The sequence below is a fragment of the Oncorhynchus mykiss genome, chromosome 5 (assembly GCF_057628025.1).
Source record: "Oncorhynchus mykiss isolate SJ-2025 chromosome 5, ASM5762802v1, whole genome shotgun sequence".
NCBI classification, from domain to species: Eukaryota; Metazoa; Chordata; class Actinopteri; order Salmoniformes; family Salmonidae; genus Oncorhynchus; species Oncorhynchus mykiss.
Window position 1 is genome coordinate 36,697,377 of NC_143026.1, and position 67,565 is coordinate 36,764,941.

General features: G+C 42.8%; 3 protein-coding genes across 3 annotated transcripts in view; 1 reads left to right on the top strand and 2 right to left on the bottom strand.

The window, feature by feature from the left end:
- Window positions 1-5,351: 5,351 nt before the first annotated feature.
- LOC110523702 (TBC1 domain family member 10A) lies at window positions 5,352-23,059 on the bottom strand. The gene is made up of 9 exons (XM_021602629.3): window positions 22,237-23,059; window positions 9,698-9,797; window positions 9,272-9,379; window positions 9,079-9,185; window positions 8,880-8,994; window positions 8,693-8,758; window positions 7,891-8,080; window positions 7,406-7,560; window positions 5,352-7,125 (listed from the first exon to the last, which is right to left on the bottom strand). The coding sequence occupies exons 1-9, from the start codon at window positions 22,431-22,433 to the stop codon at window positions 6,718-6,720; spliced, it is 1,446 nt and encodes a 481-aa protein (XP_021458304.1). The 5' UTR covers window positions 22,434-23,059; the 3' UTR covers window positions 5,352-6,717.
- A 6,577-nt stretch (window positions 23,060-29,636) lies between these two features.
- Window positions 29,637-60,662, bottom strand: LOC110523703 (protein phosphatase PTC7 homolog). Its single transcript, XM_021602632.3, has 6 exons — window positions 59,441-60,662; window positions 37,374-37,553; window positions 34,553-34,751; window positions 33,081-33,204; window positions 32,836-32,965; window positions 29,637-32,674 (listed from the first exon to the last, which is right to left on the bottom strand). Exons 1-6 carry the CDS (start codon window positions 59,640-59,642, stop codon window positions 32,616-32,618), a joined length of 894 nt encoding a protein of 297 aa, XP_021458307.1. The 5' UTR covers window positions 59,643-60,662; the 3' UTR covers window positions 29,637-32,615.
- A 4,535-nt stretch (window positions 60,663-65,197) lies between these two features.
- The window catches only part of prnpb (prion protein b), a 3,306-nt gene continuing 938 nt past the window's right edge, over window positions 65,198-67,565 (top strand). The window contains exons 1-2 of the mRNA XM_021602633.3: window positions 65,198-65,701; window positions 66,297-67,565. The exon at window positions 66,297-67,565 is cut by the window's right edge and continues 938 nt beyond it. Coding sequence (XP_021458308.2) covers window positions 66,307-67,565 — 1,259 coding nt within the window. The 5' untranslated portion in view covers window positions 65,198-65,701; window positions 66,297-66,306. The remainder of the gene's footprint in view (window positions 65,702-66,296) is intronic.

Here is a 67,565-nt window from a genome sequence, read left to right on the forward strand (position 1 = left end):
CCACGGTTCCTGTGTCTGTGCCATCTATCTGGAAGACTGATTGTTAACGGAAACTTACATCACCCCATGCACAAAGGATCAACCAACATACTTCAATTCCCACCGAAGAACGTTGTTTCTTAAGGTTCTTGGAACAATTTAAGAACATTACTTTAAATAGAACCATGAGGAAACCTGTAGGAAATGTTATGCTCAAGTACTGAAATTCCCACTTAATGTTCAAGCAACTATCCTGCACCATTCCAAGAAAGTTGTGGGAAGGCTGTATGGAAAATAACCACGCTCTTACCAAGCTCTAATAAACATATGGTTCTCAGAACATGATATGCTAGCTGGGTAGTGTTATCTAGTGTGCACAATAAAAATGCACATACACTTCCTGTCCTTGGTCTACTGTAAAAGCATCTGTTTGACCCCTGACCCCTGCTACTCTGAACCAACTTCCTGTCCCACACGCGCAGGAGGAGACTACTGAAATCTGGGTTCATCAAAGCTGTTTCCCAAAGACATGAAGGACATGGAAACATCATATGAATGGATTGGGGAAATCCATTTCATTCAGTGGTGGCATTGAACCTCATGGTTTAGGACAATCAGATGATGAATAACAAAGTGACAGTTACAGTTAACTTGCCCCTCCTCAATGGGAGTGTTCCCTTTTACATTTGTAAACATAAAAAGAGATAACCTTGCACTCTTTTGCATGTGACAACTAGAGTAATATGCTGCAGTGTTTTATGGCTGGTATATATAATTGTACTTTTGTACATTTCAGACAGCATCACAATAGAAGTGATTCTCACTATAAAGGCAAGATTATAATTTTTTCTTCAGATGTTGCATGTCAGATGAACCAATCAAGACAAAAAGAGTGTCGTAATAACATTGACCTGTGCCCTTGAACTCTAGATTCTCTCTGCACCCCTTCATGAACAGTGGGCTGAATGACTGGGATAACTGGAGAGGGAGACCCTCAGTCACCAAAAAGCTTTTGAGGAGCTTTAGGGCTCATTAAGCCAGACTGTAATCCCCCAGACGAACACTGTCCACATATGGCCCTGTGACATCATCCCTCCACACCACCATACATCTCCCTATAAAACATTTATCACATAATGGAAATATGATGAGCAAGGGATTCATAACACAGGATCCTAATCTTTTAAAACATGTCTGTACCGGGAACAATTTCTTGATTTTTTTGCGACATTCTTTGAGAAGGAAATGTTGAGTGTCTGTAAGGGTGGCTAGTTATAGTCATACCTCAGTGGTTATAGTGGGCTACACTGCTACAGTATGTCTGGGTCCCATAGGTTGGGTTGGTTCTAGGGGCATGTCTGGGTCAAGTCTTGTTCTGCACAGATTAGCTAAGAGGCTATTCACTGGTCTCCTATTACGCCCCCTGTAGTCTGGGCCTCTGTCTGAATGTCTCTGTGGAACAAGGGGGGGCAGGCGGAGAGCAGAAAGAGATACATTGTTTATCCCAGTAAACAGGAGAAAGGCCAAAAGGAGACAAGAGAGAAGCCATGGAAAAGTTTCCAAAGACAGGCATCCTCTGATAGTTAGACACAATGATGGTGGCTCGGAGGAAAGAGAAAGAAATACTACATCGTCTGATCTCTAATTCATATCTTATCTTTTGGCCATCTGTGAAAGAGAGGATTCCCTCTCTCCTTTTCCTTGGGGTGTAGTAAATAAATCTTCATCTCCACGGAAGAGGCTATCCACAGAGGCCCTAAAATGTATTCCGTTACAAAGGATCGGAAGTGTATGGAGAGGACACACCACAAAATGAAGAGCAGACATCTCAGGTCTGTGTTACCTTAAGTTACAGTGTATCTATGGCAGTGAGACAGCCGCATCAAAAAGTCAAAGAATATTTCAGGATGTTTTGATGTAAATTATGTTGAAGGGAAAGAGCGAGAAAATGGCTTTTCTGATCATAAGGACTGTCTAGATCAGGGTTTCCCAAACTTGGTCCTGGGGCACGCCTGGGTGATTCAAATAATCAATGTTTGAGGAGTTATTTGAATCAGATGTGTAGAGCTAAGGCAAAAAAAACAAACGTTCACCCAGGGGTGGCCTCAGGATCGAGCTTGGGAAACCCTGGTCTAGATAAATGCATCAGAGCGAGGGAGAAGGCTGTCCTTATTGTTGTGCTGCTGCACATTTTACAGGCTCTGCACATCCATTAACGCGAGACGTGTTGTGGGATTCCGCCGTCTTTGAGATGCAAATACCGCTCAGAGCTGAAAGACCTAGAGAAACAGGTGTCCAAGGAAGTGGCTAATGTGTGTGTGGGAGGGTGGGGGACTGGGGGAGTATATGGAGATCACATAACCCTCTGTCCAGTCCTCTCTGGCCTTTCTGTTTTGCACCAAATATCCCACTATATCAAACGAGACAGACAAAACAGATTAGTCCAAGCGTATTGAATTGTATTCATGTAAACGTGATTGGTTTGGTACAGATACAGCAAGTAGATACAGGGAGATGTAGTCTCATAAGCAAACAAAAAGGGGGAAAGGAGTGCTTTTACTATGTAATCATCACCCATGGCCATGTGGAAAGTTGATAGCTAGACTATTCTAATTCTGATCTGAGTATTACTTACAATGAGACCAACACAAGGCCTAACACTTAGGTGGCCACAATTTGAAATGTTTACAGATTAAGTTCCAGCAACAGAGAATCTCCCAAATGGCCCCCAGGGTGCTTCATTTTCTAACTGCTTCACCATTAGTAGCCCATCCACTATTCCCAAATGTGGTCCAAGCTGGAAGAGATCCATCCACACTTAACGTGGGTGTTAAAAAACATCCCAGGATCAACGATCATTAGCACATTTCAATAGGATTGGACGCATGCTAGTTTCCTGTTCAAAGCACAATGGCACCCCCTATTGTATACACAAGTATATGAAAAACTGCTGTCATCTCTCCACAGCTCACGTATAGCTTTCTAATTTCACCTGGCTGCCAGTTCCTGTTCTTTTGAGAACATCATGTGAGGAGTGGAATAGAATGGGAGATGGAGGAATAGAGTGGAGGCAGAGGGCTCGTAGAGAAAATCAAATCAAATCAAATTTTATTTGTCACATACACATGGTTAGCAGATGTTAATGCGAGTGTAGCGAAATGCTTGTGCTTCTAGTTCCGACAATGCAGTAATAACAAGTAATCTAACTAACAATTCCAAAACTACTGTTTTGTACAAAGTGTAAGGGGATAAAGAATATGTACATAAGGATATATGAATGAGTGATGGTACAGAGCAGCATGGGCAAGATACAGTAGATGGTATCGAGTACAGTATATACATATGAGATGAGTATGTAAACAAAGTGGCATAGTTAAAGTGGCTAGTGATACATGTATTACATAAAGATGCAGTAGATGATATAGAGTACAGTATATACGTATGCATATGAGATTAATAATGTAGGGTAAGTAACATTAGATAAGGTAGCATTGTTTAAAGTGGCTAGTGATATATTTACATCATTTCCCATCAATTCCCATTATTAAAGTGGCTGGAGTTGAGTCAGTGTCAGTGTGTTGGCAGCAGCCACTCGATGTTAGTGGTGGCTGTTTAACAGTCTGATGGCCTTGAGATAGAAGCTGTTTTTCAGTCTCTCGGTCCCAGCTTTGATGCACCTGTACTGACCTCGCCTTCTGGATGATAGCGGGGTGAACAGGCAGTGGCTCGGGTGGTTGATGTCCTTGATGATCTTTATGGCCTTCCTGTGACATCGGGTGGTGTAGGTGTCCTGGAGGGCAGGTAGTTTGCCCCCGGTGATGCGTTGTGCAGACCTCACTACCCTCTGGAGAGCCTTACGGTTGAGGGCGGAGCAGTTGCCGTACCAGGCGGTGATACATCCCGCCAGGATGCTCTCGATTGTGCATCTGTAGAAGTTTGTGAGTGCTTTTGGTGACAAGCCGAATTTCTTCAGCCTCCTGAGGTTGAAGAGGCGCTGCTGCGCCTTCTTCACAATGCTGTCTGTGTGAGTGGACCAATTCAGTTTGTCTGTGATGTGTATGCCGAGGAACTTAAAACTTGCTACCCTCTCCACTACTGTTCCATCGATGTGGATAGGGGGGTGTTCCCTCTGCTGTTTCCTGAAGTCCACAATCATCTCCTTAGTTTTGTTGACGTTATTTTCCTGACACCACACTCCAAGGGCCCTCACCTCCTCCCTGTAGGCCGTCTCGTCGTTGTTGGTAATCAAGCCTACCACTGTTGTGTCGTCCGCAAACTTGATGATTGAGTTGGAGGCGTGCGTGGCCACGCAGTCATGGGTGAACAGGGAGTACAGGAGAGGGCTCAGAACGCACCCTTGTGGGGCCCCAGTGTTGAGGATCAGCGGGGAGGAGATGTTGCCTACCCTCACCACCTGGGGGCGGCCCGTCAGGAAGTCCAGTACCCAGTTGCACAGGGCGGGGTTGAGACCCAGGGTCTCGAGCTTGATGACGAGCTTGGAGGGTACTATGGTGTTGAATGCCGAGCTGTAGTCGATGAACAGCATTCTCACATAGGTATTCCTCTTGTCCAGATGGGTTAGGGCAGTGTGCAGTGTGGTTGAGATTGCATCGTCTGTGGACCTATTTGGGCGGTAAGCAAATTGGAGTGGGTCTAGGGTGTCAGGTAGGGTGGAGGTGATATGGTCCTTGACTAGTCTCTCAAAGCACTTCATGATGACGGAAGTGAGTGCTACGGGGCAGTAGTCGTTTAGCTCAGTTACCTTAGCTTTCTTGGGAACAGGAACAATGGTGGCCCTCTTGAAGCATGTGGGAACAGCAGACTGGTATAGGGATTGATTGAATATGTCCGTAAACACACCGGCCAGCTGGTCTGCGCATGCTCTGAGGGCGCGGCTGGGGATGCCGTCTGGGCCTGCAGCCTTGCGAGGGTTAACACGTTTAAATGTCTTACTCACCTCAGCTACGATTCTGAACTTGGTGTGGTGAGTTCTGGCACCCAGAGCTGCTGAGGCATCACTTAAGTGGGTGTTTCACAGAGTGGAAGAGAAGCCCAGTGGCTATATGACTCAGGCTGGTTCCCAGACTTGCCCTTTACAAGATCATCAGCAGACTCCATCACTATCCTCTGACCAGTTTCCTCCACTCAAGCCATGTACTGACCCTCTATATGCAGAGGATGCAGCTGTCAAAGACTTGGCCTCTATTGGTTAACCTGTCATGATATAGCTTGTTTGTTAGTCTTTTGCTTACGAAGTGCTTTGAGATTTCTATTATGAAAAGTGAAACAGACACCTAATACATTAGTGTCAGTGTTGGTTGCCACACATTTAGAGGTTACATGGACGTCACACAATATAAAACACGGGCAACTTTACAGAAGACAAACAAAATGTACATTTTATTCTTAGAGGACTTGACCAGGGACAAAGCGCTTCATCTTAGACAAATATAAATCTATAGTATGTGAAGTTGTAAACTATGTGCAAGTGTGAAAATACATAGCAATTTACAGAAATCATCCTTTTACCATACATAAGTTCAATATTTTTTTACATTTATATTTTACTTGATATAAAACAGTCCCTTCAGAAAATAACTTCTGCAGTTCTAATCTAAAAGGCAAATATTTGACTAACACACCCGTGCGTAATATTGACGATTACATATAAAGCAATTATGCACAGATCTAATAAAACGAGTATACACAAATTAGAGTATACGTAAGCACATTTTATCGACAAAGCAGAATCAACATGGCTGAGTATGACATGAGCGTTCCATCGTTTGGCATTCTCCCACTACATAACTACACATGGACTCTGTTCCCTGGAGCCATGCACAGAATCATACACACTAAGGAATGATTTAGACAACATGGCTCTTTCAACAAACATGGTAAACCATCAAATTGTTGGTCTAGTGACAGGAATTGTCCAGCAAATGTTAATTAACTTCATTAGAAACTATAAATGATACAGATGATTGGTTTCCCCTTGAGCCTGTCGTTCAAGTCCTTCATTGGTCAGGGCTGAACAATGGACCCACAGAGCCCTCTAGTGTTCATCAACATCAACTACAACCAGAGAGAAAAGGACGCACCAATGAGTGAATGACAATAGCGTTTATCTTTATACAATATGTTGGCAACCTACGGTATTCAAACCATATTCTATTGTGCTTACAAATTTAACTACTGACATTTCCTGTTAATCTAACAATGCAGGATTGGTGTGTGTTGGCAATATAGTGTCTTATACTACAGTACATATTAAGTGACAGACAAACAGGCGTAGTGCTCAAGCATCCAGTAATGACCCCGGATCAGCTGGGACAGGGCCAGGACTCCTGGCTAAACAGACTTCATAGTTATGTCACCTGATCTTGAATCAGCCTAAAATACTTAATTAAATAAGAAAAGATCGAGATAAACTGACGAAGTGAACAAAGTGCTGCACTCTCCCAACTGATGATTAAATTGACATCCCCCATTCATGTGTAAAAGACAACAGTCTACACTTGTTGTAGCACCCAGGGCAATATGGACAATACACCAACGCCAGAGGCTTCCATTCTTATGGAGTGTTTTGCTATAGATGCATTTGGCTATAATGGAAAGAGTCAGTCAAGAAGGTGGGAGTGGGAAGGGGTCAGAGGTTAAGGGTATACTGGAGATCTGGAGTCCGTGAGCAGTAAACAGGTTTTGTAATCCCCAGCTGGTCCAAGCTCTTTCCATCTGCTACAGGTAGGTGTCATGTTCTGTGCTAATCAGGCTCTGATTGGAGCCCTGCAAGGGTGTGTCTTTGAGGGGTGGGGTGGGCTTGGTAGAGGTGTCGCTGGGTTCAGGGTTGGATGCCACCGGGGTGCCGTTCTTCTTTCCATTCTTCTGCTCTTTGGTCTTTATCCTCGCCTTGTCCTCCTCCTGGCCCTCCACATTCTTATTGGTTGCCAGGGACGACTCGACTATGATGGTGGGGTTCTGGCGCAGGTCTTGGCGACTGGGTGGTTCGGCGGCCATGATAGCCTTGGCGCCGTGCATTCTGGGAGGGGACTTGCAGTGCAACTCACCCCGGGTCTCCTTCCAGCGCCGCAGCTGGGCAAGGTGCTCCTTCTCAACGTCCCGCTCTGACAACGGCAGCTCTATAATCTGGGACAGAGCATAAGCGGCAGTGGTTAACCTAGCAGTCTTAAACTCTTGTCAGCTTGCTTGATAAGGTAGCAGAAATCATGACTGTAATATCATAGTTTTATTAACGTACCACTAGGTGGCAGCAGGGTCTTTTCAGTTTACACCATAGCCCTTAACACAGCCCTGAGAGTCCTCACATTCATGTCAGCAATTTTCAAAGTGGCTAAAAACCATGACACATTTTCCAGTATGGATGTTTCTAGAAGTCTGGTTGTGGATGTTGGTTGCGCATCACTACCTCCCGCACTAGGAATCCTTCCAGCATGTAGCGTGTGTCTATGGTCTTGAGCAGCTCCATGGTCTCGTACTGTCCCTGACACGTCTTTAGCTTGTCCTGAGAGCCCAGCATGCACTTTAACAGCACCAGGCCCACCCGGAAGATGATCTTCACTCCTGGACGACCGGACAACACCAGACAAACAGATGAAGTCGCACAGTGTCCTGAGAGTCTTGTATGACATATTTGTGTGTTTTATTGTATGTTTGAATGTGTCTATAATGTAGGTGATTATGAGTATGCTGGGGTGTGTCCATGTCAGTCTGTCTAAAGAGCGTGCCTCTCAGAGAATGCTCTCATGTGGACAAAATGTAAGTGTGTGTTTACTGTGTGGAATCAGCATATGACATGCATTGCACGTTACCAATGTCATTCGTCTCATATAGCCACATGCATTAAACATATTGCACTACAAAGACCCTGTTAAATGACATTCTGTATCTCACCCTCACAAAGGAACATGTCCCAGACACGTAGCACAGAGGCCCAGGGCAGGGTTCTGGAGAAGGCACACATGAACCACTCTGTCATGTACAGGATGGGGTCCAGTTTGTGCTTCTTCAGGTGGCGGTGGGCCAGAGGAGACACCCGCTTCAGCAAAGCAAACAGGATCTCCCCATCCAGCTGGATCGCCTCCTTCAGGAGCACACAGGAACCCCCATCAGAATGGAGAGATGGGGGGGGGGAGAAAGACAAATGGAGGGGTTGAGAGGCAGAAAGGGGTGAGGGGGGGAGAGAGAACAGACTCCTTCCTTTTTTCCCCCCCTTTAAAAAAAAAATGTAACAGCTTCCTTAAACGGCCCACATTGCCTGTTCACCCGCTCACTCAGGGCCATTTGTCATTAGCTGGTCACAGACATCAGGCTACAGGACATGTAATAACAGCAGCACATGCCAGATAAAGAGCTTGCCCAGTAATATGATACCTGCATTCAACATGACTGTCACCTAACATTGTACAGCTTTTCTTTTCCAAGACACGGAAGTTCCAGACAATGATAAACATGCTGAATTAATGTTTAACTCTATTTTAGTGATAGGTAAGCTCTTCCGAGTTACTCTCTAGCTCTGCCCTTGGGAAAACCCAACGAACTGCACGCGGTAAGCCTGATCTTTAAACCCCAATATAAAACCCTCCCTGTCACAACCAACAAACTGCGGATTCTCATCAACATGTGACCTTGGTTCCTTGTGTTAGCATAAATAAATGTTAGCGTATCAGTGTGGTACACCTGTGGTCAGTCTTACCAGCCCTACACTGTAGTATCCAGGAAGGTACTTCTCACAAATCTGCACCAGACCCCAGAATGCATCCTGTTAAATAAAGCACAAACATGAATTCAGCACGGCTGTGGTGTATGCCACATTACTGTAGTGTGAGTAACAGACTATTCAACATTTTTTGCATATACAGGGATGGTATGCGTGGACTGACCTCAGCAGGCATGTGCATTAGCAGCACAGCAGCGATGGGAGCTTGAGCTTGGCAGTAACCCTCTTCAGGCCGGTGCAGTGTGTAGGCTTTGAGGACACGGTACAGGTCCTGCTGCCTACACACGCACACGATTTTGGGTTACAAAAAACAAACATGTACTGAGAAATAGCTATTGGTCCACGTCAAATGAGCTACTCACCCATGGCCTCCTCTCGCCACAAACATCTCATGGAAGGGGAACTGTCTGTGGAGGTCCTTCTCGATCACATCCACCCACTTAGGGTCTCCTGCCTGCCTGTCCAGCTCCTTTAAAAACCAGTTAGCTGAATTCACATGTACTTTTTCACAAGACTGTATGAATTCGTGTGTAGCGATGGTGGTTAGTGACCGACCTCGAACTTGCCCTTGTTTTGCTCCCTCTTCACCTTTCCTCCTGACAGGTAGAGCCACGCCCGGCCTCGCAGCGAGGGGGGGATGCCCTTCTGACAGCGCAGCTTCATCTGGGGGGCAGGGAGTTAGCGGCTGTGACAGTAGCACTCAATCATGTCAAGTGAGATTAAAAATCATGGGAATTAATTCAGTGGAATACATTCAATATCAGGCAAGGGGGGGGGGTAGATTGTTCAAGTATGTGTTCAATTACTTTCCTTACATATTTTCTGGTGCTTACTGCATAACAGTTACTCAATAAGAGAAGGGGTGACACATGACTTCTTGCAAGGTTAACATGCTTTCGATAAAGAAAGCGGTTATGGTCAGCATTGGGCTTTCGGTAGCCTATCAGCCGGTGTTGAGCAGCAGATGTTGGACTTGCTGACCTTCTTGTGTCTCTTGGCCATCCATTTGTCCCAGTTGTTGAGCATGTCCAGCCATTTGGCCTCTCTCTGTCTCAGCACTTCAGGAGGGATGTCTTCAGCTCTGTGGGAGTCAGGGGACAGACCGAGTTAGTCTACAGCTACACACCAGTGTCTAAAACACAATGCAGACACCAACGAAATGAGGCGAGTCAGGGAAGGAGGAAGAGCCATCCCTCACAGGAAGCTGCTACCTGTAGCTTCCGAAAATCATTCGCCAGAGGAGCGCGCTTTTTTCTTACAGAAACAACTCTTTTGACTAGAAAACTGGAGCCATATGATCGTAGTGTCCATTGAAACCAGAATAGAAAAAGATGAGACAAGGACAATAGCTGCCATTGTTGCATCTCTCCAGATGAAAAAAAGAGAGAAAGCTGACATGGTTCTGGAGGACTGCTGGGCTTGGGCTCCTTCCCTTGGTAGGAGGAGAGGGCGGTTCAAAGGGGCCCTAAAGAGGCTGCGTGTGTTTCAGTGTCGCTCAGAGAAAGAGCATCTTTATTGTAACCAGCTGACGGACACACCCAGTACACTGGACCAACTGTGGTCAAATTACCAAGGGGGATGCAGAGGGGTGAACACCACCATGACAGAATTTCTTGCACTCATTAATTAAGCATAGTCCGTTTTCTCTGGAATTAATGAAACTAGGTTGTCTGTTGTAGGGCTACATGAATATGAGAGACAGACAGAACAGCAACACAATTAGACCCAACCAAATCATGACAAAACAATCATTACTTGACAAAACTACTCAAACTAGAATGCTATTTGGCCCTAAACAGAGAGTACATAGTGGCAGAATACCTGACCACTGTGACTAACCTAAAATTAAAGGAAATCTTTGAGGCCGCCGAAAGCAGACCTGGCGCTCAAGAGAAGACAGGCTATGTGCCCACAACATGAGGTGGAGACTGAGCTGCACTTCCTAACCTCCTGCCAAATGTATGACAATAGACATATTTCCCTCAGATTACACAGACCCACAAAGAAATTGAAGAGTCACATTTTGATAAACTCCCATACCTATTGGGTGAAATACCAGTGTGCAATCTCAGCAGCAAGATGTATGACCTGTTGCCACAAGAAAAAGGGCAAACAGTGAACACCATTTAAAATGTAACCTATATTTATGTTTATTTATTTTCCCTTTTGTACTTCAACTATTTGCACATTATTACATCGTACATAGACATAATGACCTTTGAAATGTCTTTATTATTTTGGCATTGTGTGTGTGTGTGTGTGTAATGTTGACTGTTAATTTATTGTTTATCTATTTCACTTGCTTTGGCAATGTAAACATATGTTTCCATGCCAATAATGCCCCTTAAATGGAATTGATTTGAAACACACACACGTTCTGTCACAGTGGTAGCAACTGGTCAAGGTAGTGGCAACTGTGGTAACCGTAGCAGCATTAGGCAAAGGACAACATGTCCTTCCCTTCCAATGGAGCAGGACCGAACAGCCAGATAAGCCTCTTTGTTGTGGGTTCTGTAGCAGACTTAACAATAACACATGACAGATTGGACAGGCTAAAACTAACAAGCTCTTAGCATAAAAGGCTCTGTCTGACAAGTCTGCTTTATGTTTACATTTGTTTTATTTCCTTTTAGGGACGGCCTTGCAGTCATTAGTCTACATCCAACCAAATGGGCTGAACACTTAGGCCCAAATTCTCTTTCCGTCCAGCAGGCCAGATCAGATCACATGAGATACCAGACCTAAAACCACAGAGCGGAAGAGTGGTCACTCATGCTGTGTACACAGCAGTGCCTCACAAGCAATTGCTTTACAAGGTGGAGAAATAGCAGCTAAAACAGGGCTAAGCAGAGTGATTAGCATTAACCTTGCTGGATTAGTGAAGACTATCATATTACAGGTATCCCGGGTCGAGGTTGATCTCAGAAATGGAGACTAGGTAAACAGGGACAGGTGTAGTCCAAAGATGATCATTCTGAGCTAGGGTTGTGCGATATGTTACTCCAAATGTTGCGATATCCGATAAAATAATTTGCGCCGTTAACGACTAAATCATTCCAGACTGTGCATTTTGAGCTCATTTACAATATTAGTCAGATTCTCATGAAATATTCACTGTGTGGCAAAAAACAGAACAAGGCTTAGTTAATTTAGACTTCATTTTCAACATCTTGATACAGCCTAACTGATTAAACTGCATAGTTTTGATGTGTAAAGTTCAAATAGAGCATAGTCTTGCACATCACGATAGATATGTCAAACATCACAATCAAATCATATAATCAGCCCAACCCTATTCTGATCACTCACTCAAATACAAAACACCATACAAACAGCACTGTACTGGGATGTGGTATACTTCATCACATCCTGGCACTCTTGGGGGAAGGGTCGGGGCAGCGGCTGATCCCTTCCTACTCCTCACAGGAAATCCATCCTCAGACAAAACAGTGGGACACTTGCCACGACCCGCAAAGCACACAAAAACAGGAAATTCTGACAGAAGTAAGGGGAAGTTCTGTTACCTCGCCATTCCTACTCTTGCTCAGCAACCACTCACTGGGAGCCTAAACACTGGAGAGAAATGCACATCACAATAGGCTGTAAGCAGACGAGTTTGAAGGCATTTATTTGTTCAGAACAAGTAGTGACCCATCAGGCCAGGATTCTGTTTTGCAAGGCAGCAGTACCCAGTCTAACATACCACACTGGTAAGCAAAATGAGGGAAGAACAATGCCATAATACACAAAAGGTTGTCAAGTCACCATGGCAGCAGTAAACAACTAGAAAACAATAAACTAAGAGTCTGTATGGTGATCTTGCTTTTTACAATGGAGAAAACCTTGACATCTTTTGTAGATTAGCCTACATGGTATGACATGTCTGGAACTGATTATTGAAGGTACTGCAGGACTTCCAGAATCTTCATGGACTCCACTTATGCAGCCAAAGGGCCCACTGAGAATAATCTGTTGGACTGTCCTAAACGCCTGCATTTGTAACAGTACAGCCAACAATGACTTGGCTGAGTGTCACAATTTGTTTTTAAATGGCTGACAATCACCAGAAGAGGCCAATGAATTAAACCAAAGCACCCAGGTCTACTATAGTCTATAAAAAAACTACCCCATTCTAAGTGTTGATGGGCAATTTCAAGTTAACAGATTCACTTAAAATGTTAATGTATGCCAAACAAAACCATTGATTTCAAAGTTTAACAAACCATACAACAATTTATACTGGACATTTTACAAAAAAAAAAAACACATTTACTGGAAGAACAGTGCAGATACAAAGTTTGGTAACGAAATTTCAGTATAATCTCACCTTCAACGCTAAATATCTGCTCCAAATTAAGATTCAACGAGGTCTGCAGAAAGAATTGGGTGTCAGCTATGACATGACACCTTGGTAAAAAAAAGTCAAGTGGATTTACACCCAGTAACAGAAATACATCATGGTCCCTGATCTGTACTACAAAGAAATGCATAATCATGGATTTGAATGTCACTCTTTATGGCAATGTATAAATAGGTACACAAATGTAGAAATATGCAATGTCCTGCTTTGCAAATATGGGTATTATTCTACACACTGTACTGTCCAAACAGACATCTGATGGGTTCAGATTTGTTCCAGACCAAAACTGTCTATAGACGTTCAAATCAAGGCCGGCCTGGCCCGGTCAAAAATTCTGGTTTGTGTATGTCGAAATCAAGGTTAGGGTGGACTGATCAAATTTCAACTACTTTTCAAGGTCTAATGACACCAGTGTCGGTTCGGATGCTGGTTACAGTTAATGTAAGAGAGGGGTAGGTGTCAGTAAGAGCCGGGAGAGGTAACATTGAGCGGGGACGCAGAGAGAGAGCGAGGGGTTGTCCAGACTGTTTTAACACTCACACCAGACGGACAGAAATAAAACAGTTATGTGCTGGACATAACAGAATGCCAGTGGAAGGGAGGACAGTAAATGGTGATTAAACTGTGGTTTGTGACTACTATGATATGCCATTGTAGAAAATTAAATTGCAGGAATTCCTTTACTGATTTTTTTTGTAATTCGGTTACTGATTTTGTTTTTTTTGTTAACAGAATGAGTTAAGTCAATTTATAAGTTAGGGCTTGGCGATAAATTAATATGATTAATTCAAAATGTTTTTGCGCGATATTCCAAATTCCTGTATAGCAAGAATCAAGGTTGTTCTTTATGAGCTCTTATGTTCGCTTGTTCTCATGCAGTATTTTTGGTCTCGTCTTCTTCACTCTAGTGTGCACCTTCTGATTTATACCAGAGATCTGTATATAATGAAAAGATGCTCATTTCTCTGTCCTAACAATGAGAGTCGTTGCCCCAAAGGCGGGAAGGCAGGCGACAAGCTTAGGTCCAAAATAAGCCTATAGAAACACACGCCTCATTTTGGAGAAACACATTTGCGAGAGTGAAACCTCTCACGTCGCCTCTTCCGCTACACACACCAAGCCCCTCTCACGCCAACAAAGTTGAGAGGTCACATCTTCCCCTCTGACAAGAGGTTTCAACTCAAGTGTTTGGTCCAACAGAAATCGGTCACATGGACACCAAAACATATTGACTAATAAACTTCTCTAAGTTCTAACGATACCCTTTTTATGTCTCAACTACTCAAGTTGCGAGCAGGGCAGACACCTAAAACAAGTGTATCAATGAACATTGATTCTGGAAAATGCTCAGTTTGTCGGGGTATTGGGGTACCACATAACGCTAGCAGCATTTTAGCCAAAGACTGTTATACTAGCTGTTTAGTCTGTTTTATAAATGTGCAATAAATATAAAACAATTATAGAAAGGAATTTCTTATTGAGAAATGTAGGCCACTTGATTTCAACATCTGAACAAAGTGGCGAAGTCAACATGCTTTTCAAACAGTTGGGAGACAGAAGGGTGTGTTCATAACAATTTAACTGTTCAACCTTAGCTAGCAAACTTGAAATATAAAAGAATAGCTGGCTAATCACTAGCACATGGGCTTGAGAGATTATTGATGAGACCCATGTTAATTTTCCATAGCCTAATGCAGGGATAATCAACTAGATTCAGCTGCAGGCCGATTATTTCTTGAGCGGATGGTTGGAACATAACTACAAACAATTTGTAGACCACAATTTGACTGCAAAAATCAAACAATCTTGCTTACATTTGTATATGGTCACCTCTATTATGCGTGGGAATACATTTCCAAAACAAAAATCTGAGCTGATTTTGGTATTTTTACAGTCTTATGTCCAACAATGAAAATTCTATACTGAACAAAAATATAAAACGCTACATGTAAAGTGTTAGTCCCATGTTTCACGAGCTAAAATAAAAGACCTGACCTGCAAAAAAAAAATCTAGTTGTGCACAAATTTGTTTACATCCCTGTTCGTGAGCATTTTGCCTTTGCCAAAATAATCCATCCACCTAAAAGGTGTGGCAAATCAAGAAGCTGATTAAACAGCATGATCATTACACAGGTGCACCGTGTGCTAGGGACAATAAAAGGCCACAGTAAAATGTACAGTTTTGTCACACAACAATGTTATAGATGTCTCTAGTTGAGGGAGGGTGCAAATGGCATGCTGTCAGCAGGAACGTCCACTAGAGCGGTTGCCAAAGAATTTGATGTTAATTTCTCTACCATAAGGCACCTCAAACATTGTTTTAGAGAATTTGGCAGTACATCCAACTGGTCTCACAACCGCAGACCATGTGTACCACGCCAGGATCTCCACATCCGGCTTCTTCATCTGCAGGATCGTCTGAGACCAGCCACCCAGACGGCTGATGAAATGGAGGATAATTTGTGTCTGTAATAAAGCCCTTTTGTGGGAAAAAATAAATAAAATAATTCTGATTGGATGGCCTAGCTCCCAAGTGTTTGGGCCTATGCCCTACCAGGCCCACCCATGGCTGTGCCCTGCCCAGTCATGTGAAATTCATAGATTAGGGAATAATGAATTTATTTGAACTGTAAGTCAGTAAAACAATTGAAATTGCTTGTTGCATTTATATTTTAGTTCAGTATTAAAAAATAAAAAAGTAAAACCACGTGGGCCAAATTCGACCCTCAGACCACCAGTTGGGGGACCCTGGCCTAATGCCTGCTACAAGAAGTTTGTCAATATTATTGAATGTGCATGAATATGAATAGATGAATAGAACTAGTAAAAATGTGTAACAAAAAAAGGGCATTTTCATAGACTTGAAAATCAGTATTTATTGCAAATAAATAAATAATAATTTCATAAAATAAATTAGTGGGTTCCATGGTTGTGGATGGCTTCGATTAAGCCTAGGTATAACTTCCCAAGCCCTTAATTCATTAGATTACTGCTGATTGTTTGAAATGCAGTGAATTTTACAACAATTATTGAGAAGATATTTTGAAAAAATATATATATATTTATATAATATATTTGAGATTCTTCAAAGGTGCCACCTTTAGCATTGATGACAGCTTTGCACACTCTTGGCATTCTTTCAACCAACTTCATGAGGTAGTCACCTGGAATAAATGTCAATTAACAGGTGTGCCTTCTTAAAAAGTTAATTTGTGGAATTTCTTTCCTTCTTAATGCGTTTGAGCCAATCAAATCAAACTTTGCCACATGCATCAAATACAACAAGTGTAGACCTTACCGTGAAATGCTTAATTACAAGCCACAAAACAGTGCAGTTCAAGAAGAGTTGTGTTGTAACAAAGTAGGGGTGGTACACAGAAGATAGGCCTATTTGGTAAAAGGCCAAGTCCATATTATGGCAAGAACAGCTCAAATAAGAAAGGAGAAATCAGTCCATTACTTTAAGACATGAAGGTCAGTCAATTCAGAAAATTTCAAGAACTAAGTTAAGTGCAGTCGCAAAAAATATCAAGCACTATGATGAAACTGGTTCCCATGAGGACCGACACAGGAAAGGAAGACCCAGAGTTACCTCTGCTGCAGAAGATAAGTGCATTAGAATTAACTGCACCTCAGATTGAAGGCCAAATAAATGCTTCACAGAGTTCAAGTAACAGACACATCAACTGTTCAGAGGAGACCGCATAAATCAGGCCTTCATGGTCAAATGGCTTCAAAGAAACCACTAAAGGACACCCTATGGGACTACCAATAAGCACCGGATGTGATACAGCCTGGAGTAGGTGTCCAAACCTTTGACTGGTACTGTATATATAGATAGTGAAGCACCCATTAGTTGGAAAGAATCCAGATGTGATTTTTTAGGCCACATCCATCTTTACTTGTTAGTTCTGTGAACTTTCATTATCCTCCCTCCTGATGAGGGAGAGACATTAGAAAATATCTTAAAGATGTGGAGTTTTGGTAACGGAATAACAAGGCCCAAGGCAATCTTCTTAAACTTAACAGATGGCAAATCATTTTCCCAAAAAGAAATATGTGTTCATATTAGTTGGCAGGGGTCTTTACTTCAGCATTGTGTTTTGATGTATTGTATTTTTCTGCAATATGTTGTCTAAGACTCCTTCACAATCTGTTTGACCAGAAATCAAAGCCATTACTGATGCCTAATTTTTCAGATGGAAAATGGTTGAAAAATCAATCTACACCTTTATTTCCCCAAAATACAGTGGGGCAAAAAAGTATTTAGTCAGCCACCAATTGTGCAAGTTCTCCCACATAAAGATGAAAAAATCCCACCCCCCCCCCCAAAAAAAAATCACATTGTAGGATTTAATGAATTTGCAAATTATGGTGGAAAAATAAGCATTTGGTCAATAACAAAAGTTTCTCAATACATTGTTATATACCCTTTGTTGGCAATGACAAAGATCAAACATGTTCTGTAAGTCTTCACAAGGTTCACACACAGTTGCTGGTATTTTGGCCTATTCCTCCATGCAGATCTCCTCTAGAGCAGTGATGTTTTGGGGCTGTTGCTGGGCAACACGGACTTTCAACTCCCTCCAAAGATTTTCTATGGGGTTGAGATCTAGAGACTGGCTAGGCCACTCCAGGACCTTGAAATGCTTCTTACGAAGCCACTCCTTCGTTGCCCGGGCGGTGTGTTTGGGATCATTGTCATGCTGAAAGACCCAGCCACATTTCATCTTCAATGCCCTTGTTGATGGAAGGAGGTTTTCACTCAAAATCTCATGATACATGGCCCCATTCATTCTTTCCTTTACACGGATCAGTCGTCCTGGTCCCTTTGCAGAAAAACAGCCCCAAAGCATGATGTTTCCAACCCCATGCTTCACAGTAGGTATGGTGTTCTTTGGATGCAACTCAGCATTCTTTGTCCTCCAAACACGACGAGTTGAGTTTACCAAAAAGTTATATTTTGGTTTCATCTGACCATATGACATTCTCACAATCTTCTTCTGGATCATCCAAATGCGCTCTAGCAAACTTCAGACTGGCCTGGACATGTACTGGCTTAAGCAGGGGGACACGTCTGGCACTGCAGGATTTTAGTCCCTGGCGGCGTAGTGTGTTACTGATGGTAGGCTTTGTTACCACCGTGTGGTTCTGGGATTTTTGCTCACTGTTCTTCTGATCATTTTGACCCCACGGGGTGAGATCTTGCGTGGAGCCCCAGATCGAGGGAGATTATCAGTGGTCTTGTATGTCTTCCATTTCCTAATAATTGCTCCCACAGTTGATTTCTTCAAACCAAGCTGCTTACCTATTGCAGATTCAGTCTTCCCAGCCTGGTGCAGGTCTACAATTTTGTTTCTGGTGTCCTTTGACAGCTCTTTGGTCTTGGCCATAGTGGAGTTTGGAGTGTGACTGTTTGAGGTTGTGGACAGGTGTCTTTTATACTGATATCAAGTTCAAACAGGTGCCATTAATACAGGTAACGAGTGGAGGACAGAGGAGCCTCTTAAAGAAGTTACAGGTCTGTGAGAGCCAGAAATCTTGCTTGTTTGTAGGTGAACAAATACTTATTTTCCACCATAATTTGCAAATAAATTAATTTAAAAAATCCTACAATGTGATTTTCTGGATTTCCCCCCCCAAGTGTACCTATGATGAAAATTACAGGCCTCTCTCATCTTTAAGTGGGAGAACTTGCACAATTGGTGGCTGACTAAATACTTTTTTGCCCCACTGTATACTCTTCCCTTTCATTTGACACGCTCCTATGAACTCCGTTGGTGCTCTTGGGCTCTTTTACATGAAAATGACAATCCAATCTCTCGATTAGCAATTAGAAGGAAGTTCGGTAGTAGCCTAAAAAAAAAAATAATAATAATAATAATAATAATAATAATAATAACAACTCTTTACTAGGAGTTTGCCTGTGATTATAATATCCCTATTCCCATTTCAGGGCTCTACAGTGCTACCATTTTGTAAGCACAGAAAGAATATTTTGCTACCTGGAATTTTTATTTGGGAGCACCAGTGTGCCTTAGAACAAAACAAGCAAACGTGGTGCCACCAAAAAAAAAAAAAAAGAGCTTCTTCAGGAGCTGAGCTTCAAAAGTAGCTAGGATAAATATACCCAATGTAGGCTTATATCTCAATGTTAAAAACTGGTGCGCCGAAACCCTGTATTTGTAATTGCTGGCAATTCACATCTTTCCGCAAATATTTTTAATTGCGCTCCTAAATGTATATGTGTGCTTCTACATTTTTCAACATCTCACCATAGAACCCTGAATTTATGTTAGTCTAGGAGGTTCTCTTCCTGCGACAACATTTAAGCAAACACATGCCCTGGTCACCTCAACTGCATTGTGTTTTGTAAACTACACACATTTATGAAAATGCTTCTTCTAAAGAGAAATTATATAATGGATGAGTCAAAAATAACATTTTGGCCAAAAAGGCAAAGTCCGCTCGATCCTTCATTGAGTCAGATGACTCATTCATCACAAAACCCTCTGATATTGCAAAATACTTTAATGACTTTCATTGGCAAGATTAACAAACTTAGGCATGACGTGCCAACAAACTCAACCTTCAAAGCCATGCATTACTGATCAGATTATGAAAGACAAGCATTGTCGTTTTTAACTCTGTAACGTGAATGTGGAAGAGGTTAAAATATTGTCCATCAATAATGACAAACCAACTGGTAATGACAACTTGGATGGAAAATGATTGAGGATGGTAGTGGACTATATTGCTACTCCTATTTGCCATCTCTTCAATCTAAGCCTACAGGAAAGTATGAGCACTCTGGCCTGGAGGGAGGAAAAAGTCATACCGTTAACCAAAAATAGCAAAGCAGCACCCTTCACTGGTTCAAACAGCCGACCAAATCAGCCTGCTACCAACCTGTAGTAAACTTTTGGGGGAAAAAAATTGTTTAACTAGATGCAATGCTTTTTCATAGTAAACAAATTAACAACTGACTTTCAGCACGCTTACAGGGAAGGTCAATCAACATGTACAGCATGAAGACAAATGATTGGCGGAAAGAAATTGATAAGATTGTGGGAGCTGTTTTGTTAGACTTTAGTACAGCTATTTACATTATCAATCATAGGCTGCTGCTAAAAAAAAAATGTATGACTTTACATCTACCACACCGTGGATCGAGCGTTACCCATCTAAAGGAAAACAGAGGGTGTTCTTTAATTATTAAAGCCTCTAACATAAACCAGGAAGAGTTTTGCATACCTCGTGGTAGCTGTCTTGGCCCCTTACGTTTGTATATTTTTACTAATGATCTACCACTAGCATTGAGTAAAGCGTGTGTTTATGTATGGGCATTTCCATGTAAAAGGACCCATGAGCACCAACATGTAAAGTTCACAGGAGCATGTCAAATTGGGTGTCAAATGAAAGCTAAAAGTATATATAGATATATGAGAAACAAAGGCATACATTTCCTACCTCTTTCCATCCCAAACATGTTGAATAAGCAACAGATGGAAAAGGGGTATTCGAAAACATCTACTAGAAAAAGTCTTAAGGTATTAGAAATACATCAAAACACAATGCTAAAGTAAAGATCCCCGCCAACTAACATCAACACATATTTAGTTTGAGAAAATGTTCCGTCTGATCTAAGTTTAAGAAACATTGCCAAAAACCCACATATATTTAAGATACATGACCAAAAGTAGGTGGACACCTGCTTGTCGAACATCTCATTCCTAAATAATGGGCATTAATATGGAATTGGTCCCCCCTTTGCTTCTATAAACAGCCTCCACTCTTCTGGGAAGGTTTTCCACTAGATGTTGGTATATTGATATCGATGCAGGGACTTGCTTCCATTCAGCCACAAGAGCATTAGTGAGGTCGGGTATTCATGGTTACAGGGATATTCTGAGTGGGATATCAAAAGGTCCATGTAAACAGCTTACTCCGAATAAGATTTTAGGCAGGATTTGAGCTACTATCCAGAATAATGTGCGCATGTAAATGTGGGCAATCTCTCCTGGCTCAACGTAGAGGAGAGACTGACCGCATCACTATGTCTTTGAGAGGGGTATTGGTGTTGAAAGCTCTTTCCAAACAGCTAACAGATCAAAACACCCATACATACCCGACAAGACATGGCACCAGGGGTCTCTTCACAGTCCCCAAGTCCGGAACAGACTCTGGTAAACGCACAGTACTACATACAGCCATGACTACATGGAACTCTTCCATGTCAAGTAATTCAAGCGAGCAGTAAAAACATTTAAGAAACTGATAAAACACCCCATGGCACAACGCAGACTGAGGAGACACACAAAACCTGATGCACTGGTATTCTGGATTTTATATTGTAAATGTTTAAGATTAGAGTAATATTGTATGATACATTGTTTTATTTATGATCTAAGTGGTTGTGTTTTGTGGTGATGTAACTGTTTCAAGCCTGTTTGGACCCCAGGAAGAGTAGCTGCTGAGAGGGTGAAAAGATAGAAAAAGGACCTGCAGTTCTTCCACGGTCCCCGGGTGTATCAATCCTCATTCTATCAGTTACTCTGAGTGATGCAGAGGCTTACATGACAGAGGCTTTCTCATCCATCTTGTCTGACCAGACACTCTGTACAAAGCTTCCTCAAGGAGGTTTACAGAGCAGCAAACTAAACCTGCTTAGGGTGGGGTAGGGGGTCATTCTGGACAAGGCAGGTGTTACTAAAGGTTAGTAAGGGACTAGACAGAATATGGCAGGACTAACTTTCTGAGGACTAACTTTGTTGACCTCCAAGTCCTCCTGTGGGGCTTAGTTGGTAGAGGATGGCGCTTGCAACGCCAGGGTTGTGGGTTCGATTCCCACGGTGGAAGACTATGAAAAAGTACCGAAATATATGTACGCACTAATGTAACTAGCGCTGGATAAGAGCGTCTACCATTTTCTGTGTCTTTGGTGGAGAGCATCCACTGGAGTTATACCGCAAATAACAAGCTACTACTGATTCAAATGTGAAGTGAATATTAGAAAATGACAAACAATAAAGTGGTGCGTTTAGTCAGATGAAAAGAGTGCCTAATCTGGAAGGAAGATGCACTTGGACAATTTTGTCAGCCACAGATCTAGACTACTTCGTTGCTGGTGGAAAATTATAAACAGACGGGTCATACTTACGATTGTTCTGAATATTGTTGTGCACCCCCAATAAATCCATATTTATCCGTCTGTCTCTCGCTGGTATAGCCATTTAGTTCTGAGTCCGAGCCGAAAGAGTTGCCTTCATCTGTCAGTGCCAGGCTTTCTCTGGTGCCCCGCAAACTTTTGATGGACTCTGCTGACTGAAGTCCATTACCTGGCTCAATTCTTGCCATTTAAACCACCCTCTCTAGCTTAACTTCTAATATCATTAGTCAAGTAAAGCTCCAGTTATTTAATTCTAAGTCAAACATTTCAGTGAAAAGCTTAGCTACTGTCTGAAGTGAAGTTTTATTATGGTCGTCAACATGTCCTTAGCTATCGTAACCTGCATAGCATCGTCGAGGTAAATTAGAGCGAAATAGTTAGCTAACTAGTCTAAATCAAAAACCACTATCTTGACTAGCTACCGTTAGCAAACCAAACAATTAACGTTAACGAAAAATAAAATGGAAAGTAAGAATCAATGAACAGGATAGACAGCTAAAGAAGCTAGCTGGCTAGGTTAGCATTAACGGTAGCTAACCGCTAGCAGTGAGAAACATGCCATTATTTGTCAACAACACCAACACAAATCAGAGCAACACAAAAAGCAGTCTAATTCTACCGTTACTAGCAAGCAAGATGGTGTTGTTGAACGACTGGTCAGCCAGATAAAACCATTGAAAGCCAATATGCATCAACCTCTCATCAATAACTCACTCTGACAGGCCTAGCGCGGATTAATTAGACCGAGACACCGCTTGCTAGCGTCAGCTGACAGTCAGTTCAGCAAAGACCATGTTCGAGGTCGTTTATTTATAACTGGGTTTTCGAGCCCTGAATGCTGATTGGCTGACAGCCGTGGTATATCAGACCGTGTACTATGACAAAAAAAAATGTTTTACTGCTCTAATTACGCTGGTAACCAGTTTATAGTAGCAATAAGGCACATCGGGGCTTTGTGATAAGAAGAGCCCTTAGCCTTGGTATATTGGCCACATATCACACCCAGGCGTTATTGCTTATACATATATGCTGAACAAAAATATAAAGCAACATGTATTGTGGCGGCAGGGTAGCCTAGTGGTTAGAGTGTTGGACTAGTAACTGGAAAGTTCAAACCCCGAGCTGACAAGGTACAAATCTGTTGTTCTGCCCCTGAACAGGCAGTTAACCCACTGTTCCTAGGCTGTCATTGAAAATAAGAATTTGTTCTTAACTGACTTGCCTGGTAAAATAAATTGTGTTGGTTTCATAATATGAAATAAAAGATCACAGAAATTTTCCATATGCACAAAAAGCTTATTTATCTCAAAATGTTGTGCACAAATTTGTTTTCATTCCTTATAGTGAGCCAAGATAATTCCTCCACCTGACAAGAAGCTGATTAAACAGCATGATCATTACACAGGTGCACCTTGTGCTGAGGCCACTCTAAAATGTGCAGTTTTGTCACACAACACAATGCCATAGATGTCTCAAGTTTTGAAGGAGCGTGCAATTGGAATGCTGACTGCAGGACTGTCCACCAGAGCTGTTGTCAGAGAATTTCATGTTAATTTCTCTACCATAAGCCACCAACCAACGTTGTTTAAGAGTATTTGGCAGTATGTCCAACTGGCCTCAACCGCAGACCATGTGTATGGTGTCGTGTGGGCGAGCAGTTTGTTGAAGTCAACGTTGTGAACAGAGTGCCCCCATGGGGGAGGTGAGCTTATGGTATGGGCAGGCATAAGTTACGGACAACTAACACAACTGCATTTTATTGATGGCAATGCATGACCCCATGTAGCAAGGATCTGTACACAACTCCTGGAAGCTGAAAATGTCCCAGTTCTTCCATGGCCTGCATACTCACCAGACATGTCACACATTGAGCATGTTTAGAATGCTCTAAATTGACGTGTACGACAACATGTTCCAGTTGCCGACAATGTCCAGCAACTTCACACAGCCATTGAAGAGGAGTGAGACAACATTCCACAGGCCACAATCAACAGCCTGATCAACTTTATGCAAATGAGTGTTGCACTGCATGAGGAAAATGGTGATCACACCAGATACTGACTGGTTTTCTGATCCACACCCCTAACTTTAAAAAAAAGGTATCTGTGACCAACAGATGCATATTAGTATTCCCAGTCACGTGAAATCCATAGATTAGTGCAAGAGGAATTTATTTCAATTTACTGATTGTAAGTGTAACTCAAATTGTTGCATGATGCGCTTATATTTTTTTCAATATATACATCTATATGTACATGACAAAGATTGGATACGTTTAGTTCTCGGAAACAACATCAATATGGTATAGACATATTTTGCATGTGTTCATATTTTTATTTTATTTTATTTAACCTTTATTTAACTAGGCAAGTCAGTTAAGAACAAATTCTTATTTACAATGACAGCCATATCATATGAATGTGGTTCCAGACAAGCCAAACACTTGTCCAGGGCTCGTGAGATCATCTGCGCAGCGCAACTACAACAAAGATGACCTGGAACGTGCCCATAAATCTCGGGTGTTTGGTTTTAATGTCTATGGCTGTTGTCAGCAAATAGTGTTAGTTGATATTTGTCGCCACCTATCGATGCATTTAGCTAACATGTCCTAAATTACTGCTCCATGAGATGAAAGTGAATGTCTCTTTTTCAGTGTCTCTAATGAATTTTGATTGCAATGAGGTTTTGATTCCACATAAATGGAATGATAACACTTTAACGCAATGGATGATTCTCAAAATGGGGGTCTGGCCTCAAACCTTCCAAAATGACAGGTGCAGGTGGAAGGGGATACTGTCAAACTGTCAACAGACTGTTTGCTGTTAACCCTCTTGATGTTGTCCTACCATGAGGGCCACAACCGCCTCAGAGAACGTGTGGGTTTGGGGAGGACCATATTAAATCTCTTCTGTGCAAGTGCAAATAGCTAACCTTATTCATATCAAGACCCTCCGGCGCAAATATGGGAGACACCTTTAAGGTTAATGTTTGAACAATTGTCTTGGATAATGCCTGATAGGAATAGAAGAATATAATGAAAATGCATTTCATTCATAAATAAACCTACTTATAAATAGCCAAATAATAATAGCTAATAATAAATCACTTATAATGCTCAAGGCTGTTTGGCTGGAAACACCACTAATCATCCTGGACACTGTCCCAGTTATGATTACACACAACTCACTTATGAGTTGCCTCTAATTTGAGATGTCAGTCTATATTTGGTAGTATAGGTGGGCCTATGTGTGGAGGACTGAAAACCCCCGAGTTGACCCCAGTGTGGCACTGGCACAAATACAATAGGTCGGCTAGCACATGTATGTCTCGTGGTTTCCGGGCAGTCCTTTCACACTCTGCCTCCACTGGTCTGTGAAGAGCTCAGATCACAACACACATCACATTTAGCATTGTTCACCATGTGGGTGGATATGGAAATTGGTTTGGCATCTGTATTCAATACATAGCCTGCAGATAGGGGGCTGTTAGGGTGGTGGCACAGTGGCATGTGAGTTTGTTCAAGGTCACAAAGACTAATATGCCATATTGTCTGAAACGTGTGGGAAAATAGAGAAGATATTAAAGACTGAATGAAATACAATGACAAGGTGGAAATAGGACTATAAAAAGGGATGTGCAAGACAATGATTGGGAGAGAGGGGTAGATGGAAAGAGAGGACTCTAGAGCAGGTATTCCAAAACTGGGGTACGCGCAATGCCGTCGGGGGTACGCCAAATAAAAATGTGATTTTTTTATTTTTTACATTTTCAAACAGTACATTTATATTTTCCAACGGGGCTATACATTTGGGTGAGTTTTTTTTAATCGCCTGAGTAGCCTCGTTTCACTGTCAAAAATCAAATGAAACCATCTAGTGAAATAACAACACAATGTAAAATACAGGTAGCCTAGTCAAATAATTAACATCCAATCACATTAACCGTTACTTTCTCGCGGGAAACCTTCACTCTTGCGCAGACATTTAGAAACAAAACATGACCATTTGAAAAATAAGCTGCAGGAGTTTTTGAGCGAGAATAAAGACGACTTTCGAGTAGTAAGACAAGTATAAAAGAAACAGATACCATTAATATGAAGGGGCTAGAAGCTCTTATATGGTGAGCTAACAAATGCCTAGGACAGGCAAGCACCATTCTATTGTGGAGGACTTAATTCTTACTGCTGCCATGGATATGGCTGGGACAATGCTGGGGGAAAAGGCCCAAAAACACATACAGACAATATCTTCATCAAACAACACTGTTTCAGGATGTATCAGTGACATAGCAGGAGATGTTTTGAAACAATTACTGCTTCGCATACAAGCCAGTGAATTATATGCCTTACAGCTGGATGAGTCAACAGGCGTGGCGGGTTGGCACAGCTCCTGGTATGTGTCTTTTATGTTTATGGGGGGTCAATTAAGGAAGACATCCTCTTCTGGAAACAGGACAACATGAGGGGATACTTTTAAAGTAATAGACAGCTTTGTGACATCAAATGGACTTTGGTGGTCAAGATGTGTTGGTATCTGTACTGATGGCGCAAAAACCATGACAGGGAGAAATAGTGGAGTGGTAATGCGTATGCAAGTAGTTGCTCCCAATGACACTTCGGTACACTGCAGCATCCACCGAGAGGCTCTTGCTGCCACGGGAATGCCTGACAGCTTGAAAGACGTTTTGGACACTCCAGTGAAAATTGTTAACTTTGTTAAAACAAGACCCTTGAACTCTAGTGTATTTTCTGCATTATGCAATGATATGGGCAGCAACCTTGTAATGCTTTTACAACATACAGAAGTGCGCTGGTTATCAAGGGGCAAAGTATTGCCACTTTTTTTCAATTGAGAAACAAGCTACGTTTTCTTTACTGACCATAATTTCCACTTGTCTGACCGCTTGCATGACGACGAGTTTCTCACACGACTGGCCTATATATGGGTGATGTTTTTTCTCACCTGAATGATCTGAAACTAGGATGACAGGGACTTTCCGCAACTATATTCAGCGCCCGGGACAAAATTGAGGCTACGATTAAGAAGTTGGAGCTCTTTTCTGTCTGCATTAACAAGGACAACACACAGGTCTTTCCATCCTTGTATGACTTTTTGTGTGCAAATGAACTCAAGCTTACAGACAATGTCAAATATGAAACAGCAAAGCACCTGAGTGAGCTGGGTGCGTAATTACGCAGGTACTTTCCCGGAATGGACGACACAAACAATTGGATTCGTTATCCCTTTCATGCCCTGCCTCCAGTCCACTTACCGATATCTGAACAAGAGAGCCTCATCGAAATTGCAACAAGCGGTTCTGTGAAAATGTAACTTAATCAGAAGCCACTACTCAGAGTTTCTTGCCTTGGCAAATCGCGCTGTTAAGACACTGATGCCCTTTGCAACCACATACCGATGTGAGAGTGGATTCTCGGCCCTCACTAGCATGAAAACTAAATTCAAGCACAAACTGTGTGTAACAGTATAGCTTCCGTCCCCCTCCTCGCCCCTACCTGGGCTCGAACCAGGGACCCTCTGAACACATCGACGACAGCCACACTCGAAGCATCGTTACCCATCGCTCCACAAAAGGCGTGGCCCCTACAGAACAAGGGGAACAACTACTTCAAGGTCTCAGAGCGAGTGACGTCAACGATTGAAATGCTATTAGTGCACACCCCGCTAACTAGCTAGTCATTTCAAATCAGTTACACTCACGCCCTTTTTGATCTCCTCATTTTCCACAGCAACAAGTGATCCGGGTCAACAGCATCAATGAAACAGTATAGCTTCCTCCCCCCTCCTCGCCCCAACCTGGGCTCGAACCAGGGACCCTCTGCACACATCGACGACAGCCAAGGGGAACAACTACTTCAAGGTCTCAGAGCAAGTGACGTCACCGATTGAAACACTATTAGCGCGCACACGGCTAACTAGCTAGCCATTTCACATCGGTTACATGTGTGTGGAAAATGATTTAAGACTGAGACTCTCCAATACAACCCAACATTGCAGAGTCATGTGCATCCTTTCAAGCACAACCTTCTCATTAACCTGTGGTGAGTTATCTACAATTTTTGATGAACAAATGAGGTTTTATATGTAAGATGGCAAAATAAAACCAAATTCTTGATTATTATTATATTATTATTTGTGCCCCTGGTCCTATAAGAGCTCTTTGTCACTTCCCACGAGCCTGGTTGTGACAAAAACTCACACTCATTATGTTTAATAAATGTATTGTATAGTGTGTGTGTGGCAGGCTTACAATGACGGCAAAAAACAACATTTTAGAGTACGCTGACCCTGGTGCTAGAGGGGGTACGCTGCTGGAGGTTGAATGTTTGAAGGCGTACGGGACTATAAAAAGTTTGGGAACCGCTGCTCTGGGGAATGATTTAGTGTTATACATTCACCCACGGGGCATATTTCAGTCCCCTCCCTTCGGCATCCTTCCATCTCATTCTCACCCTCATGTTCAGTCACATGCTGCTGCAGGAGCACACAAATAAAAAATCACAAGCTTTGCCTCACGCACACTCAGACACAATGCCAATGCTCATTAATGTATTTGCACAAAGTTAACTGTACGTGGGAAATACACAGGAATTGTATTGTCTTTTGTAACAACAGGGTCCAATCTGTTTAATTCAGAACTCTAGAAATCTGGTGGATTCGCAAAGATGGGGAAAGCTTCTTAAGACCTGCGGGGGAATGAGGTCAGCCTTATTTGCAGTAATTCTGAGGGTTTTTCCCTGCCTTAATCCTCTCACTCAAACTGTGGGTTCATTGGTTGGGGGCATAATTGCAAAAAAACAAACATGAAACAAAAATAAAATGGTGACTAATCCGGACCAGTGGCTTTGGGTTTTGATAAGCCGTCTTCCACGTGAGGGAAGATCATTACAAAGATGATGGTCAGGTTAGCTCTTACATTATACCAAAGTCCTTTGATGAATGCTTGGGAGGCATTCAAGAACATTGCAAGGGGTTGATTGACAGTCATGCGATCCCTGATGGGTTGGGAAGGTGACCAGCATTTGACCATGACTAAGGCAAACTAATCAAGCACCTTCCCATGAATACATGTGAAAAATATCCCAGCTATATAGAACTGACCTCAACAGGGCAAGTTAATCTGCAAGCTAGGCAATGTTTCACACTGCTATTGAAATTTGTCAGAGGCAGTGCCATCACAGTGAAGGCTGCAATCAACAGCTGTGCATAGTGTCCTTTTTAATGATGGTTTCATATAACACAGGGGGAAAGCAACACTGTATAAAAAGGAGGTATTATGTGATAAAAGATAAATGCAGTCTTGCGATGGTTTGATGAAATTCCAGATAAAGCCTTTACTCAATGCATAGTCACAAAAACTCAGAGGCATGCATCTTAGTATAAATACTATATTCTTTATTTAAATATTTTGCAACTTTGAAAACACATTTACAGAACCTAGTCCTGCATTATTACACTGTGCACACACACATGTAGCTTTCATACTCACAAACATTGCTTAGAGAAAAACACACAGACCTCGTCTTGACAGCAGAAGCACCATTGAAAAACTGTCAAGAGCGTGGACAGAATTAGAGGGACTTAATTGACATTGAGCAACATACAAGATACATCTATTTGTTAAGGCGGAATCGGTGCTCACCATTATCAATAAAAAGCACTTCAACCTGCATCGCCCTTCCTGCTTCAACACAGTGTCTCCTTAAACCATAGACGTTGACTCTCACAAAATCCGATCAGGTAATTATTCATTAACACAGTGCACCCCCACAGACTGTCGGAAAGAGCAAACCGGAAAAATATGAGAATGACCAATGAACGTCGGTGCATGTTTTAAGTGTTTGAAGGACAACCTTTAAATTAAGGGGAGTTGATCAGACATTTGGAGGCGAGGCAAGCTGTGAGCGACAGTGGCACCTTTGCAGTTAAGCAAATTCCAGTAGTTCAAATAGCTGGGACAAAGACAGCTTGTCATGCAAATACAGAATGCATAGGACAGACGATATTCATGAAATGAAGTCAAAGGCTACAGAAAATTAACTTAAACCAAATTGAAATAGTATTTAGTACACAAAACATACATTTAATTGTACCCATTGATCTTGCCTGTATGGTTGCTTGATGTTCTTTCAAATTATTTTTATGCAAAACTACGCAAGATGATAAATAGTGACAACTTAATTGGTCTCCATTACGCCATGTTAGCCTGACTGCAGGTTTTAGATTAGATTTTTTTTTTACCCTGGTCATGCTTGTGAAGTTTGGCTCTCCTTCTTTGGTTTCTTTAAGGATTCAAAAGCCTGCATTGTAGTTTGTTGCTCACAGACTACCTGTCACATAGAACTAGAGATGCCAATACAACCAAGCCCCTGTTCTGGTCACATTGCATTTTAGGCACAAATAAAAAGACACCTTAGTGGTCTTCTGACTGTTTTGCACCGAAAATACAACTGGGCATCATTCCCCACAAGCAAAATGACAGATTACCTGTCAAACAGATTGACAGATATGCTCTCAATGTGAAAATACAGAGACATTTTATGTTACAGTATTGGTGCATGTTTTACTCCAAACCCAGATGAAATCAATGGGGATAAAAGATAGTGAATACTCCTCTTTGGTGCACTGGCTTCATAATCATAACAGAGCAAACACTGGCTAACAATGAAGAGAGGTGTGTGTATTCTGCTATTATGCAGAAAAACCAACAGCATGCCAAGACCAGTACAGGATGATCAAAAATAACAAAATGGCGCACACACCATTCACATAAATAATGTACAGTCAAACACATTGAACTGACAAAATAAAAGCAGCAAGTAAATCATTATTGGGAGACAGAACAAATCTAGAAAAAATATTTTTAGAGATGACACACCCACCACACAGACCACATATGATTCCTACTGAGTAGTAAGATGGTATGATTCCTACTGAGTAGTAAGATGGTATGATTCCTACTGAGTAGTAAGATGGTATGATTCCTACTGAGTAGTAAGATGGTATGATTCATATTTGCCATCCATGGAGCTATAAGGCGTCACAAAAGAATCACACGGTGAATCCATATGTTGGATGACACATTTCAACCGTCACATCATGGCTCTCAAACTAATAACATTAAAGTTATAAAAATAAATCTTTGTTTTTTTATATATATAATTCATACCTGCCCTATTGGTATGGTTGAAAGCATTCCCAGATGCTAGCATTAGCTTTGCAAGTTAACACATATCAACAGCAAAGACATTCAAACAAGAACCTACACCCACTTAGTGCACACGCACGCACGCACACACGTCGACAAAGACATGCCACGCAGACATGCTGTCATAGTTCTGACACTACTACCGGGTCAAACGTGTCCATGTCAATGTCGTGGTTCTTTCGGCCCACGGAAGGGAGGGATTGAGAATATTTACCTTTATAGATTGTGAATGCTCGTTCGTACACATCTGTCACAAAGCAAAATGATCATCCTTTGCATCCTTATCAGCGTCAAAGTGAAGACACACTGCCTTGTTTCACAACACACAATATTTACAAATCCATGCGGCTGTGTGCACTGACAGAATTTTTCAGTAACCTCAATGTGGTGACATTTCAGACTAGCCTATAGGTGGCACTCTGGAGAAATCCCTGCTAGTAAATGGTACTGGCCAGCTACCCCTTCATACAAGTCCAAGACAACAACACCAAACTCATACTGTATCTACATCCTTTCTTATTACAAGTCACAACCCTCTCTAAAACCCACAACAACACAGTCCCGCTCAATTCCCCAGTCTTAGTATCCAGCCACACACATAGAAGCCTTGAAACAGATCATCACGCAGCTACAACATTTACAACACAGACATTCAAATCTCCCTAACAACCACAAACCATGGCTTACTTTACTTATAATACCACTGCTTGTTTCAGGGTGACCAAGCCCAACTCTATCCCCGTATCGGGTCCCTCCCCGCAAAAGCAAACCCCCCCTGCATTCAGGACTGCACTTCGGTCTCAGTCCCAATTAAGTGATGTTTTGAAATAAGATATGGGAGAATGGGAAGAAAGCAGTGTGCTGTTCTACACCGTGTGCATCATGATTAACACGAGAAAGTCTTAGCTGCCTGCCTCCTCTCACTAATACAGTACCAAAACAAAATGGAAGAATACAGATAGAGCTACATTCTGTGGTGAGGAGTTTGTGTTCCATGTTGTGGCGGTGAGATAGGAAGGTCAGTGAGGGGACATGGGGGGGGGGGCTGCAGTCCGTCCGACGGGAACCAGTGCACTTGAGAAGGAGGCAGGTGGAAGACTTGAATGGCGGGAAGTAAACGGATCCAATAAGCGTCTCACACACACTTAGTCTGTGTATTCTGCCACAATGGACAGCAGCACCGTGATGTCATCAGGCTTCCCCCCTGCAGGACACAAGACAAAAGAGAACGTGTCAATTGGCTTTCCAGAGATCAAAGTCAACCTTGAATAACCCAATCTGCAAGCTGACGGTGGGCATAAAAATACAGTGGAGCTGGAGGTGTTATTAGGGACGTAAAGGACTTCCCAAGAACCTGATACGTACCTCTTACATTCAGGCCATTGTCACAGGCAAACTGAGCGAAAGGGGACATGTAGTTGGGGTCATAGGCCAGTTCGTGTGCTTGCTTTGCAATGCTCTGTGCCGTCTGCTGGATGCTGTCATAGTTGGCGCTCTGAGAAATACAAGCATTAGCATTAGGACAAAGAAATGTGTGCAGGTATTTACTAAGGTGAATGTGTAGATTTAGGTGGGTGTGAAAGCAGCTAGGAGGCACTGCGACGTGTTACCTTGAGCTTTTTGAGCTCTTGCAGGATCATGTAGTCGGGCATGTTGTCGAAGAGGCCATCCGAGGCGGTCAGGATGATGTCACCCAGCTGGACATCGAAGGAGGCGCTATCAGCGGCCTCAGGACTGGGGAGGAGAACACAGGACAGCACTATTAATCAGGGCCAGCCAGAGGGCACCAGAGAGCTGCTACCAGATAGACAGTACACATGATCCTCACAAACATGATCAGGAGGAATCTGGTCAAAAGGTGACTGTGCCTCAGAGGGATATAATGGCTGGGTAATAAGACAGCAGATTCCTCCTGGCACACAGTGCAGCCTGCCCTGCTCCAGCCCCACCCCCCCGCCCGCCAGGCCCAGCATGATCTCTGGCTCCTAGACAGAGTAGGGGAGCCGGACGTAACCCTCTGCCCTTGAAACTGTGGAATTGCCCTTTATTAAACCCCTTCCATACCAGAAAGACAGAGAGCAAATGTGAACATGTGAGAGTGTGTGTCTGCTGAGAAGTACGTATGTATGGAAGCATAAAGTAACATTGTGCAAGTTTGCGTGTTAATGTGATCGTTATAGGAGAGCCTGAACATCTTGCAGTGCGGACTGCAATATAAAACAATAAAGGTCTCATTTAAATGTAGAAACACATGGTGGAGCTCAAAATAATCCCTATTTTTCCAGAGAACAAGAACAAGCCCCGCGGAAAGGGGTCTGGCGGGTCCGCCCTGCCTGCTACTGGCCTGTGTGTGTGCATGCGCGTGTTTGGCATGGGCCCAGGCACTACACACTGTTGGCAGAACAGCTGAAGTAAGGGGTTGGTTGCTGTCACATGGCCCCTCAATAATAAAAGAGAGAAGGAAAACATACCCTGCCAGCACCTAGGAGCTCACGTGGTCTCCAGGCCAGCCTGAAAATGGCTTGAGGGCTATTGGAGGGTGGGCTGTTGTTTGGCCTAAACTAACTACACAAGGGCACAGCGTCACATGGCTGTTATTGAACCAATAATACAGTCCCAGAATGAGGACAAAGCTTATTCGTTATCTAGCCACCGTTCCTTTCAAATCCTTCTGTGAACTGATGAGAAGGGAAATTCTAGATACGATTTTAACCTTACTTCCAATGACAACCTGTAATTTGCTCCAGGTATATCATCTAAAGCAGGGATGGTCAAACTCATTTTTCCCCCAGGGGGTTACGGAATCGGTCTTCCACGAGGTCCAGCAGACTGCACTGAAAATGTGTCATCTTTCCTCACCATCAAAATTAGGCCAAAATAGTAAACTATTTCGAATGCTCTCCCGACTGTCTAGCTTTAGCAAGCTGGACACAGTCAAGAAACAGAATAACATTCTACACAGTTTTGATTTGGTGTGAAGTCATTTTAAAGTCTATGGCGGGGCCATAAAGCCAGTTTTCTCAATACGAATGGGAATTTGAGACCAGGTGGAGGGTCAGAGAAGGAGGTGGAGGAGACTGACCTGTCACTGAGTACCACTCCCTCTGCCCCTGGGGGAGCGATGGACAGCTGGAAAGGGGTGTTGAAGTAGTGCTGCTGTTCATCGGAGCGGTGCACCACCTCTCCCCCTCGCACCACCAGGAAACCAGAGTCCCCTAGATTACACGTGTGCAGTTGGTGGCTCCTTCGGTCCAGGACCACAATACATGCTGTGCTGCTACCTGGGGAAGTGGAGAGGGGCAGAAGAGAGGGAATATACCAACATATGGTGGTTAGCCATCACCTGATATCCATTTCTACTTGTGTTAAAAAAAAAGTGGGGTTATCCGGTACAGCAGGGAAGGGGTGTGTGAGATCACATGCTGGACCAGTCAGTCTGGCACAGACTAAAAACAGATGTCCTTCCCCTGTGTCCCCACTATGCAGCTTCTATCTACCACTGTCCTTCAGAAGGGACGGTCAAGCACAGACCTTGGCTTTAGCTGCTATCACACTATCCTAAAATAAGACGCAGGTCACTTTTCATAGGCAAACATCGTGTAACTTGGTGGACTGTAGTGTCTCAGAGCAGGCAGCCTTGCCTGTGGTGTCGGGTCTCAGTTGAAAAATGTGTTTTAACACGCCAGTGCCATTAAAACAACAACACGTGGACCCGTGAGCAGCGTCAGTAACGGTTCCTTCCACTGACCTTTTAGGTGCTCTGAAATGGACCGAAATGGTAACTGAGGAGGGGGGGGGGGGGGGGGGGGGGGGCTAGAGACTTGGTCAGGTGTTTGTCCCAATGACCTCTGTGGAACTGGACCTTGGAACTGGGTGGTGGCCGACTGAAGGACAGCACCATTTCAGTTCATAATCAAATAATGATCTCCAGCACCTTTAGAATTAGAACACAGGGAAGTTAAAAAAAAAAAAACAGTACCTTTAACTTTACTCTATTTTACTTGGGGAGCGGATAATGTGGCCCTAATTAAAAAATTATTAGGGAGGAAAGCTTTGTTATAATGATCTTTTTGGATGGATTGATAGTGCAGCTCAGCAGGCATGTGTTAGTTGGAGTGTGTGTGTTACTCACCTGGCCTGTCCTGTCCCTCCACATGCATTACACTGTGTGTCTATTAGATGTTGACCTATTTAAAAATATATATATAATAAAATAAAAAAATAAAACAAAATAAAAAAAAAAAAATAAAAAAAAAATCGGCCGATTTTTATATATATTTGTAATAATGTCAATTACAACACTGAATTATTATTATATTTTATTTTTTTGGTTGAATTTTTTTTTTACCCCTTTTTCTCCCCAATTCCGTGGTATACAATTGTTTAGTAGCTACTATCTTGTCTCATCGCTACAACTCCCGTACGGGCTCGGGAGAGACGAAGGTTGAAAGTCATGCGTCCTCCGATACACAACCCAAACAAGCCGCACTGCTTCTTAACACAGCGCCATCCAACCCGGAAGCCAGCCGCACCAATGTGTCGGAGGAAACACTGTGCATTTAGTATCAAATAAATAATTAAACATGTTTAATTTGGGTAAATAATGCAAAAACACAGTGTTGTAAAAGTGCAAATATGTGCCATGTAAAAAAACTAACGTTAAAGTTTAACATATGAAAGCTGGTGGTTCAATATTCCCAGTTAATTTAAGAAGTTTTAGGTTGTAGTTATTATAGGACTATTTCTCGCTATACCATTTGTATTTCATATACCTTTGAATATTGGATGTTCTTATAGGCACTTTAGTATTGCCAGCCTAATCTCGGGAGTTAGGCTTGAAGTCATAAACAGTGCTGTGCTTCAAGCATTGCTAAAACCTGCTTGCAAACACAGTAAAGTGCTGTTTGAATGAATGCTTACGAGCCTGCTGCTGCCTACCATCGCTCAGTCAGAATGCTCTATCAAATCATAGACTTAATTATAATAAACACACAGAAATACGAACCTTTGGTCATTGCTATGGTCAAATCCTGAAACGATCATTTCGAAAACAAAACGTTTATTCTTTCAGTGAAATACGGGAACAATTCCATATTTTGTCGAACGGGTGGCAACCCTAAGTCTAAATATTGCTGTTACATTGTACAACCTTTAATGTTGTCATAATTATGTACAATTCTGGCAAATTAATTACGGTCTTTGTTAGGAAGAAACACAGTTCGCAACAAGCCAGGCAGCCCAAACTGCTGCATATACCCTGACTCTGCTTGCACTGAACGCAAGAGAAGTGACACAATTTCCCTAGTTAATATTGCCAGCTAACATGCATTTATTTGAACTAAATATGCAGATTTAAAAAGATACACTTCTGTGTATTGATTTTAAGAAAGGCATTGATGTTTATGGTTAGGTACATTTGTGCAAGGAATGTGCTTTTTTCGCAAATGCGCTTTTGTTAAATCACCCGTTTGGCAAAGTGGAAGTAGGCTGTGATTCGATGATAAATTAACAGGCACCGTATTGATTATATGCAACGCAGAACAAGCTAGTTAACCTAATAATATCATCAACCATGTGTAGTCAACCATGTGTAGTTAACTAGTGATTATGTGAAGATTGTTTTTATAAGAAGTTTAATGCTAGCTAGCAACTTACCTTGGCTCGTTGCAGCTACAAGGTCCTTTTGACGCTGCACTCGCGTAACAGGTGGTCAGCCTGCTACGCAGTTTCCTCAGGGATTGCAATGTAATTGGTCATAATTGGCATCCAATCCGATTGTTATGAAAATTTGAAATCGGCTATGCCGAATAATCGGTCGACCTCTAGTGTGTATTACTCACCTGTCCCCCCCAATATGCATTATACTGTGAGTGAGTGAGTGAGAATGTAGTATGTGCACTCACCAAGCAGGGGTACTTTGTTTTGTAGAAGCTCATAGTAGCCAGAGGTGAGGATGCCCACAGGGCTGCTGGGGGTGAAGCGGCCCTCCTTCACCAGTCGCTCACATGTCCTCATCAGGGTGGCAGAGAACTGGGACGGGTCCACCCCGTAGTCCCTCCATCCACCTACACCATCCGCCACACCTGAGACACACAGAAAAATAAGTGTATAAGTATCAGAACAGTGAATGGTTATGGGAAATTCCACAGTAAAGCATTAAAACACATCGAGAATCTCCCTGCCGATAGGTACTTATCACAGTGGGAGGCCGTTCGTTCTCTTGCTAGAACAAAAGCGGTAAGTGCTGTGTGCCGACCCGGTAGTGACAAATATACTATTTCTCCTTGTAGAATCGCAATGCTTGCCAGTTTCCGACAACTTAACTTTGAGCACATCAGAAAGCATGCACCCCCACGTGGGGGAGCCAACAGGAGTGACAAAAAAATAAAAGGTCATTTTCTCCATACATCCACGAATGAGACAGTCACACTTCATACGCAATGTAGTCTATGGGATGGCAGCTAGCTAAGTGCACACAACACTAAATACCTCCAAGATAGCTAACCACTATGGGTGTAACAGTACACTTACCAAAACATTCAGTACAGGGACCTCGGATCGGTCCGGAATGTGAACCCGAATTTATACGTTAAAAAAATACTTCTAATTAAAACACTAGGCCTAGGGCCTCCCGAGGGGCCTATGGCACTGCATCGCAGCATACCTACAGACCCGGGTTTATTCCCGGGCTGTGCCACAACCGGCCGCGAGTCCCATAGGACAGCGCACAATTGGCCCAGTGTCGTTCGGGTTAGGGGAGGGTTTGTCTGGGGGGGGCCAGGCTTTACCTGGCTCATTGCCAGTTGAACGGGGTTTCCTCCGACACATTGGTGCAGCTGTCTTCCCAGTTAAGCCGGCGGGTGTTAAGGAGCGCGGTTAGGCGGGTCACGTTTCGGAGGATGCATGACTCCACCTTCGCATCTCCCGAGCACCGTTGGGGAGTTGCAGCGATGAGTGAAGATCAAAAAGTGTAAAGGGGGTCAAATACAAACAAATGTAAACACTAGGCCAATAGGCTATACACTACATTGTCCGTGACCGGCCGGTTAAGCATCTCTAGAACACAGTACACAAAAACAAAATGACTCGGAAAATAACATCCCTAAGACTCTCCCTTTTAAACTGGTTGTAGCCCATGAGGCAATAGTCAGGGCTGCAACAACATTCTCAATGTAGGCCACAAAGTGGAGGTATGACCGGTGCCCACACACCTTGGAGCCTCACGATACGATTAACCACACAATGTGGTTTCCCATTACAGCCAGTGCTGCTACCAGGGTAAGGGCCTCCCTGGACACCACATCCTCTTCCTGGGAGCATACTCTGCCCCTCCCTGAGCCTGAGAGATAGTCTGATAAGCACCATGGAGTAGGTTAATAGTGATACATCTTGTGGTCTACTTAGCTTCAGTGCTTAAGAGTAATTTGGGGATTTGGCAGCATGACGGACACTGTTGACCTTTGAACTTGGCTGGTCTCAGGTCTGGTGTTACATCAGTATCAATCTGGAGACTGGGTCAAATGAGCCACACAGACTGACAGAAGGGGCCTGGCATCAGTGCGCACTGCAGTGTCGTCACTCCTCCTTGCACAACCCCAAAAGACCAGTTCTACTGGGCCCTGTTCTCCCTCAGATGAGCTTGGTCTGCTGCTCAATAACAAAACCTTCAGTCTTTGTGGAGCTGACTCAGTCAGAGGAGAGAGAAGGTGAGAATAATATTTCACAAAGATTCACTTTCTTTGCAGTGCTGCAGGAAGAGGGAGAGGTCAGAGAAGAGAGAAGCCATGAACACACACTGCATACTTCGATAAGCTTCCCCCTCCCTACCTCCCTCTCTCTCTCTCTCCTTCACAGAGAGCCCAGTACCAGAGGACAGGTTTCCAGGGAAAAAAAGGACATCCAGCCAACTACTCCATACAAACAGACACACATAAATTCAAGATTCCACAGTGAGGGCCCATACAAGGAGAGCCTCTGCTAGCTATGCAACGCTGTTTGTTGGTGCCTAAAACACACTTTCATATACTGAAAAAAAAAGATAAATGCAACATGTAAAGTGTTGGTCCCATGTTTCATGAGCTGAAATAAAAGATGACAGAAATGTCATACACAAAGCTTATTTTTCTCAATTTGTGCACAAATGTGTTTACATCTGTTAGTGAGCATTTCTCATTTGCCAAGATAATTCATCCACCTGACAGGTGTGGGATATTAAGAAACATTAAACAGCATGATCATTACACAGGTGCACCTTGTGACGGGGACAATAGAAGGCCACTAAAATGTGCAGTTTTGTCTCACACACACAACGCCACAGATCTCAAGTTGAGGGAGTGTGCCATTGTCATGATGACTGCAGGAATGTCCACCAGAGCTGTTTCCAGAGAATTGAATGTTAATTTCTTTACCATAATCCGCCTCCAACGTTGTTTTAAAGAATTTGGCAGTATGTCCAACCGGCCTCAAAACCGCAGACCACATGTATGGCGTTGTGTGGGCGAGCGGTTTGCTGATGTCAACGTTGTGAACAGAGTGCCCCCGTGGGGGCGGTGAGGTTGATACGGGCAGGCATAAATTACAGAGGTATCCATGACCAACAAATGCATATCTGTATTCCCAGTCATGTGAAATCCATGGATTAACTGACTGATTTTTCATATGAATTGTAACTCCGTAAAATCAATGAAATTGTTGCATGTTGCGTTTATATTTTTGTTCAGTATAATTTCTCTGAACATCACCAGATTCACAGGGAATATATTATAGTATGGAGAAGCAATACACCCTGCCACAGCTTCATAATACTTGTCAAACAGAGAACTGATACTGTATACTGGTTGATGGGATTGGCAGGGTGGCTTTTGACAACTCATGTGTTACTCATTGGTACGTTTGGTCCAAATCGGATGTTGGGTACTACGGTTTACTGAATGTTATCTAAATCCTAGAAATAAAAAAAATGTGGTGGAAACAATTATAGCTTAAAACGGAAACGTCACCACAAATCACAATATTCAGAATTCATAGCCATTTCAGGACGTAGTACCGCCCCTGTCGAGGTGGATCCAGTTGAGAAAGGGTGTCAACAAGTAGCTAATGCTACTCACTGAAACAGCCACTCATTCATAGAACATCGGCGTGCGAATAACTATTCATTTTTGTATTGATAACAACTAAAGTTGTGTGGTGCTCAGTACCTGGATGTGCAAGGAAGCACAGGTTGCTGGGGTAACATTTCATCAGTTACCTTACTACGAAGACAAGCAAAGGTAACGTAGATAACTTTGCTAGCTAACGTAACTAGTCAGCGAACTACATTTGTTTATCTAAACCAAAATCTAGCTAGCTTTCAGAAAATGTCAGCAAGACATCCCAAAGTCAATAGCCAGGAGCTATTTGGCAATGTGAGCTAGCTAACGTTAGCTAAAGCCTACTGGACCGTATCGAACTGTTAGCGAATTAACTAATGCAGAAAATAACATGAGTTTGATTGAATCAACATCAAGCTCAGAACCAGGAACTTGTGTAAGTCATCTTAACTCTATGCTCAGCAAATACATATACTGGAGCTAGACATAAACATGGTCTGTTTCTTAAGGTCACACGTGGTGTTTATATAAGTAGGCTACAACTTCTACTGTAGTTGTATCTGTATTTGGGAGGCTTAGTTGATTGTTTATGCATAGTTTGAAGTCTAAATTGGAGAAAAGCAGAGTTATTAGTAAGGAGGGAAAGGTGTGGGTGACCGACTAGTGTTTTTTTTTTTGGGGGGGGGGGGGGGGGGGTGTATTGTGTGTGAAGGTTAGTATTAGAGGTCGACCGATTATGATTTTTCAACACCGATACCGATTACTGGAGGACCAAAAAAGCCGATACCGATTTAATTTTTCAAAAAAAGGTGTGTATTTGTAATAATGACAATTACAACAATACTGAATTAACACTTATTTTAACTTAATATAATACATCAATAAAATCAATTTAGCCTCAAGTGGATGAAACATGTTCAATTTGGTTTAAATAATGCAAAAACAAAGTGTTGGAGAAGAACGTAAAAGTGCAATATGTGCTATGTAAGAAAGCTAACGTTTCAGTTCCTTGCTCAGAACATATGAAAGCTGCTGGTTCCTTTTAACATGAGTCTTCAATATTCCCAGGTAAGAAGTTTTAGGTTGTAGTTATTATAGGACTATTTCCCTCTATACCATTTGTATTTCAGTAACCTTTGACTATTGGATGTTCTTATAGGCACTTTAGTATTACCCGTGTAACAGTATAGCTTCAGTCCCTCTCCTCGCTGGGCTCGAACCAGCAACACAACAACAACAGCCACCACATCGAAGCAGCGTTACCCATGCAGAGCAAGGGAAACAACCACCCCAAGGCTCAGAGCGAGTGAAGTTTGAAACGCTATTAGCGCGCGCTAACTAGCCAGCCATTTCACTTCGGTCACACCAGCCTCATCTCGGGAGTTGATAGGTTTGAAGTCATAAACAGTGCAATGCTTGACGCACAACAAAGAGCTGCTGGCAAAACGCACGAAAGTGCTGTTTGAATGAATGTTTACGCGCCTGCTTCTGCCTACAACCTCTGTCAGATACTTGTATGCTCAGTCAGATTATATGCAACACAGGACACGCTAGATAAAATCTAGTAATATCATCAACCATGTGTAGTTAACTAGTGATTATGGTTGATTGTTTTTTTACAAGATAAGTTTAATGCTAGCTAGCAACTTACCTTGGCTTACTGCATTTGCGTAACAGGCAGTCTCCTTGTGGAGTGCAACGAGAGAGAGGGAGAGAGAGGCAGGTCGTTATTGCGTTGGACTAGTTAACTGTAAGGTTGCAAGATTGGATCCCCCGAGCTGACAAGGTGAAAGTCTGTCTTTCTGCCCCTGAACGAGGCAGTTAACCCACCGTTCCTAGGCCGTCATTGAAAATAAGAATGTGTTCTTAACTGACTTGCCTAGTTAAATAAAGATGAAATAAAAAGGTGTTAAATTAATAATTACAAAAAAAAAAAAAAAAAAAAGATTTCTGCCATTCCGATTAATCGGTCGACCTCTAGTTAGTACGCATGATCTATTGACACGAGGGGGATGGGTGGATATAGTACCTTGTTTGAGTGTGTATTGATGGGGACAGTAGTAAAATATTGTCCTGCAGACTAATCCTGCTGCTGACACCAGCTTTAGTAGTGCAGATCCTGTAGAACCATTGGATGAAAGCTTTCAGCCGGGAACAAGCTAAAGATCATCTGACGCGGAAGGGGGGGGGGGGGGGGGGGGACTGCGCGAGGCTGGCAAGAGCCAAAGTGTCATGGAGCTCATGAATCATGGAGCTCATGAATTTCTGCCAGACCAGCTGCCATTGCCCAACACAAGACAGAGTTCACCAGCAGAAGAACATTCAGGACCCTGCCTGGAACAGTTTGATTGATGTTGTAGTATAATATAGAATGCTTAATATGATCACAACTGCATTGTAGTATAGATATTGTTCGATCTTTTACATTTGGAGTTTAATCAAATGCTTAATATGATCACAACTGCATTGTAGTATAGATATTGTTCGATCTTTTACATATGGAGTTTAATCAAATGTTTTATACAATATGTTTTACAAGTGTACTGACAAGTGACTAAATGATTCCAGCTGCATCAGAAACCAATAAAGTGGCGACTTCAACTTCTGGATCATGTCATTGTGATATTCGTTAAATGTATTTTAAAGTAACTAGATACAATCTTATTGCTAAAACAAAATACATTTAAAATAAAAACCGATTAGTCAGCCAATGTAGCAAATAAGTAGACATGGCTTGTATTCAAGACAGTTTATTTGCTCCGGAAACCGAGGTGAGTTTACACAGCAGTATGAAGGAACAGTAATGTATGACATATACACTACCGTTCAAAAGTTTGGGGTCACTTAGAAATGTCATTGTTTTCCGTGAAAAATGAATAGGAAATATAGTCAAGACGTTGACAAGGTTATAAATTATGTTCTTTTAAATTGAAATAATAGTGTCCTTCAAACTTTGCTATCGTCAAAGAATCCTCAATTTGCAGCAATTACAGCCTTGCAAACCTTTGGCACTTGTTGTCAATTTGTTGGGGTAATCTGAAGAGATTTCACCCCATGCTTCCTGAAGCACCTCCCACAAGTTGGATTGGCTTGATGGGCACTTCTTAAGTACCATACGGTCAAGCTCCTCCCACAACAGCTCAATAGGGTTGAGATCCGGTGACTGTGCTGGCCACTCCATTATAAACAGAATACCAGCTGACTGCATCTTCCTGAAATAGTTATTGCATAGTTTGGAGCTGTGCTTTGGGTCACTGTCCTGTTGTAGGAGGAAATTGGCTCCAATTAAGAGCCGTCCACAGGCTATGGCATGGCGTTGCAAAATGGAGGGATAGCCTTCCTTCGTCAAGATCAATTTTACCCTGTACAAATCTCCCACTTTACCACCATCAAAGCACCCCCAGACCATCACATTGCCTCCACCATGCTTGACAGATGGCATCAAGCACTCCTCCAGAATCGTTAAATTTTTTCTGCGTCTCACGAATGTTCTTCTTTGGGATCCGAACATCTCAAACTTAGATTCGCCTGTCCATAACACTTTTTCCCAATCTTCCTCTGTCGTGGGTACTATTTAATGAAACTGACAGTTGAGGACTTGTGAGTGGTCTGTTTCCAGCTACAATAGTCATTTTACAACATTAACAATGTCTACACTGTATTTCTAATAAATTTGAGGATCACCACTTTATTAAGATTGTGAAATGTCAGAATAATAGTGGAGAGAATTATTTATTTCAGCTTTTATTTCTTTCATCACATTCCCAGTGGGTCAGAAGTTCATATGCACAATTAGTATTTGGTAGCACTGCCTTTAAATTGTTTAACTTGGGTCACATGTTTCAGGTAGCCTTCCAAAGCTTCCCACAATATGTTGGGTGAATTTTGGCCCATTCCTTCTGACAGAGCTGGTGTAACTGAGTCAGGTTTGTAAGGCCACCTTGCTCGCACAGGCTTTTTCAGTTCTGCCCACAAAATGTCTATAGGATTGAGATCAGGGCTTTGTGATGGCCACCAGTACCTTGACTTTGTTGTCGTTATGCCACCTTGCCATACTTTGGAAGTATGCTTGGGGTCATTGTCCATTTGGAAGACCCATTTGCAACCAAGCTTTAACTTCCTGACTGATGTCTTGAGATGTTGCTTCAATATATCCACATCCTTTTTCTCATGATGCCATCTTATTCTGTGAAGTGCACCAGTCCCTCCTGCAGTAAAGCACCCCCACAACATGATGCTGCCACCCCTGTGCTTCACGGTTGGGATGGTGTTCTTCGGCTCCCCCCTTTTCCTCCAAACATAACGATGGTCATTATGACCAAACAGTTCCATTTTTGTTTAATTTATTCAAAAAGTACGATCTTTGTCCCCATGTGTAGTTGCAAACCGTAGTCTGGCTTTTTCATGGTGGTTTTGGAGCATTGGCTTCTTCCTTGCTTAGCGGCCTTTCAGGATATGTCGATATAGGACTCGTTTTACTGTGGATATAAATACTTTGTACTGGTTTCCTCCAGACAAAATGAGTCATCTTCCTGAATGGGATGACGACTGCGTGATCCCATGGTGTTTATACTTGCGTACTATTGTTTGGAAAGATGAACATGGTACAGTGCCTTGCGAAAGTATTCGGCCCCCTTGAACTTTGAGACCTTTTGCCACATTTCAGGCTTCAAACATAAAGATATAAAACTGTATTTTTTGTGAAGAATCAACAACAAGTGGGACACAATAATGAGATGGAACGACATTTATTGGATATTTCAAACTTTAACAAATAACAAATCAAAAACTGAAAAATTGGGCGTGCAAAATTATTCAGCCCCCTTAAGTTAATACTTTGTAGCGCCACCTTTTGCTGCGATTACAGCTGTAAGTCGCTTGGGGTATGTCTCTATCAGTTTTGCACATCGAGAGACTGAAATGTTTTCCCATTCCTCCTTGCAAAACAGCTCGAGCTCAGTGAGGTTGGATGGAGAGCATTTGTGAACAGCAGTTTTCAGTTCTTTCCACAGATTCTCGATTGGATTCAGGTCTGGACTTTGACTTGGCCATTCTAACACCTGGATATGTTTATTTTTGAACCATTCCATTGTAGATTTTGCTTTATGTTTTTGATCATTGTCTTGTTGGAAGACAAATCTCCGTCCCAGTCTCAGGTCTTTTGCAGACTCCATCAGGTTTTCTTCCAGAATGGTCCTGTATTTGGCTCCATCCATCTTCCCATCAATTTTAACCATCTTCCCTGTCCCTGCTGAAGAAAAGCAGGCCCAAACCATGATGCTGCCACCACCATGTTTGACAGTGGGGATGGTGTGTTCAGAGTGATGAGCTGTGTTGCTTTTACGCCAAACATAACGTTTTGCATTGTTGCCAAAAAGTTCAATTTTGGTTTCATCTGACCAGAGCACCTTCTTCCACATGTTTGGTGTGTCTCCCAGGTGGCTTGTGGCAAACTTTAACCTTTCTGATCTCCCCATCCCGGATCCGGGTTCGTGAATACAGACTCAAGCTCATTACCATAACGCAACGTTAACTATTCATGAAAATCGCAAATGAAATGAAATAAATATGCCATCTCTCAAGCTTAGCCTTTTGTTAACAACACTGTCATCTCAGATTTTCAAAATATGCTTCTCAACCATTGCAAAACAAGCATTTGTGTAACAGTATTGATGGCTAACGTAGCATTTAGCATTAGCATTCAGCTGGCAACATTTACACAAAAAAACAGAAAAGCATTCAAAAAAATCATTTACCTTTGAAGAACTTCAGATGTTTTCAATGAGGAGACTCTCAGATAGCAAATGTTCAGTTTTTCCTGAAAGATTATTTGTTTAGGACAAATCGCTCCGTTTTCTGCGTCACGTTTAGCTATGAAAAAACCCCTGTATCCAGGATTGTGTAAATCTATCAGCAAGCTCATTAGCATAACACAACGTTAACTATTTATGAAAATCGCAAATGAAATGAAATAAATATGCCATCTCTCAAGCTTAGCCTTTTGTAAACAACACTGTCATCTCAGATTTTCAAAATATGCTTCTCAACCATAGGAAAACAATCATTTGTGTAAAAGTAGCTAGCTAGAGTTAGCATTTCGCGTTAGCATTTAGCGTTAGCATTAGCGTTAGCATCCAGCACGCAACATTAACAAAAACATAAAAGCCTTCAAATAAAATCATTTACCTTTGAAGAACTTCTGATGTTTTCAATGAGGATACTCTCAGTTAGATAGCAGATGCTCAGTTTTTCCAAAAAGATTCCTTGTGTATTAGAAATAGCTCCGTTTTATACATCACATTTGGCTACCAAAAAAAATCCATAAATTCAGTCCTCAAAACGCAAACTTTTTTCCAAATTAACTCCATAATATCGACTGAAAACATGGCAAACGTTGTTTAGAATCAATCCTCAAGGTGTTTTTCACATTTCTCTTCATTGATACATCGTTCTTGGACACATGCTTTCTCTCCTGAATCCCAGGAGAAAATGACCGCACCTGAAGATTACGCACAAATTTAGACAAAGGACACCGGGCGGACCTCTGGAAAATGTAGTCTCTTATGGCCAATCTTCCAATGATATGCCTACAAATACGTCACAATGCTGCTAAGACCTTGGGCGAACGACAGAAAGTGTAGGCTCATTCCTTGCGCAATCACAGCCATATAAGGAGAGAATGGAAAACAGAGCTTCAGAAATTCTGCTAATTCCTGGGTGATGCATCATCTTGGTTTCGCCTGTAGAATGAGTTCTGGGGCACTTACAGACAAAATCTTTGCAGATTCTGAAACTTCAGAGTGTTTTCTTTCCAAAACTGTCAAGAATATGCATAGTCGAGCATCTTTTCGTGACAAAATATCGCGCTTAAAACGGGAACGTTTTTTATCCAAAAATGAAATAGCGCCCCTAGAGCTCTAAGAGGTTAAACAACACTTTTTATGGATATCTTTAAGAAATGGCTTTCTTGCCACTCTTCCATAAAGGCCAGATTTGTGCAATATACGACTGATTGTTGTCCTATGGACAGAGTCTCCCACCTCAGCTGTAGATCTCTGCAGTTCATCCAGAGTGATCATGGGCCTCTTGGCTGCATCTCTGATCAGTCTTCTCCTTGTATGAGCTGAAAGTTTAGCGGGACGGCCAGGTCTTGGTAGATTTGCAGTGGTCTGATACTCCTTCCATTTCAATATTATCGCTTGCATTTCAATATTATCGCTTGCACAGTGCTCCTTGGGATGTTTAAAGCTTGGGAAATATTTTTGTATCCAAATCCGGCTTTAAACTTCTTCACAACATTATCTCGGACCTGCCTGGTGTGTTCCTTGATCTTCATGATGCTCTCTGCGCTTTTAACGGACCTCTGAGACTATCACAGTGCAGGTGCATTTATACGGAGACTTGATTACACACAGGTGGATTGTATTTATCATCATTAGTCATTTTGGTCAACATTGGATCATTCAGAGATCCTCACTGAACTTCTGGAGAGAGTTTGCAGCACTGAAAGTAAAGGGACTGAATAATTTTGCACGCCCAATTTTTCAGTTTTTGATTTGTTAAAAAAGTTTGAAATATCCAATAAATGTCGTTCCACTTCATGATTGTGTCCCACTTGTTATTGATTCTTCACAAAAAAATACAGTTTTATATCTTTATGTTTGAAGCCTGAAATTTGGCAAAAGGTCGCAAAGTTCAAGGGGGCCGAATACTTTCGCAAGGCACTGTACCTTCAGGCGTTTGGAAATTGCTCCTAAGGATGAACCAGACTTGTGGAGTTCTACAATTGTTTTTCTGAGGTCTTGGCTGATTTCTTTTGATTTCCCCATGATGTCAAGCAAAGAGGCACTGAGGTTGAAGGTAGGCCTTGAAATACATCCACAGGTACACCTCCAATTGACTCAAATGATGTCAATTAGCTTATTAGAAGTGTCTAAAGCCATGACATCATTTTCTGGAATTTTCCAAGCTGTTTAAAGGCACAGTCAACTTAGTGTATATAAACTTCTGACCCACTGGAATTGTGATACAGTGAATTATAAGTGAAATAATCTATCTGTAAACAATTGTTGGAAAAATAACTTGTGTCATGCACAAAGTAGATGTCCTAACCGACTTGCCAAAATGATGACTACAACCTAAGTATATGTAAACTTCCGACTTCAACTGTATATACACTTGTGATGATAAGAACATGTTTTTGTCTGAATTGCAGCTGTAACGACCCTTTGGGAAGAATTAAACTTGGTTAAGCTTCCCTAGAGTCCGTGAGTTATTTACTCTGAAAAATTAGTGCCTAACAGTATCCAACATACTGTCCATTGTGTGAGGGATAATTTGTTCATATGGCCCGAACAACACACACAGGCAAGGGGATTCGGTGTCCTCTGCCTAGCTTCTCCCCAAGTAGATCAAACTCAAAAATAATCTGTAGGGCACAAAGCAGTATTGTCTGTTAGAGAATGACAAAAACGCTATTAGTTCATGGGCAATCATTGTGTAGCATTTGTATTCCTACTGTAGCAGCATGATGCTTAATATTACACACCTCCAGACACACGCTAGCTAGCTACAAAACAACGGTAGTTACTCTACGACTAATATGAGAAAGCCAAAGTCATGCATTTACTCTTCGTCAAAGCATTTCTTCAATTTTGCTCCTGGTGAAATGCACTGAGGCAAGCTAGCTAACGTTAGCTATAACGTTGGGCTATAGTACGTTTTGGGTATAGTAAACAAAGCTAGCTAGCTCATCTAGGCTAGTAGCGGTACTAGCAAGCCTCATTATGACAAAATCAATCACGAACTTACACTGAACAACACCACCTTGTGTTAAAAGAGAGCTTATATTGCTAGCCAACTTCCCACAGCAAAACAACTTGTTTGTCATTTGCCTTCCTTTTCAGCACCCCTCTATCCATATGTGCGTTGAAACTTTGATAGTCTCTCTCACACACACGATCCATGGGGTCTGCAGTGTCTAGGGCTGTTACGGTGACCGTAGTACCGCTACACCTGCAGTCAGGAGTCATGACCACAGTCAAATTCCATGTGACCGTTGAGTCACGGTAACTAAGCTTCTCCAAAACTGTGCTCTGATGGTCATCAGTAGAATACCAAACTTGCTAACAGCCTGTTGGTCATGGCCAGTACTCTGCGCTCTATTGTCCCTCTAATCACTCTGAAATTAATGAAAATCTAATCGAAAATCAACGCAAACAATTCATGAGAGCTCTGGCATTCAGAGTTTGAGCGGAATAGGATAATCTATTGCGCAGCGAGAGCCAGTTCCTCATCGCTGGTTGATGCATGAAATAAAATAAGTGATCCTGTGGCACAACATTTCTATAGGATATGCAATTGCTTGCATGAGAAAACAGTTGATGAAAAGAGGATCGCTTGAGCTTTCTATAGGCTAGGCCTACTATATGTATTTCTCAACTTTCCATACGGTGCATTTGGGAAAGTATTCAGACCCCTTGACTTTTTCCACAGTTACATTACAGCCTTATTCTAAAATGGATTAAATACAAAAAAATCCCCTTAAATCTACACACAATAGCCCATAATGACAAAACTAAAAACAGGATTAGAAATTTTAGCAAAAAATAATTAATAAACTGAAATACCTTATTTGCATAAGTATTCAGACCCTTTGATCATTCTTGAGATGTTTCTACAGCTTGATTGGAGTCCACCTGTGATAAATTAAATTGATTGGACATGATTTGGAAAGGCACACACACACACCTGTATACAAGGTCCCACAGTTGACAGTGCATGTCAGAGCAGAAACCAAGCCACGAGGTCAAAGGAATTGTCCGTAGAGCTCTAAGACAGGATTGTTTCGAGGCATAGAACTGGGGAAGGGTACCAAAACATTTCTGCAGCATTGAAGGTCCAAGAACACAGTGGCCTCCATTCTTAAAATTGAATAAGTCTGGAACCTCCAAGACTTCCTAGAGCTGGCCGCCCAGCCAAACCGAGAAATCTCAGACCATGAAAAACAAGATGCTCTGGTCTGATGAAACCAAGATTGAACTCTTTGGCCTGAATGCTAAGTGTTACATCTGGAGGAAACCTGGCACCATCCCTACAGTGAAGCTCGGTGGTGGCAGCGTCATGCTGTGGGGATGTTTTTCAGAGGTAGGGACTAGGAGTCGAATCAGGATTGAGGTAAAGATAAAGAAGCAAAGTACAGAGAGATCCTTGATTAAAACCTGCTCCAGAGCGCTCAGGACCTCAGACTGGGGTGAAGGTTCACCTTCCAACAGGACAAGAACCCTAAGCACACAGCCGAGACATTGTGTGTAAATGGTGAAAACATCCAATCTATTAAATAAAACACATGGAATCATGTAGTAACCATAAGTGCTACACAAATCAAAATATATTTCAGATTCATCAAAGTAGCCACCCTTTACATTTAAAGTTTTGAACACTCTTGGCATTCTCCTCAGCTTCATGAGGAATGCTTTTTCAACAGTCTTGAAGGAGTTCCCACATATGCTGAGCACTTCATACTGTGGTCCAACTCAACCATCTCCATTGGGTTGAGGTCAGGTGATTGTGGAGGCCACCACTCTCCTTCTTGGTCAAATAGCCCTTACACAGCCTGGAGGTGTGTTTTGGGTTGTTGTCCTGTTGAAAAACAAATGATAGCACACACCAGATGGGGTGGCGTATCGCTGCAGAATTCTGTGGTAGCATTCCTGGTTAAGTGTGCCTTGAATTCTACATAAAATCACCGAGAGTGTCACAAGCAAAGCACCCCTACATCTCCATCCTTCACGGTGGGAACCACACATGCCGAGATAATCCGTTCACCCACTCTCCGTCTCACAAAGACCAGGTGGTTGGAACCCTAAATTTGGACTCATCAAACCAAAAAGACAGATTTCCACCAGTCTAATGTCCATATCTCGTGTTTCTTGGCACAAGCAAGTCTCTTCTTATTATTGGTATCCTTTAGTAGTGGTTTCTTTGCAGCAATTCAACCATGAAGGCCTGATTTACGCAGTCTCCTATGAACAGTTAATGTTGCGATGTGTCTGTTACTTGAACTCCGTGAAGCATTTATTTGAGCCACAATTTCTGAGGCTGGTAACTCTAATGAACTTATCCTCTGCAGTAGAGGTAACTCTGGGTCATCCTTTCCTGTTGAGGTCCTCATGAGAGCCAGTTTCATCATAGTGCTTGATGGTTTTTGCAACTGCACTTGAAGAAACTTTCAAAGTTCTTAATTGTCCGTATTCACTGACCTTCATGTCTTAAAGTAATGATGGACTGTTGTTTCCCTTTGCTTATTTGAGCTGTTCTTGTCGTAATATGGACTTGGTCCATAGGGCTATCTTCTGTATACGACCCAGACCTTGTCACAACAGGTGATTGGCTAAAATTCCACAAATTAACTTTTGACAAGGCACACCTGTTAATTGAAATGCATTCCAGGTGACTACCTCATGAAGCTGGTTGAGAGAATGCCAAGAGTGTGCAACGCTGTCATCAAGGCAAAGGGTGGCTACTAAGTTGTTTAACACTTTTTTGGTTACAACATGATTCCATGTGTGTTATTTCATAGTTGATGCCAACACTATTATTCGACAATGTAGAAAATCGTAAAAAGAAAAGAAAACCCCTGGAATGAGTAGGTGTCCAAACTTTTGACTGGTACTGTATATTAGTAGGCTATATGTAAAGACCAGTTTAAACTGAGAATACTGTGGCGGCATATCAAGTGTTTGTCAAATTGTGAATGAGAGACTGATGAAGTGTTTGCAGCCTGCGCAAGAAACAGCAGAGCGCTTCCCTTTCATTAGACTTTTTCAAATCATTATGCAGCTTTAGAATGCAATAGAAATCCAAATATAGAAACTTAGGCTATATCACAACTAAAGTTGCATAAATAACTCTAAACCAAACATATAGGAGGACCTGTTTCTTCCTTAACCGCTCATCACAGAATATGTGTGCGCACTCAAATTGTTTTGGGAAAAATATTCTTTCCATTTTATTCAGCTATGATCTATCGTATTGTTTTTAGTATACAATCATTTAAAATAATGCCACAAGAATTATATGCAAATTTTAACTGCTAAATGAACTAGTGTAGCCCACAGCGATATGGCATAGCCAGATTAGAGCCTAACACAAGGACGACTCAGAATATGCTCTCCTGGTCTTCGGAAACCTGCCTAAAATAAATTGATTTATTGTGATGGTGTAGACTATATTAAAATGGATGTATTAGACTATTTTTAAATGTAGATGTTCCAAAGGTCCTCATCAGTGTCTTGCAGGCTATGCATGGAAGCCGGCGATGCTTAAAGTGTTTGTTAATTAATGGTAAATTACAGATAAACCAGCAGTTATTTGAATGACAACCACCGGCTGTCATAATCTCATGACCACCACAGCCCTAGCAGGGACCACCGTAGGGATGGTGAAAAGTTTCCTCCAGAAGTGGTGCTTTGCTTTCAGGCCAAAGTGTTCAATCTTGGTTTCATCATTCCAGAGAATCTTGTTTCTCATGGTCTGCGAGTCCTTTAAGTACCTTTTGGAAAACTCCAAGCGGGTTGTCATGTGTCTTTTACTGAGGAGTGGCTTCCGTCTGGCCACTCTACCATAAAGGCCTAAGGTCCTTCTCCCCAAATTGCTCAGTTTAGCCGGGCAGCCAGCTCTAGGAAGAGTCTTGGTGGTTCTAAACTTCTTCCATTGAAGAATGATGAGACCACCGTGTTCTTTAAGACCTTCAATGCTGCAGACATCTTTTGGTACCTTTCCCCAGATCTGTGCCTCGACACAATCCTTTCTCTGAGCTCTACGGACAATTCCTTCGACCTCATGGCTTGGTTTTTTCTCTGACATGCACTGTCAACTGCGGGACCTTGTATAGACAGGTGTGTGTGCCTTTCCATATCATGTCCAATCAATTTACCACAGATGGACTCTAATCAAGTTGTAGAAACATCTCAAAGATGATCAATGGAAACAGGATGCACCTGAGCTCAATTTTGAGTCTCATAGCAAAGGGTCTGAATACTTATGTAAATAATACATTTGCAAAAATTTCCACAATCCTGTTACGGCTTTGCCATTGTGGGGTATTGTGTGTAGATTGAGGAGAAAATGTTTTATATAAAGCTGTAAAGTCAAGGGATCTGAATACTTTGCAGAACGCACTGTAGGAATATCATTGAGTCAAGTCCATTGGCTCTATTGAACAAGGACAACTATATATACTCTATACTAATGTGATTGTGCAATCAATGAAACACAAAGGCCACAATAATTCCCTACAAATCATGGCACCATTAAGTTTTTGATCAGACAGCAGGCTCGATCAACCAATGACGTTACTGAGCGAACTCCCCTGGCGCGAAAATAAATAAAAAATACCACAATTACAGTGGGGAGAACAAGTATTTCATACACTGCCGATTTTGCAAGTTTTCCTACTTACAAAGCATGTAGAGGTCTGTAATTTTTTATCATAGGTACACTAAATGTGAGAGACAGAATAAAAAAAATGTGATCCAGAAAATCACATTGTATGATTTTTAAGTAATTAATTAGCATTTTATTGCATGACATAAGTATTTGATACATCAGAAAAGCAGAACTTAATATTTGGTACAGAAACCTTTGTTTGCAATTACAGAGATCATACGTTTCCTGTAGTTCTTGACCAGGTTTGCACACATTGCAGCAGGGATTTTGGCCCACTCCTTTATACAGACCTTCTCCAGATCCTTCAGGTTTCGGGGCTGTCGTTGGGCAATTCGGACTTTCAGCTCCCTCCAAAGATTTTATATTGGGTTCAGGTCTGGAGACTGGCTAGGCCACTCCAGGACCTTGAGATGCTTCTTACGGAGTCACTCCTTAGTTGCCCTGGCTGTGTGTTTCGGGTCGTTGTCATGCTGGAAGACCCAGCCACGACCCATCTTCAATGCTCTTACTGAGGGAAGGAGGTTGTTGGCCAAGATCTCACGATACCATGGCCCCATCCATTCTCCCCTCAATACGGTGCAGTCGTCCTGTCCCCTTTGCAGAAAAGCATCCCCAAAGAATGATGTTTCCACCTCCATGCTTCACGGTTGGGATGGTGTTCTTGGGGTTGTACTCATCCTTCTTCTTCCTCCAAACACAGCGAGTGGAGTTTAGACCAAAAGGCTCTATTTTTGTCTCATCAGACCACATGACCTTCTCCCATTCCTCCTCTGGATCATCCAGATGGTCATTGGCAAACTTCAGTCGGGCCTGGGCATGCGCTGGCTTGAGCAGGGGGACCTTGCTATTGTTTTTATTTTTGGCCTCTCTGGTAGGCCTACATTATGATCAAATAGCCACAGTAGCCTACTTGGCCACTTAAAACAGTAAATTAAAGCAGGAACAGCCTCAGTGTTCCCAGGAAACACACGTCGTAAGTTGCACAGGATTTTCACAACATTCAAGTTCGCGTTCAGCAGACCTGAAATTTGCTCAGTAACGGATTTTTTTGGAGAAAACACTGGTTAGGCCTACATCTTATCAAAACAGGGCAACTTAAAGCAGCAATATGTAACTTTTTGGTTGACCCGACAATTCACATAGAAATGTGAGTTATATATTTGTCATTCTCATTGAAAGCAAGTCTAAGAAGCGGTAGATCTGTTCTATCTTTTATTTTCAGTTTTGTACAAAGGCTATAAACAGCTGAAAATACAGAATGTTTGGTTTTGAGAAATATATATTTCACAGCGGTTTTGATATGGTACAATGATTCTCTAAACTATACATGTTTTGTCACAAACTGAAACTTGGCGAACTACTAGAATTTTAGCAACCAGGAAATGGCAGAGTGATTTGTGCATCTTTAAACCAAGCTAAGACGAATTAGCCTAACCCCAACTCTATTCAATGATGTACAATAAGAGTGTTAGAGATATAAATGTCATCCATAAAACTGCCAGTTAGTTGTTCATCCCCCCACAGCTCAACCACATGGCATGTGTTTTTCTGCAAGTAACAAAAGGCTCAACACCGAGAAGCATATGCCTAATCTTCTCAAATTAAGTGTTGGTTGATATTTGTCCATTCTTACTATTGTGCAAATGCGTTGCATTCTTGTGATTTAATTGAGACATTTCAATGGGTTTCAAATAGACACTTTTGTTCCAATGAATGAATTGGTAAAATGACAACGCATAGTGGTTGTCACGTGGACTGGGAGATGTTTCGTATTGCGTCAGATAACAACATTGACGAATACGCTGATTCGGTGTGCGAGTTCATTAGAACGTGCGTTGAAGATGTCGTTCCCATAGCAACGATTAAAACATTCCCTAACCAGAAACCGTGGATTGATGGCAGCATTCGTGTGAAACTGAAAGCGCGAACCACTGCTTTTAATCAGGGCAAGGTGTCTGGTAACATGACCGAATACAAACAGTGCAGCTATTCCCTCCGCAAGGCTATCAAACAAGCTAAGCGCCAGTACAGAGACAAAGTAGAATCTCAACTCAACGGCTCAGACACAAGAGGCATGTGGCAGGGTCTACAGTCAATCACGGACTACAGGAAGAAACCCAGCCCAGTCACGGACCAGGATGTCTTGCTCCCAGGCAGACTAAATAACTTTTTTGCCCGCTTTGAGGACAATACAGTGCCACTGACACGGCCTGCAACGAAAACATGCGGTCTCTCCTTCACTGCAGCCGAGGTGAGTAAGACATTTAAACGTGTTAACCCTCGCAAGGCTGCAGGCCCAGATGGCATCCCCAGCCGCGCCCTCAGAGCATGCGCAGACCAGCTGGCCGGTGTGTTTACGGACATATTCAATCAATCCCTATACCAGTCTGCTGTTCCCACATGCTTCAAGAGGGCCACCATTGTTCCTGTTCCCAAGAAAGCTAAGGTAACTGAGCTAAATGACTACCGCCCCGTAGCACTCACATCCGTCATCATGAAGTGCTTTGAGAGACTAGTCAAGGACCATATCACCTCCACCCTACCTGACACCCTAGACCCACTCCAATTTGCTTACTGCCCAAATAGGTCCACAGACGATGCAATCTCAACCACACTGCACACTGCCCTAACCCATCTGGACAAGAGGAATACCTATGTGAGAATGCTGTTCATCGACTACAGCTCGGCATTCAACACCATAGTACCCTCCAAGCTCGTCATCAAGCTCGAGACCCTGGGTCTCGACCCCGCCCTGTGCAACTGGGTACTGGACTTCCTGACGGGCCGCCCCCAGGTGGTGAGGGTAGGCAACAACATCTCCTCCCCGCTGATCCTCAACACTGGGGCCCCACAAGGTTGCGTTCTGAGCCCTCTCCTGTACTCCCTGTTCACCCACGACTGCGTGGCCACGCACGCCTCCAACTCAATCATCAAGTTTGCGGACGACACAACAGTGGTAGGCTTGATTACCAACAACGATGAGACGGCCTACAGGGAGGAGGTGAGGGCCCTCGGAGTGTGGTGTCAGGAAAACAACCTCACACTCAACGTCAACAAAACTAAGGAGATGATTGTGGACTTCAGGAAACAGCAGAGGGAACACCCCCCTATCCACATCGATGGAACAGTAGTGGAGAGGGTAGCAAGTTTTAAGTTCCTCGGCATACACATCACAGACAAACTGAATTGGTCCACTCACACAGACAGCATCGTGAAGAAGGCGCAGCAGCGCCTCTTCAACCTCAGGAGGCTGAAGAAATTCGGCTTGTCACCAAAAGCACTCACAAACTTCTACAGATGCACAATCGAGAGCATCCTGGCGGGCTGTATCACCGCCTGGTATGGCAACTGCACCGCCCTCAACCATAAGGCTCTCCAGAGGGTAGTGAGGTCTGCACAACGCATCACCGGGGGCAAACTACCTGCCCTCCAGGACACCTACACCACCCGATGTCACAGGAAGGCCATAAAGATCATCAAGGACATCAACCACCCGAGCCACTGCCTGTTCACCCCGCTATCATCCAGAAGGCGAGGTCAGTACAGGTGCATCAAAGCTGGGACCGAGAGACTGAAAAACAGCTTCTATCTCAAGGCCATCAGACTGTTAAACAGCCACCACTAACACTGAGTGGCTGCTGCCAACACACTGACACTGACTCAACTCCAGCCACTTTAATAATGGGAATTGATGGGAAATGTAAATATATCACTAGCCACTTTAAACAATGCTACCTTATATAAATGTTACTTACCCTACATTATTCATCTCATATGCATACGTATATACTGTACTCTATATCATCGACGGTATCCTTATGTAATACATGTATCACTAGCCACTTTATACTATACTATGCCACTTTGTTTACATACTCATCTCATTTGTACATACTGTACCCGATACCATCTACTGTATCTTGCCTATGCTGCTCTGTACCATCACTCATTCATATATCCTTATGTACATATTCTTTATCCCCTTACACTGTGTACAAGACAGTAGTTTTGGAATTGTTAGTTAGATTACTTGTTATTACTGCATTGTCGGAACTAGAAGCACAAGCATTTCGCTACACTCGCATTAACATCTGCTAACCATGTGTATGTGACAAATAAAATTTGATTTGATTTGATGTAAGGACAAATGCACTTCCCCATGCATCTATGAAACTGTGTTCATAACCAAATGGGAAGGTGGTATTTACCCATGTACGACTGGGAAAAATCCACTTGAATGCCACTCCAACTGGTAAATACTAGTGGGAAACTATCATCCCTGAGCTGTGACTCCTTCCACATGCTGATCTCACCTACTAATGACCTTGATAACAACCTTTTCGGCAGTTAAATGCAACAAAACATTATTTATAAAAATCTCTATGAATGTGGTTTTTAAACACTATAATTTGTTTCCAAAACCACTTGCCACACACTGGTTGAAACAACGTTGTTTCCGCGTCATTTAAATCAAATTACGTTGAACCAACGTTGAATTAACGTCTGTGCCCAGAGGGAGCATGATAGCTGTACTTTTAGTTTATGGTTGACACAGCTTGTTGGCCATTAGCCAATCGGCGTTCTCAACGAGTTCAAAGCACGTGAATGCCTCCATCCGGTAATTACCAACTTCCCACTTGGTTGTGAATGGAGCACGAAACGTGAAATTGTCCTGGCAACATGGCTGCCTCCATGCTAAACCGTTCTGACCTTTAAAAAGCACGGGACAGTTCCCCCTAAGCGTTCGTGAAATACTTGTAAAAATCCACAACAACTGATAGCTAATGAATATTAAGATATATTCACTTCTCCTGAAATTGTCATAATAGCATAATAATATATTTAGTGTAACGCTTACGCAACGATCCAATTGTTATGTGCATCGAATATCCGAACAATTAGTAGCAAATGTAACACTATTTCTAAATTCAACATCCACATTTTGTCACGCTGATAAAATAGATGGTGTATACATAGTATTACTTTATGTAGCCTACATGTTCACATTATCGCCACTAGTAGCACTGGGGGGGCTTTTCCAGACTTCTAGGTGAAAGGTCGTTACAATTACTCAACAAAGTATACATTTTTTTTCTTCAACAAAGTATACATGTTTGGCAACTCCAGGCGCCGCAATGTTTCTCGGTCGAGTATAGTCCTACAAACCACAGCTGTACCGTAGAACTATTGTAAAACGGGGCCAACTTAAGACAGAGGTTCAGTCCGGAAAAGGGTAGGGAATACCCCTTTTGTTTTCGTGACATGACTGTGGGTGACATGTGCTAGGCTACATGAAGGTCAAATCTGAAAAATGCTATTATCCCCCAAAAAACTTGGCATATTTAAGTGTGTATTTTGTTAACATCCACGACTGCTTGGCTACTTCAACGGTGTCTTCACCAAACAGATAAACGGAGTATTAAAATACTTACCCAAGACATCAGCGGACCTATGCCGGGCAATGAAACAAGCGTCATCCCCGTAACACATCCCTTTCTTCAAGATCCCCTTACGAAAGTCTTTCCCAAATCCGCAGCTAGCGGTGACCAGACTGTAGTCCCGACCATCAGTTTGAGAGAGTCCGCCAAGGACAGCCCTCGCAACCAGTCTGCCATAGGAGAGTACGGATAACATTCCAAGAGCGAGCGGCCGTCTCTACCTGTCGAGACCTTCTCTCCACTTTCGACGTCCCGTGTCTACTTTTGGAGACTATTCTTCCAACATTCGTTTTGGATAATTCTGCCACTGAATAAAACGCACGAGTCAATAGACCGATAACACAATCGTAAAACTGGTCGCCGGCGTTTGTCCAATTCTTTATAGGGTGAAATTGCACAATTTGCACTGGTTCTTTAAGTTGTGGTGGATTTCATTGACACGGGTCCTCCGGTGTGCACCATCCTTGCCGACATGTTTCCAGTCACACATAAATACACCCGAAACACAGCTCAATACTGGTCCTCCAGTCTTGTGATTCGTTTGCCCGACGTCACAACTAATGCGCACGCAAATGCAAGCTCTCCCTGCTCTCCGCAGCAAATCCATTTTAGGAGAGTTGCGCTTTATTTACTTGTCAGGAACACCGGGAGTTCAGACCCTCTGATAAAGGCTACATCAGTGCTTCGTGCGCAGAGTGGTTTGGATTGCAAAACAAAGCCATCCTTGAACTCCTTGCCTAATTAGACGAAAGGCACATTTCAAGCGACTTCATGTATGACCTGGATAGATGGCAGCATTCGTGCAAAACTGAAAGCGTGAACCACTGCATTTAATCATGGCAAGGAGACTGGGAAATGGATGTGTAGCCTACAAACAGACCAGTTGCGACCTCCAGCAATCAAAGAGGAAAAACGACAATACAGGGACAAGGTGGAGTCGCAATTCAACGGCTCAGATACAAGACGTAGGCTATGAGGCAGGGACTCCATACGGATTACAACGGGAAAGCCAGCGCCTCGAGGAAAACAGCATTGTGCCCCCGACGCTTGAAGTCGTCCGCATGTTTCCCAGCCGAAACAGTTCGTAGAGTTTGTGCATATATTATAACGATGTTTTGGACTTCGGTGAGTTTTTCCCCCGCTGTTCAGGAACAGGAACATTTTTCTGGAGGCAAGCGATGTTCGAGCCGAAGTCTACGCCCCTTCGTTGGTGATTGGTCAACAATAGGGATTCTTCAATAAAGTATTTGTTATCATTCAAGTTAGATTAGATGCACGAATGAGATCTATTTGTCAAAACGTGAAAATTAATGACAGAGTTACAGTTCAAAGGAAATCAGTCAATTGAAATACATTCATTAGGCCCTAATCTATGGATTTCACATGACTGGGAATACAGATATGCATCTATAGGTCACAGATACCTTAAAAAAAGGCAGGGGCGTAGACAACCAGTCAGTATCTGGTGTGACCACCATTTGCCTCATGCAGCGCAACACATCTCCTTCACATAGAGTTAATCAGGCTGTTGGTTGTGGCCTGTGGAATGTTGTCCCACTCTTCAATGGCTGTGTAAAGTTGCTGGATATTGGCGGGAACTGGAACATGCTTTTGTACACGTCGATCCAGAGCATCCCAAACATGGTCAATGGGTGACATGTCTGGTGATTATACAGGCCATGGAAGAACTGGAACATTTCCAGCTTCCAGGAATTGTGTACAGATGTGCATTATCATGCTGAAACATGAGGTGATGGCGGCGGATGAATGGCACGACAATGGCGCCCCAGGATCTTGTCACAGTATCTCTGTTGCTTCAAATTGGCATCAATAAAATTGCAATTGTGTTCGTTGTCAGTAGCTTATGCCTGCCCATACCATAACCCCACCACTACCATGGGGGCACTCTTGTTCACAATGTTCACATCAGGAAACATGTCTTCATCTTTTTCTGTGAAATGTATTTTATTTCAGCTCATGAAACATGGGGTCCAACACTTTACGTTTATAGAAGTTTGCTGATGTGAACGTTGTGAACAGAGAGCTACCAGTCAAAAGTTTGGACACACAAACTCATTCAAGGGTTTTTCTTTATTTTGACTATTTTCTACATTGTAGAATAACAGTGAAGACATCAAAACTATGAAATAACATATGGAATCATGTTGTAACCCAAAAAGTGTTAACAAATCCAAATATATTTCAGATTCTATAAAGTAGCCACATTTTGCTTTCATGACAACTTCAAATCAAAGTTTATTTGTCACGTGCGCCGAATACAACAGGTATTACAGTGAAATGCTTATTTACAGGCTCTAACCAATGGTACAAAAAAGGTATTAGGTGAACAATAGGTAAGTAAAGAAATAAAAATAACAGTAGAATGACAGTGAAAAACAGTAGCGAGGCTATAAAAGTAGCAAGGCTACATACAGACACCGGTTAGTCAGGCTGATTGAGGTAGTATGTACATGTAAATATGGTTAAAGTCACTATGCATATATGATGAACAGAGAGTAGCAGTAGCGTAAAGAGGGGTTGGCGGGTAGTGGGTGGCGGGACACAATGCAGATAGTCCGGTTAGCCAATGTGCGGGAGCACTGGCTGGTTGGGCCAATTGAGGTAGCATGTACATATGTACATTAATGTAAAGTTAAAGTGACTATGCATGTATGATAAATAGAGAGTAGCAGCATAAAAGAGGGGTTGGGGGGTGGGCACACAATGCAAATAGTCCAGGTAGCCATTTAATTACCTGTTCAGGAGTCTTATGGCTTGGTGGTAACTGTTGAGAAGCCTTTTTTTCCTAGACTTGGCACTCCGGTACTGCTTGCCATACGGTAGTAGAGAGAACAGTCTATGACTGAGGTGGCTGGGGTCTTTGACATTTTTTAGGGCCTTCCTCTGACACCGCCTGGTGTAGAGGTCCTGGATGACAGGCAGCTTAGCCCTAGTGATGTGCTGGGCCATACGCACTACCCTCTGTAATGCCTTGTGGTTGGAGGCCGAGCAATTGCCGTACCAGGCAGTGATGCAACTAGTCAGGATGCTGTCAATGTTGCAGCTGTAGAACCCTTTGAGGATCTCAGGACCCATGCCAAATCTTTTTAGTTTCCTGAGGGGGAATAGGCTTTGTCGTGCCCTCTTCACTGTCTTGGTGTGTTTGGACCATTCTAGTTTGTTGGTGATGTGGACACCAAGGAACTTGAAGCTCTCAACCTGCTCCACTACAGCCCCGTCGATGAGAATGGGGGTGTGCTCGGTCCTCCTTTTCCTGTAGTCCACAATCATCTCCTTAGTCTTGGTTACATTGAGGGATGGGCTGTTATTCTGGCACCATCCGGCCAGGTCTCTGACCTCCTCCCTATAGGCTGTCTTGTCGTTGTCGGTGATCAGGCTTACCACTGTTGTGTTGTCTGCAAACTAAATGATGGTGTTGGAGTCGTGCCTGGCCATGCAGTCGTGGGTGAACAGGGAGTAAGGAGGGGACTGAGCACTCACCCCTGGGGGGTTCCAGTGTTGAGGATAAGCGTGGCAGATGTGTTGTTATCTAACCTCACCACCTGGGGGCGGCCCATCCGGAAGTCCAGGATCCAGTTGCAGAGGAAGGTGTTTAGTCCCAGGATCCTTAGCTTAGTGATGAGCTTTGAGGGTACTATGGTGTTGAACGCTGAGCTGTAGCATTCTCACATAAGTGTTCCTTTTGTCCAGGTGGGAAAGGGCAGAGTGGAGTGCCATAGAGATTGCATCATCTGTGGATCTGTTTGGGCGATATGCAAATTGGAGTGGGTCTAGGGTTTCTGGGATAATGGTGTTGATGTGAAACATTTGGTAATGGCTCACATCAACACCATTATCCCAGAAACCATAGACCCACTCCAATTTGCATATCGCCCAAACAGATCACCCACAGCCTTTCAAAGCACTTCATGGCTATGTACTTGAGTGCTACAGGTCTGTAGTCATTTAGGCAGGTTGTCTTTGTGTTCTTGGGCACAGGGACTATGGTGGTCTGCTTGAAACATGTTGGTATTACAGACTCAATCAGGGACATGTTGAAAATATCAGGGAAGACACCTGCCAGTTGGTCAGCACATGCCCGGAGCACAAGTCCTAGTAATCCGTCTGGCCCCGCAGCCTTGTGAATGTTGACCTGTTTAAAGATTTTACTCACGTCGGCTACGGAGAGCGTGATCACACAGTCGTCTGGAACAGCTGACGCTCTCATGCATGCCTCAGTGTTGCTTGCCTCGAAGAGAGCATAGAAGTGATTTAGCTCGTCTGGTAGGCTCGTTTCACTGGGCAGCTCACGGCTGTACATCCCTTTGTAGTCTGTAATAGTTCGCAAGCCCTGCTACATAAGACGAGCGTCGGAGCCGGTGTAGTATGATTCAATCTTAGCCCTGTATTGATGCTTTGCCTGTTTGATGGTTCATCGCAGGGCATAGCAGGATTTCTTGTAAACATCCGGGTTAGAGTCCCGCACCTTGAAAGCGGCAGCTCTACCCTTTAGCACAGTGCGAATGTTGCCTGTAATCCATGGCTTCTGGTTGGGGTATGTACGTACAGTCACTGTGGGGATGACGTCCTCGGTGTACTTATTGATAAAGCCAGTGACTGATGTGGTATTCTCCTCAATGCCATCGGAAGAATCCCGGGAACTTTGCACACTCTTGGCATTCTCTCAATCAGCTTCATCAGGAATGCTTTTCCAACCGTCTTGAAGGAGTTCCCACATATGCTGAGCACTTGTTGGCTGCTTGTCCTTCACTCTGCGGTCCAACTTATTCCAAACCATCTCAATTGGGTTGAGGTTGAGTGATTGTAGAGGCAAGGTCATCTGATGCAGCACTCCATCACTCTCCTTCTTGTTTTTTTCTCCAGATTGACTGATCTTCATGTCTTAAAGTAATGATGGACTGTCGTTTTCTCTTTGCTTATTTGAGCTGTTCTTGCCATAATATGGACTTGATCATTACTAAATAGGGCTATCTTCTGTATACCACCTCTACCTTGTAACAACACAACTGATGGGCTCAAATGCATTAAGAAGGAAAGAAATTCCAAAAAGGTACTTTTAACCAGGCACACCTGTTAATTGAAATGCATTCCAGGTAACTACCTCATTAAGCTGGTTGAGAGAGTGCCAAGAATGTGCAAAGCTGTCATCAAGGCAAAGGGGGGCTACTTTGAAGAATCTCAAATATTTTTGGTTTCTACATGACTCCATATGTGTTATTTCATAGTTTTTATGTCATCACCGTTATTCTACAATGTAGAAAATAGTTTTTAAAAAAGAAGATAAACCCTTGAATGAGTAGGTGTGTCCAAACGTTTGACTGGTACTGTATGCATATACATACATTATATGTATATATATATTTATAGTCCAGTCTCTGACATTGCTCATCCTGATATCTCTTAATTTTTCTGGATTATGTGTGTAGGAGGCCTATTGTGTTTTTATTTTACTATTTTTATTGCTAGGTATTACTGCACTGTTGGAGCTAGAAACACAATCATTTCGCTGTACCTGCGATAACATTTCAAAATCTGTGTACACGACCAATATAATTTGTTTTGATTTGAATTTGATTTGAATCAATCCTGAACACAAAAATATGAACTCTTATACATCCATTTGTCCCCACCTGGTGTTCACAACATGTAAACTTTGGATAGGCTTTGCCGCCACAGCAAGAACCACGCAGTTGTTTTGGGTTCCACTGTGATTTTGTATCACTTCTCTTTGTATGACACATACAGGCTACAGTAGCAGGCCTATGGAAAGTCCCTGAGTGGGGACAATGAGTAATATCCGTAGTGGGTGTTGGTGGAAAAGGTGTAGCAGTATGGCAATCAATTGAGTAAGCATTCCTATAAGAAGTTGTTAGCACTAAAATGGTTGAATGCATTGGACATTAGCTGAATCATGCATTGGAAGCGAATGGGATTTGCGCGTAAATTCACATTACAGCGGATTTCAAATTGCTTAGCCTAGCCTAAATGTTGATAAAATATAGAGTGAACTGAAGTCTGTATTAAATGGCTTATAACAGGGACAGAATGTGTTAATATTGTCACCGCTATGAGTGCTATGACAGGGACGAATAGACTATGTGCGGTGATCCATGATAAATAGATCCCTCCCTTCTGGATGAAAGCAGTGAGTGAATGACAGAATCATAACAGAAACAGTTAGATTGAAAACACTACTTTCTTCAAAAGGAACAGAATCGTCTCGAATCAGCAAGGGTATGTTATTTTACAATATTCCCATTCGTTGTAAATAAGTAGCAGGTGACATACAGCCTGGGCTGTCGTGCATAAAAGCGCTATATCGCCATTTTATTGAATAAAACCGTATTATAATATGCAAATAACGGGTCCGCTTCCAAAAAATAGAACTGCGTGAATAGCCTAATATTCCTTCACGCTCCAGTTATATCTGAGATAAAAGAGATGACATATTGTATATACATAAAACAGCTAAGTACATCTTCCCGTGGATATGTGTTGTCTTTTATGGCACCGTGGTAGCCAATTTGATTACATTTAGCCTACTGATTAGCTTGAAATAAAAGCCCGAAAAATATAAATTCTTTAGAAATTATTAGCTAGCAAATGCAAGCTAACTAGCTAAATTGCCATACATGTTTAATGCTTTTCGACCTGTCCCCAAATGAATGTCATTGGTTTAGAGTTTGTTTTGATATTTTAACCTGCGTGTCGTGATCACGTTTGGTGTAGGGGGACAAAATAAATCTATGCCCGATGGCGCACACGCGCAGCCGGTTTGGGTTCTGTGTTTGTCCAAATATGTAAATGACTCCATAATCTTTTCCCCCAGGGCATTCATCATGGGGAAGCTATGTGAGCTGGCCTTTGTGTCTCTGGCCCTCCTGGCTCTACTTCATACTGACTCTACATGGGCCAAGAGAAGTGTCAGCAGTAGCAGCAGCAAAAAGTCTTCATCCAACAACAGGGGTTCAGAAAAAAAGCCATCAAAAACATCAAACACGCAGACAGGAAGCTACCCCAGACAACCACAGAGCCCCAACAGGAACCCCAACTCATACCCAGCAGGAGGTAGTTATCCAGGAAGAGGTACCAATCAGAACCAGAACCCAGCCGGTGGATACCCTGCTGCAGGTGGCTATCCTGCTGCAGGTGGCTATCCTGCTGCAGGTGGCTACCCCAACCAGCAGTATCCAGTCAGAGCCAATCCTGGGGGAAATCCAAACCAGAACCCTGCAGCTGGAGGTTACCCAGCCGCTGGTGGCTATCCTGCAGCAGGTGGCTATCCCAACCAGCAGTATCCAGGCAGAGCCAATCCTGGGGGATATCCAAACCAGAACCCTGCAGCTGGAGGTTACCCAGCCGCTGGTGGCTATCCTGCAGCAGGTGGCTATCCCAACCAGCAGTATCCAGGCAGAGCCAATCCTGGGGGATATCCAAACCAGAACCCTGCAGCTGGAGGTTACCCAGCCGCTGGTGGCTACCCTGCAGCAGGTGGCTATCCCAACCAGCAGTATCCAGGCAGAGCCAATCCTGGGGGATATCCAAACCAGAACCCTGTAGCTGGAGGTTACCCAGCTGCTGGTGGCTATCCCAACCAGCAGTATCCAGGCCGGGCAAATCCTGGGGGTTATCCAAACCAGAATCCAGCAGCGGGTGGTTACCCTGCAGCAGGAGGCTACCCCAACCAGAACCCAGGGAGAGGAGGAGTCAATCCGGGATACCCAGCTGGAGGTTACCCAGTAAGAGGGGGAAATACTGGCAGGGGGCAGGCAGGGGGCTACCCTGGTAGAGGGATGGGAGGAGGTTACCAACCCAACTGGAACCCAAACAATAAGATCCTCAGTCCCCGCTATGGTTATGGAGGTGGGCATGGGGGTATGGGAGGTGGCTCTCCATTCTCACGCTCAGTTCAGAATATGGGGCACTACCCATCTACTCAGTCCAAGGGCTTTGCTAAGAAGGCTCTTATGGCCGCAGGGGTTGGGGCCGTGGCAGGTATGGCAGTAGGCTATGGCCTTGGGCGTTTCCCCCGCCCACATTTCAACTTCCGCAACCCTCAGGAGGAGCAGTCCTACAACAACTACATGTACAGCAAATA

Bases quoted from the DNA above. Each gene is read 5' to 3' on its own strand.
- LOC110523702 (XM_021602629.3), bottom strand. From the start codon at position 22,433: ATGGCAAGAATTGAGCCAGGTAATGGACTTCAGTCAGCAGAGTCCATC. The intron at 9,798-22,236 runs GTAAGTATGACC...TGACTCCCACAG, and splicing joins CAACAATATTCAGAACAATC to AGCTGAAGACATCCCTCCTG. The intron at 7,561-7,890 runs GTGAGATACAGA...CCGGTCGTCCAG, and splicing joins GGACATGTTCCTTTGTGAGG to GAGTGAAGATCATCTTCCGG.
- LOC110523703 (XM_021602632.3), bottom strand. From the start codon at position 59,642: ATGTTATCCGTACTCTCCTATGGCAGACTGGTTGCGAGGGCTGTCCTT. The intron at 37,554-59,440 runs GTAAGTATTTTA...TGTGTGTCTCAG, and splicing joins TAGGTCCGCTGATGTCTTGG to GTGTGGCGGATGGTGTAGGT. The intron at 32,966-33,080 runs GTAACACGTCGC...TGTATTTCTCAG, and splicing joins AAGAGCTCAAAAAGCTCAAG to AGCGCCAACTATGACAGCAT.